This window comes from Lactuca serriola, chromosome 6, assembly GCF_051521515.1.
Source record: "Lactuca serriola cultivar US96UC23 chromosome 6, Lser_US96UC23_V15, whole genome shotgun sequence".
NCBI classification, from domain to species: Eukaryota; Viridiplantae; Streptophyta; class Magnoliopsida; order Asterales; family Asteraceae; genus Lactuca; species Lactuca serriola.
In genome coordinates, this window is record NC_136413.1 from 3,825,773 (window position 1) to 3,897,861 (window position 72,089).

The following is a 72,089-nucleotide window of genomic DNA, read 5'->3' on the forward strand; positions in this document are numbered from 1 at the left end:
ACTTTTATTTAAACTTTATACCTTAATTAACATTGCAAGTGAAAATAACACATTTCAGAATTTCATGTCCTTAGGACTAGATAATTAAGACCCAGAATCAACACATCCTTAAGACCCTGCACAACCAAATCAGCTTTCGCCGAAGTGGCAGTGGGCCAACCCCCATAGGAGCCCAACTCTATGCTTTCACTTGGTAGAGAACGACAAATATCATATCACACAGTTCTTCTTGCGCCAAATGTGTCTTTGTTGTGGCTCTTAATTTTATTGAACTTGTATTTGTATCAACTTTAGCTTGAATTCTTCAATCGGCTTTTTATATTTCTCGAGATTTCTTCGATTAAGTGCTTGAACTTAACTTGAGTATTAGATATGACAACTATACCCTTCCTTCCTTTGACTGTGTGGATCTGATACAAGGTTCTCACTTACCATGAGGGTAACATGTGTCAACAAATAAGACCATGTTCTGTGGGCTCAGACTTGTCGATTAAGGTTATTTTTAAACATTAATAAGCAAATCATTCTGAACTATTATTATCACCCACACAGTGTTTCAGTACGGCATTTATTTTATTTTTTTACAACCGGTGTCTTAGATCACGATGTTTTGCGACTCCTAGTTATGGGAACTATTACCGAACTTACAACCATCGATCTGATCGTTTAAGACTTTCATTTTCCATTTATACAGAGCTATGGAATGCAAGAATGTCCTCATCTCATGTGTTTTTTTGTTTTTTTTTGAAATGCAGAAAATGAAAATAAAAATCTTTTTGGGTTTTTTATTTATTTATAAGGATGTAGAAAAATATAAATAGAAAATATATATTTATGGATTTTTGGATTTTTTTTAATATGAAAATGCAATGCAGAAAATAAAGTGCAAAAAGAAAAAATAAAATTTGAAAAATTTAACTGAAAAAAAGATAAAAATTTAAATTTTTTTACACTAACCCCCTCAAGCTTAAAACGATGCATTGTCCTCAATGCTCAGAGAGGAATGAACAACTCAATAAATCATATAAAAGCAAAAGTTTGTAGCTAGGAATGAATGTGCCTGATAATTTTTGCATACATATGATTTTGACGATGATGTTGGCGAAAAATCTGAATTTCAGCAACTTTGAAGATCCTCTGATTTCCCCAAGCTTGCTTGGGACTATGACAATCTCTTTAATGAAAGCATATAAAACTAAAAACTAATCATCAGGTTGCCTCCCGGAAAGCCGCCCATTTTTAAATTCGTTGGCTTGACTTGGCTAACCAGATTTGTTAGCTAGTGTGGTTAGGACTTCTCTATAGCTCCACTTTCTTCTTCTTCTTCTTCTTCTTCTTCTTCTTCTTCTTCTTCTTCTTCTTCTTCTTCTTCTTCTTCTTCATTCCAGATTTCTTAAGATATGACAAGATTGGTGGATTTGGAACTTGTTTAGCAAACTGGAAAGACTTCATATTGTTATCAAATAAGTCCTTCAAAATTTTAAACTTCTTTCGTTTTCTAATCTTCTTATTTCCAAAAAGCTTCTCCATTTTCTAATTTTTCGTTTCAGAAATCTTCTCAACAGAAATCATTACCTTTTATTTTATCCTTTTTCCATCTCCTTCTATGATGTTTCTTCAGTAGAAATTGTATCTTCCTTCTCCCCAAGCTTATTTCTGTTCAGCCCCATTAATATATCATCATCTGATTTCCTGTCTAAAAATAGATCTTGTATAAAATCATCAGAAAACTCACAAAAACCCTGAGATAAAGGATTGCTGGTACCAAGAAAATTAACAAAATATAATAAGTAGTATCATCATCATTCATTTTAAAGTTCATCAAATCCCCTTCAAATTCCATAGAACGCATACTAGAAAAAAGATCAATTTTCGTTTTAGCAGTTTTCAGAGAAGGTCTTCTGAAAATAATTGAATTTTTATCTGATACGTCTAAATCACCCATGTCTAAAATATAAAAATCAATGGGAAAAATAAACTCACCCACTTGGATGAGAACATCCTCCAATACACCTTTTGGGTGTACTGTCGAGTGATCTGCCAACTAACGAGTGTCTCGATCTTTTGTAAAGTTCCTAATTTTATTTTTTCAAAAACTGAAAAGGGAAAGACATTGATTGATGCACCTAAATCAAGCATGACACTTGAAAAAGTAAGGTTGCCCAATTTACAAGGAATCAAGAAAATACTTGGATCCTTACACTTTCGGGGCAATTTTTTTTTTTTTGCAAAATAGCATAAATTTATTCGCCAGCTTTGATAGTTTCATTAATTTTCATTTTTTTCTTAGAAACACATAAATTTTTCATAAACTTGGCATAACGAAGGTTTGTTTGATAACATCCAAAAGCGGAAGAAGGACCCTATTGTGCTTCGATGAGTACGTTCTGAGATTGTGATGATGGTGGGAGCCCGCTCCTTGACTTTCCGAGAGTTTCAGGCATGTGGGGCTCCAGAGTTCTTTGGGAAGAAGGACCCTATTAGCGGATATCACGAATGCCTTTGGATTCCCTTTCTCATCACATGGATGGCTGGTTTGATTACGCCGAGTCTAGGCATAATTGGTTTGAAGGGGCATCAAATGAATTCTTTGCTTCTCATGGTTATCATCATCCAATTCCTTTTCCTCCGCCATATGGACAGTGGGGTGATGGAGCAGGGCCATCTGGGACGAAACAATAGAACGATGAGGATAACGAGTTACTGTAGTTATCCTTTTTATTTTTATTTTATTTTGATTTATTAGACTTAGTAGTTTTATTTTATTTTGGTGTGTATTTAGTTTGTTTAAATTTCAGATGTTTAATTTATTTTTAGTTGATGTAATTTTGTTTTCCATGCTGATGCTCTTTGATCTTTTAGATTTTTGCAGAATTTTCGCCCTTAGAAAGCTGGTAGTAAGTTCAGCCGCTAGGTACGACTGCTGTTTTGTCATGAGAGAAAAAGAGAAAAAGTCGTGAGAGTTTGAAGTTGATACTCGAGAGCCATAACTTTTAATAAGTGTGGGGGTGCGTGTTGATTTCATGAGGGACTATTTTTCTAAGAGTGACAGTTTTGACTTCAGTGATTTCCTATGGCATGGATGTAACATCTATAAAATTCATGAAAAATTTAAACTTTTAAACAAACCCAAAAACCATCATTGTTTACAAATTGTTTTCAAAATGAGTTCAACATAAGAGAAATCCCAAAATCATATAACAAAACATAAGGAGGTGCACGATCACGCCTTTGCCTTGCCGCGATCCTCTGAGGTACCTGAAACATAAGGCAAACTGTAAGCCCAAAGCTTAGTGAGTCCCCCCAAAATACCAATACATTACAAATAGCACAAACAAGATAACACCATAATATGGGCCCAATCAACCATCGGGTATGAATACCCAGGACCCTCAACCATTGGGTTGGAATGCCGACATACTATTGGTCCAATCAACCATCGGGTTGAAATGCCAACATACTACGGGTCCAATCATTCCCAGGATGGAATACCCTAGGCCCTCAACCATCGTGTTGGAATTCCCCGACCTGTTGGCTTACGCACAAAGCAATGAAGCCTCAGCCACCAACCAATCATTTTCACATAATACAGATGATATTCTATTAACCAGCCAACAAACAAACAGACAGATCTTACAGATCACTAAGCATAACATCATCCTATCTACCAGGATTCCGATCTAACAGATCACTACAATGTAACATCATGCATAACAGGATATCAATCCAAAGGGGTCAACATTGGTGCCTTTGACCCGCAAGTATAGTGAGGAAAAATCACCTCACAATGTTGAACCACACTAAAAACCTCCGGCTGCTGGCTCACGAAAAATCCCGAACTATCACAACAAAAAAAACATGCAATTAACAATTGGATTACCATCCTTGACTAAGGATCCATACTTAGGGTATATCTCCACTTTACCTTTTCCCTAATTGGGCCAAGACCCAAGTCCCGTTTTTGATCCAAAAGGCCCAAATTACTTCAAGACCCATAATTGGCCCAAATTTTCCAAATTGGGCCTAAACTCCTTATCGGGCCTATCCTAAGGTCCAACTGTCCAAATAGCCCAAAACACTCATACTCAGATAGTCCAATGAGGGCCCCAAGTATTCAAGCCCAAAAGGTGACCCAAAACTCGAAGCCCAAAGTCCGAAATCCAATAGAAGACGTATGTGGGGCGTACTCCTTCGATACGCTAGGCGTACACCTCCTCACATTGACCACCATCAGGGTGGCTGACCAAGTACGCGGGGCATACTACTCCCTATGCGGGGCGTACCCTCGCAAATCCCAAAAGTTCATTAAGTGCTTAATGGCTTAAGCACTTAATCCCATGTTACAATTCCATGGTCCAAATTCACCCTAGAGTCATAAAGTCTCTAACTTTATGACTTTACACGTCCATAAGTTCTTAATACATGGTCTTAATCCGTTAGGACCCTTTTTTCAAATGCATGAGACACTTTTGGCCATTAGGACCTCATTTTTATGACTAAGGCCCATTGCTAGGGTCTATAAGGACAACTTAAAATGTCCAGAACCAAACATGCACAACAATGGGACTGTTAGGGACAAAACAACATCATAAAGCTACTAAGATGAGTTCTAAGCAAACCAAGCCTAAAGGTAACAAGTTTTTACCTGCTGGAGCTTCCCATGAAGATGATGATCCAAGATCAACCAACTTGATTTCCTTCCTAGACTCCTTGATGCACTTCCTTCTCCTTTAAGCACACAAATAACACACTTTAAGCTCAAAACACTCTCTTATAGGGTTAGGGTTTGCTAAGAATAACTCAAGGACTTGGAGGATGAAAGAGTGAGGATAAATGATCCATAAAGGTTCTTAAATACTCTTCAAACCCTAAAAATTAGGGCTTCACTCGGACATTAGTATGTCCAACGTACATATGTGTACGCCCATCGTACTAATATGTACGCCCATCGTACTACTCATGCTCCCAAAATTACCATTTTGCCACTAGGGATTTGTAGGGCTACATCTTTATAATCCAAGGACCCAAAATGACATATTAAAACCCAAAGGAAAATTTTGAGGATACCAGAAACCCGGGATGTTACAACTCTCCCCCACTTGATTTAGACTTCATCCCCGAACTCTACTACATCAAACAAATCTGGGTAATGCTCCCACATCTCCGCCTTCGGCTCCCAAGTCCACTCGGAGCCCCTCTGATGCTGCCATTGTACCTTTACCAAAGGTACTTCCTTGCTTCACAAAACCTTTACTTTCCTCTCCAGAATAACTATTGGTCTCTCAACATAGTTCATGCGCTCATCAACCTGAATATCATACAATGACAAAATTGCATCCTCATCCAATACGCACTTCCGCAGCTGTGAAATATGGAAAGTGCTATGGATCTGATTGAGTACCTCAAGAAGATCCAATCGATAGGTGACCTAGACAACCCTGGTAATAATCCGAAATGGTCCAATATATCAGGGACCCAACTTCCCCCTCTTCCTGAAGCGAATCACACCTTTCCAACGTGAGACCTTCAGCAACACCATGTCGCCGACCTGAAACTCCAACTCGGATCGGTGTCGGTCGGCTTAACTCTTCTGCCGACTCTGAGCAGTCTGCAATCTTTGTTTGATCTGATGAATCATCTATGTTGTATGAAGGACCACTTTGGTCCACCCCATAACCTTGTGACCAAGCCCGCCCCAACAGAATAGGGTACGACATCTCTGCCCATACAAGAGCTCAAAAGGCAGAGCACCAATGTTGGAGTGAAAACTGTTGTTGTAGGAGAACTCTGCAAGAGGCAGGTAGGAGTCCCATCTCCCACCAAAATCAATGACACATGCTTGCAACATATCCTCAAGAGTCTGTATCGTCCACTCACTATGGCCGTCAGTCTGCAGATGATAAGCTGTGCTAAAGTGTAGCCTCATGCCCAGTTCCATATGAAACTTCTGCCAAAAACGGGAGGTGAACCAAACATCACGGTCTAAAAAATGGAGACCGGAACCTCATGGAGAGCAACGATCTCACGAATATACACAGCGACCAACTTCTTGGCCGATGAACTCTCCTGAATCGCCAGGAAATGGGCACTCTTGGTCAATCGATCCACGATGACCCAAATAGCATCAAAACCTTTTGCCGTCTTCAGCAACTTGGTGATGAAGTCCATCGAAATTTGATCCCATTTCCACTTAGGAACCTCCAAAGGCTGTAGCTTACCATGCGGCCTCTGATTCTTGGCCTTGACCATCCTGCAGGTCAAGCACCTGTCAACGTACCAGGTAAACTCCCTCTTCATACACGACCACCAATAGCTCAATCTCAGATCCCGATACATCTTGGTGGCCCCCGAATGGATAGAAAAACGTGACTTATTAGCCACCTCCAACACAGTCTATCTGACCCCAGCAGACATAGGAACCCATTCCTGACCGTAACGAGTCAACAACCCATGACTATCTGGGACAAATATGGTGATCTCACCCCTAATCCTATCGATCTTCCAATTCTCTTCCCGAACACCCTCAACCCGAGCCTCCCTAATCAATCCCACAAGCGGAGAATCCACTGATATCCTCATACATGACATCCCATCAGAAGGTCCAACTGACTTGTGGCTCAAGGCATCCACTACTAAGTTCGATTTACCCGGATCGTAAAAGATCTTGCAGTTATAATCCGTGACTACTTCCAGCCACCTGTGATGCGTCATGTTTTGGTTCAGATGATCCATAACGTGTCTCAAGCTCTTGTGATCCGTGTAGATAGTACAACAGACACCATAAAGATAATGCCTCCAAATCTTGAGGGCAAAAACCATAGCCCCCAACTCAAGATTATGCGTGGGATATCTCATCTCATGCAGCTTTAGCTACCGCGAAGCATAAGCTATCACTCGTCATTTATGCATGAGGACCGTGTTTGGTGGTCAAACCACCAAATAGTGGGATAAAATAATATTAATAAAATACAAGTCACTGCTACTACATACACTAAAGATTGTATAGGGTAAGCAGGTTCGGTCTACAGGAATACGAGATTTATTATTTAGCCATATTCTCACACATGATACAATTAATGTTAAAATGGGGGTTTTGTATGACTTCAAATTGAACTTCATAAACAAACAAAATTAATACTAAACTCAAAATGTGAAATCCATTTCTGATTCTGATTCCTATACATGTGTTATGTTATAAGATGTAATGTGACTATAATTTATGTTCAATCTAGGTTGGTAATTAGATATCAATAAGCTCTAATATCAAAGTTAACAAAAGTTTTTCATTCAAAATATGTTCTTCAAATAAACTTTCATTTAGTTAATTTAACTCAAATAAGCTCTTGCATCAAATTACTAAATGACATTAAGTTCTTGCAACAGTTACCAACAATATCCAACATTCCTCATAAGTTCGGGAATATGAACATCTAATCTTTGATTACACTAATTTTGATCTATTTCCAACCAATCAAGTGCATGTTACTAATATCAATTCATAAAACATATACGAATTTTACAATTTGACTAACTAAAATGATAAGAACCCTAATTCCATTGATCAAGTGAAAGGAAAACTAATGAAACATATATTTAAGACCAAATCAAATATTACTAGATGATAAACATGAAATCAAGTGCAAATTACAATCTAATAACAAACAATTTGGAATCCGGAATAAGAAATGACAGAAAGGTTTGCTACTCATGGCTAAATCGAACTACAAATTCAACAAGTTTTGATCTTCAAATCAACTTACAGAATGCAAATTAAAGTGTTTCCAAAGTGCTAAGTACTGATATGATCTCCCAAAATCCCCCTATTGAAGTCCCAAGCCGAAGTCATCTCAAAATTTGCCTGGAAGCAAAGATAAATCGGAAGTTACAAACTCAAAAACCACTCAGATCACGTTACATGGCCCGTGTAACGTATGCCTTGTCATTACACGGCCGTGTAAAGATCCTGATGTGCTGAAATGTTTCAAAAGCACGGCCGTGTAACGTATGCCTTGCCAAAGCGCGGGCCATGTAATGAACTGAAAGATAGCCAATTTCTGATTTTTCCATTATCTTCAATTTAGCTCCAAAAATTCCGAAACTTCACCGAGAGCTTCCCTCGAGCATCCTAAGCATGCGCTAATCTTCAAATCACCCTGAAACATCCACATAAAATGGTGAAATATGGATAGATCCTTTATAATGTCCCTAAATGTAAAATACATGAAAGTTACACTAAAAATACAATGCAATGCTATAAATAAACATGAAATTAACTTATGAAAAGGTGCAATTTATGCACCTAACAAATCTCCCCAAGCTTGAACCCTTTATTGTCCTCAAGAAAGCAAAACAAGAATCAACCCTGGAAAAGATGAATGCAAATGCAAATACAAACGTAAATGCAAACATAGAAATAAAAAGAAAGAGTGCCTCAAGTTGTTTATCCCGAAAACATAATCATGATTAAAGAGTTGTCAACCTATACCCCATACATAAATGAATGTACTACATTCAAAATCAGGTCAGTAGAAGGCATGGAATACAAATATTTTCCAATCACTTGGCTTAGATGCACAGAAACATAGTATAAGGCTTCTCCCAGTAACTTTAACTAACAAGGTAGGTGCATCTCAATCTATAGGACGTGCTCACTGAAGCACTTAACTCGTGTACACACTCATTTCACAAGATGTGTGAACTCACTCCTATCAAAGAATCTACACTCGTTATTTAAGGTAGAGGGCACTCAGGCGTTGGTAAGGCATATCCTATTCTTCTTAGTTTTCTACCCATTCTCTTCAACAGCTTGCGGTTGCACAATCTTCATATCTTCTTCCAAAAACCGTGTTAACTCTCGACAATCCATAATAATCCATGACCATAACAAGAGCACAAAAGAAATATATACAAAAAATATACAAAGCAAGCAAAATAGAATCGTATAACATGATTGTTGGTCTCAAAACAAACTATCATTGCTAAACAAGCCAATAAAATCAAACACAAATGAATTTCCTGTGAAAATATCATCATGACAAATCTGGAAAGGCTTGGTTCGGTTCTTTCTCTGTTTTTTTGTTTTTAATTTTTATTTTTAAATCTAGAAAGCAGCATGAATATGTACAAAGACTCAACTTAACTACTACGAAAGAAATGAAAATCAAACAAAAACTAATTTTTTTAATTATGAAACTTGAACACAAAACTTGAGAAATTGACTTTTGGAGAACTCTTTTATAAATGGCAAACATTTATAGTGGTTTGACTTTGGAATCTGCCATTTTGATGACTTCGTGGTTTTGACTTTGAGAAAGAAATTGGTTTAAAATAAAAATAAACTTCTAATATTTGCAACTAGAAAACTAAAATGAAAATGATAAACAACTTTAACAACCATCTTTTGGAAAAGTGGCTTGACCTTGAAATATCTAAAAATAAATGTTGAAAAAGCTGCATAATTCCTAATTTTTTTTGTTTTATATATATATATATATATATATATATATATATATATATATATATGGTTAGGTTATTTTGTTTTTCGTAACTATTATGTGCCAGAATGCACAGATCTGGACCATTGGATGGAATATAATCAAAGGTCATGATCTGAGGGTCTATGATAGTAGAATAGGATAACATGTACCATATAATCACATAAATTTGAGCATAAGGGCATTCTAGTCAATTAACCTATATTAAAAAAAGGAAATTCTCGGATTTTTAGGGATAATTAATTCCTTTATTTTTAAAAATCTAAATATTTTAAATTAATTTAAAATTAAAAATCCGATTTTTATTCTGTCAGAATGATAGAATTTTAACCATAAAGTAGTAACCATATTTTTCGATTTTATTCTGTCAGAATGACAGAATGTCAACCATAAACTAGTAAATATATTCTGAAAGAATACACAAAGTCGATTCTTGAACTAATAATATACCAAATAATTACATTGTACGATTGTGATTCATTGAATTATAACAAACATTATAAAAGAAAAACAAATATAATTCTTAAAAAATAACAACATTCTAGATGTCTTGTGTATGTTTGACCTCTAAGCCAATTCAAAATATGCTAGCATTCTATGAGATTGACATTTTGTGACATTGACATTCTGTCAGAATTGTATTGCATGAGAATGATCTTATACAAGGAGCCTTTCCCATCAGGTCTTCAAGCCATTTCTATCACAAATTCATTGCCAAATACTTTATAGTGATACACTTGTAACAACTTCACATTAAACATATAATTAATTAACTACAAATTCTATGAGAATAAAACAATAATATTCTTATATAATAAACTATTCTTTCAGAATGAATATATTATAAAAAGGTAAACAAGGTCAAAGCTATGATCAACCCATATGTCTGTTTGCTTCAACATCATAAACATAAGGAAAAGTCAGTTTGCTTCAACATCAAATCCATGATCAGGATAGATGTTTGCTTCAACATCATAAACATAGATTGAATCATCAATACTTCCAGCTACAAGTTCTCTGCTATCAAAGAATGGTAATTTCTGAAAAATAAAATAAAAAATTACAAAAATCCAACTCAAAAACTTAATCAAAGATCAATAAAGTTCATGTAAACTTACCAGCATCTTGTTATTAATCAGTGATTCCATCACTAACCATGAATACAATCTGAGACTGTCATATTTCTCTTTGGCGTTTCATCAAACACTTTAAGGGCGCTCCTAAATCACCGCATTTTTTATGAATCATGAATGAAAAAAACCAATTGAGAACCATCAACATCAAATGAGTTACACAGGAGGGTATATCTCCTGTGTTCGGTTTCCATACGATCGAAGAAAAAAAAGCATAAATGGTTATGTGGCTTCGGTTTTGATTTAAAATGGTAGAAAAAAATCAATTATGATAATTTTCAAATCACGTGAGAAGAACAGAAGATGTATCATGAAATGGGTTTGAAATCATTGTCTGGAATTGATTAAAAACATATAAGAGTCAAAATTTTGGTCACCAACAGAAATAATTGAGGAACATTTTGTTTTACCTGAATCAATAATGAAGATAGATGCAAACTTTTCTTCGGCGGATTGATGGTGTGTGTGAACGACAGCAATGGGATGGTCGGCAATTTGGCTAGGGTTATGAAGATGCAAAGGTAGGATTAGAGAAAGAGAGGGAGAAGAGATAATAAAGGGAAAAAATTGATGTCCACGTTTGTAAAAGAAATATATTAGTTATTTGTTTTGTTCCCTTAATTTTAGGGATTTATTTAAATGATCTCATTAATTGCTTGTGCAAAAAACCGAAAATACCATTTTTTATTTAATTAATTATTTTATTATTTGCAATTTTCTGATTGGTGCATTTAGGAACACAATAGTTGTTAAAAACATTTGAACCTAGCTCTCTCTCTCTCTCTCTCTATATATATATATATATATATATATTAATTTTTATTTTTATTTATTTTATTATTTTTTTAACCAATCTTTTTGAGCCAAGCGAAGATCATATATAATTCAACAAAAAGTCAATTAATCTAAACTAAATACTAGAAAACAAGCAATAATAAGCATATATACAAATGATTAACATACAACTAAAAAAATGAAACTAGAAAACCAAATGAACTTCAACGCCACTTTATGCCTTACCAATTCACACAATAACGTACTCACAGATATTTAAAAAACGTCTTATATTTGATTATGTCACACTCCCAAACCGGAACGGCGGAAACGTTCGAGGGTGGAGGACGTCATGTACAGTATCTCAATAATTGTATAATAATAATCAAAGAAACAAAACTATTGTATTGATAACATAGTAATTACATTATGTTCAAAACGTATCTTGTTTAACATTAAAGCTATAGCAAAAGATAAGACGTGATACTACTATGCTCTGTCTTCGTAACGCCTGTGAGAGTACCTGTCTACTAATTTCCTGAGAATACAAGTGTTTTGAAAAAGTGTCAACATTAAAGTTGGTGAGTTCATAAGTATTTTGTTGGAAAATATATGTTCTTTGTTATTGAAAACGTTAATGTGTTCTTCCAGAAAATTCAATATTTTTTTAGTAAATAAATCGTAGTCTTTGTACTTTGAGACTAAAAAAAGTATAAGTTTCTTATGATTATAACCTGTGATTCGAGGTTTTGATTCATGTAATTGGTATGACCTATACTGTTACCTCCTATGATTTACTTAGTGTATACAAATTATATATAATCAAAAATCGAACGGACAGTCGATTAGGTGATTCAACCCTAAGCCCACAACCAAACAAGGAATAGAAAGAAATGCGGAAATCACACATTCCACTGACTATCAGATCTTTAATATATATAATCCTAACGTAAATAATAAGTAATCATAGACTTCAGTAAAAAGAATACTCGATATATGTTTTCCGAACTTTTGTTCGTACCATATTAGTAAATAATATAATGTTTTGTTTTTCGTATAACCGTGTGTAAATCTAGAAATTTAGTACTTATAAATAATGTAATATAGTTTTATTATTTAAATAAAATCCTTGAAAGTATATTTTTCTTGAAATTCGAATGTAAGGTTACTAATCAAATAAAATTATTTGATAATATATTATTCGTAAATATGTCGTTGTTTTCTCCTTGTGAGTTCTTATAACCATACTAACCCAGTCGGCCTGATCGCGACGTTCTTCAGGCGTTAGAATGTTAACAACATTTGTCACCCCAGGCCTGCCGTCCTGACTGTAGCTAACAGTCGGGATGTGGGATTGTCAGTCCCAAACAGATCTATACACAAATATCTCGCTCTCCCTACAGGAGATTCTGCTTTTAAGGCATGACTTTTACCCGTACTTAGATAAGTACACGAAGACGTTTCACAAATTGCTTCAACGTTTTTACGAGTAATAACTGAAAACCCTTTTTGTTTATATGTTAACCTATGCTTTGTAAAATATTTTCTTTGTTCCATAAACTATATCTATTATAGTTTATAAGTTTGTTTCTGTATTGTGAACTGAACTTAGTAAAATAGTATCTTCGCTCCATAAACTATACCTATTGTAGTTTATAAGTTTGTTTCCGTGTTGTAACCTGGACTTTGTAAAATAGTATTTTTGTTCCATAAACTACACCTATTATAGTTTATAAGTTTGTTTCCGTGTTGGTGTGACAACCGTCGCGTCTTAACATGTTTCGTAAATCATTTGTAAATTCAATAGTAACGATATTTTTTGTATTTAGTAAATTTCACGTTTAATTTCTTATTAACAGTAAGAAAATATAATAAGAAATTTATTTTTTTAAACACAAGATTTCTTGTGTTTTACTTGTATTTCTTCCCTAAAAAAATTTAAAAATTGTGAAAACGTAGGGATATGAACTCATCTCGAATGTGATAACGGAATAGAATCGGTGAATTCGATTTAAAGTACGTAACGATAGCCGTATCTTGATAGTTTATATACATATTAACGGGTATAAATTAGATAATGTAATAATTTAAAGTTTTGAATAACACTAGTTTTATGAATAAAACTTACCAAAATTTGTATCATATTTGGAGTGAAGATCTTGGTATGAAAGGAAATAAGCTAATATTTGAGAGAGAAATGAGGAATGGAATTCGTTTACTGTATGTGCTAAATGAATCACATTTGTACCTTAAGTATGAAGGAAAAAGGTAGTCGGTTTGGTGATTTCGGCCGAGAACTCTACCCGAGAAAAAGGAGTATTCGGTCCAAGGTTTGCGGAGTGAATGGAGTTTGCGGTCTGAGAAGAGATAGAATTTGGGAACGATTTTGGTTGGCTGTTTTCGGTCCAAGGAGGTGGACTCTGATGAGATTTTCAGTGGGTGGTTTACCATGCGATATTTTCCGTTTTTAACTAAAAAATGGTTTTTGGCTTTTAAATGTATTTTATTCCATTACTAAAACACATATTTTAACCATAAGCATTTGATTAAATCAAATGGTTTTTAATTATTTAACTCTTGTTTGACTTAGTTGACTATTTTAAATTTTTGGGTTTGACTTTCATTGACTTTTGTTAACTGAAAATAACGGCCTTGTTACATTATCCCTATCGTTAAAGGGAATTTTGTCCCGAAATTGTTTCTAAAGTGGCTACTCATGATCTAGGGAAAGGATGTGCGTACTTTTTTTATTAGACTTTTATGTTCCCTAGTGAATTCGGGTCCTCGCTTGGTGTTGCAGTGGATCTTCACTAATAGTATGCGACCTTGTTTCGTTAAATCTGACTGTCTATGTTGGAATGGTAAGCTGTACTTAAGATGGGAGAAAGTGTGGGTTTGGTTTACTTGTCTACGAAGTGAGTTAGGAAGACATGGTACCCCTCGCATGAGTACTTCTGAGTTTTAAAGCGAGAGACGACACAAAGGTTTGTGTCGGGTTTGTCGTTATAGGTTGAAACGATTTCGTTAGACAGTCGGTTAAGGCGAATGATCTTTTCGTAGTACAGGAAATTGGCATGGTGAGGACCAAGCCAATCCATTTCAAATGACGACATCGGAACTTCCTATGCTAACAGGTGTTAAGTCGATTTAGAAGGAGTGGTTGTTTAGAGCGATGATGTATTCTATGTTTATGTCTTTAGTGCTTTCTGTTTTATCTTTGTTATTGTTATTATGAATATTTGTACTGCATTTAGCGGATATAGGTATTAAGAGTGCTCCTATAATTAGTAATGAATTCTCGTAGTATGATTCCTACAAAGTCCCTCTATAATCGCTTAGTGTATACAAATCATACGTAGTTAAGATTGAGAAGACATTCGACTGTAGTTAAGATTGAGAAGACATTCGACTGAGTAACTCTGCCCTAAATCCACAATCAAACAAGAAACAAGAAATAAGGCGGAATCACTCACTCTAAGCCTGCATAATCTTTAATATATATGACTCTAATGTTACACTATGCTATCATAGCTCATCTGTAAGAATTCATAGTTTTTAGATGAATGATGCGTTTCATTTAAATGAGAAGGCAATTTATGATTTTGATTTTTAATTGTCAAAAAAATTTGTGAAAATTTGATGCTTAATTATTGTTATTTGGAAAACGTACCAAAAATTCCAGAAGGGTTCCTCTTTGCTTTATCATGTCTTGTTGTTAAACTCCACCCGCTCCTTCGTCATTTCTCTCTGTTGGACAATCTCTCTTGAAATGTCCTATTACACCCCATGCATGACATACTGGTCTTTCTCCAACATTGGTGGTTGAAGTGATGTGTTGGGCGGGAGTCCTACAAAAACAAGTAGAGTGCCCATTCTTGTTGCAGTTCTTGCAATGCAACTCCCGTCAGACTCCTTTGTGATGATAGTTACACTTATTACACTTCGGTAGCGTTCCAACATATCGGTTGGCTGGTATCGGAGCCGCGGATGTTGTGGATGAAGGGGTTGCCACAGGTTTATGTCTCTTGGCAAGTCTTTGAGATAATTTGCGCTCCTTTTTGTTCTAGAACTTTCATTTCTTGCTCTTAGGTTTGTGGTCTAGGGTGCCCTTGACGAACGACACTCGTTGGTTTCCTTGGTTGTTACTACGGTTTGAATTATCGACACTGTTTCCATTTTTGTTTGTGTTTTTAGCGTTGAGATGCGCCATGATAGCTGTCACGGCAGCTGTTACGGCGGCTTGGAATGTAGTGGAGTCTATATGTAGAATTAGGGTTTCGTCGGTTGGCCAGTTATTTCCATGTGAAGACATGATTCTGTTGCATGATGTGAAACGAGTTTGTAAGTGACTATGGTCGTTTCTAGTTGTACTTTATCTATTTATATATACATATAAATTTCTCGTTTTGTTGTACCATTCTCAATGTTTTGACCTACATCCTATGTTGTATTCATGGTAAAGAGTAGAAATAGGTTTTGTACAAATGTTTATTTTAACAAAATAGGGTATAGATATTGAAATCTTAAGTTGATCGGGTTTCATGGGTTTTGGAAAAGAGTATCTCTCTTAATTTAACTATTACTAGTTGTGATGAAAGGTACGGTAAACTTAACACATAATTCGAGTAGTGTAATCACTAACTCACTAAGTTATATCCGTTTATAAACTACTAGTGTGACGTATAGAGTGCTTTCTAGTTTGTTCCTGATAGGGTAAGGTTCGTTAACGATCTCTCTTGTGCCTTTCTCTTCATTCGGCCCTTTCTCGGAAGTCTCCTCATGAACCCTCTTTTGGTTCTTCCTCAACTCCTATGTTGTCTATTGTAGTGGAGTGGTTACATCTACCTATGTTGTTCGTGCGAGAATGAGAGTGTCTAAAGAATCTTCGAGATTAATAAAACATTTCTATTAAAAAATAAATTTTTACAAGGGTGATCCTTACCAGGTCTTTCTATAATCACGTAGTGTATACAAATTATATATAACCAAGATCAAATAGACCTTCGAATAAGTGATCCTACTCTAAGACCACAACCAAACAAGGAATAGGAAGTAGAGTGAGAATCACAAGTTCTAAGTCTATAAAATCTCAATTATATATAACCTTAACGTATACACTCAATAATTATAAACCTACCAGAAAGGGTCTTTTAGTTTTCACATAATATAGTTATAGTGTCTAAACTACTCCTATTGTATTTAAATATTTACGTTTGATTCTAGAGCTTCTTGGTATATGAAGTTGATAAGTTTCTGACCATTTTGCTAGGGACTGCAAGGAGAAGAAAGAAGCCCAAAGTCCTGAGAACTATGAAGACTTGTTTAAGAAGCTGGTGGATCAGATGAAGAAGGAAAACATATCTTTGTCGAAAGCAAAAGAAGAGGATCATGAAGAATGGGTGGAAGAAGAGGCGACATCTAAGGATGAAGGGCTGAATGTTAAGGGTATTATGGTACTTATCAATAATTCCCCTGATGGCATATGTGACACTGATAGTTCTCATGCTGTCAAACGATCAAGTCCAAATCTAGGATACACTTGGTACCTGGACAATGGAAGCTCTAGACACTTGACCAGTTATAAGTCCTTCCTAACAAATTTTGCAGAGAAGGATGGTCCAATGGTGATATTTTCTGACAATAGTGGATGAGCTGTTTCAGGTGTTGGAATGTTTGAATGCAAAATGATCAAGATGGATGATGTGTTTAATGTTGAGGGTCTGAAAGGCAACTACATCTCCATCAATCAACTTTGTGACGCTGGTTATAAAGTTCTTTTCAACCGTCATGAGGAAAAAGTGTTTGGTTCTATAAACAAAATCATGTTGTATGCACTAAGGTACAACGACATTTATATGGTTTGATTTTTATTAGTTTAGACATTGATACTTTATTTTGTTTTTTACTTCATGCTTTTCTATTCTTAGACTTCTGAAAGAGCTAGTTGATGTTGACTCTGCATCTTTTCTTCAACAACAACTTCCCTCTCAGTGATGTTGATGCACACGCTGATTGACATGTTGCTTCATGCTGATGAGACAAGATGGGGGATAACTGTGCCACCAGGTGTTCTTTTGGACACATATCTTTTCTGTCTTGAACTGCCTATTTCGGTTGCTTTGAGATGAAGTGGAGTTTTGTGACATTACACGTCTAAATTCCATTGTCGTTTTCACTTCCTCTCTATCACCTCAAAAATCTAAAGGCGTCTTCAATAAGACAGTGATCCCACATTCTCTTCCTTCATGGATCACAATGAGTGGAATCTTCGAGTATTTTCTTGGTGACTCTCATAACTCGAAGGTTATAAATATTGGATCTATCTAACTCGTTGGTTATAAAGACTGGTTCATGTTCTTCTTTTGTTCTTGGTGAACATGAAGCTTGGAATCAATCTGCAGAATCTCAACAATAAAAGGCATTCTCTCTCTCTCTCTCTTTGTTTATTATAAATTGTGTTATTTTGGTGTGATATGGTTGATCTTGTTTGTTGTCTTTTATATCTGAAAATTCAAGGGGTAGATATCTTGGAAAATGGAAGTGCATTTATGACCATTCAATTACAAGATTTAATGGAACGAGTCTTTATCTCCTTTCCAAAAAAGCTACACATATTTCGTTGTTTAAACTATTTTCTTGTTTGACTAACTCTTTTGTTTGTATTCTTATATTGTTTATTCTGTACCATTTTTATGAAAGGAATTTTGACGATGGCATCTTTCAGCCTAGGATGCAACTTTTAACACATCATCATCCATTGAAGCATGCTGCTGTATTTGACTAAATCTCTAAGTTTCTCATCAACGAGACCATCTGCTTAGAGCATTGAGTCACCTCTTCGTGATGACTGTCTAGCACTGTCTAAACTTTCTAAGTGAGATTTCCTGGTCCAAATAAAAAAAATCAATAAAAAGGTTGGGGTGTTCATTTTTTATTCAATTATCTCTTACCTGGCCCTGTACCTGGAAGCATGCCTTTCGTATGCATCAAGTCTCATGTTTTGCTGAAACACTGAGCAAAACCCAATGGCTTACCGTGATTGCATAGTAATCAACGTAAGAGTTACTTTTCTGGTCCTTAAATGACAAATGGTTGTTCATGTCCCTGACCTCCTAGTCTGAGATATGACATGGTATTATGACTGAATGGTGAATCGTTGATTCTATATTGCAATTTACTCCATGATACGAAAGTTTAAACCACTTCTTCTTGATGAGTTAATGATTAACGCCGATTTCAACTCAGCGCGACTAAAACAATCCATTCTCTCTACAAGTCTTCTAATATAAAAATTGATGATTCACTATGTAAAACCACACACCGATAAAAGTTTGAAATTCTGTGATGATGGTTAGTCTATGTACCTTAGGCCATCACATGCACCAATCAGTTCTTGCTTTTATATTATTCAGTAAAGTTTTATGATTCAGCGTAATGTACCATACGCTGATGAGAGATTGACAAAATCTGTGTCGATGGGTATATCATTATAAGTGATATGTTACATGCACCTATCCACTATTTCCACTTTTCTAATAATAAAGGTGATTTATGATTCAACATATGAAACCAAACGCTGATAAGATCATCTCACAATACTATGTTAGTGAATGGTAATTTTAGCCCACACTATCAGGGGACATCACAAACTAACTATATGATCATCATAAATTCATCCGCTGACCGCTTAAGCTAATGGTCATTGTTGCTAATGACTTGTCTCTCTGATGTAACTTGCTTGTCTCAACGGTAACTTTTTGGATAACTTCGTAAAAGATTCTTCATTATCTTGGGATACGATATCTTTACGGCGTATATATTTTGACTCATGATTACATAAAAAGGAAGAAACTTTTTGGGTATAAATTGGGAATTCTTCATCCTAGGTCACTTTTACATGCAATTCAAGCAATTAAGCTCTCTTTCTAAAAAAGACTCCAAATCGTCATCTCCATCAAAGCTTTCACCATGTAAAATCCCTTGTACAAGTTTGCCCCTAACATTAACATCATCAAAGGTACTCATGCTCCTGACTCTATCATCATCATTCAATCCAACAATGTGGCATTCTCGGATGAAATTGCAAAGCATTTCACAAACTTAGGAATCGAAGATTTGTTCAACTATGTCAAAGGCTTCCTTCTTTGATACACATTCTATGACTTTTCTGATCCTTTCTACCCTAAACAAGTATGTCAGTTTTACTATATGTGCTCTATTGATACTGTTGCTCAAACCATTACTGGAACCATTAGAGATGGTCAATATAGGGTTACAATTAATGTGTAATCCCTTTCGAACTACTCTTCGCCTTCCTCGATCTGAGAGTTACTTTGAAACTCCCTTTGAAGAAAGTTGCAAATCTATTTGTGAAAATTTAGGGTATAACTTCAAACTTAAGGGCCTCAGTCGTGATCCCTACAAGAGCACTCTTCATCAGTGTTTTAATGTAGGATGGAAACACTTAACAGGCATGGTTGGAGAATGTCCTGGTCACAAGATTGGAAGTTTGGATCAATTGAATCTCTTTGAGCAAAGGATTATATTCTATTGTTTAGAACAAGAAACTAAATTTTGCTTAACTTTTTCTTGATCAAATTGTTGACAGCTTTACTGGGAACAAGAAGCCATTGAATGTTCCTTATCCTCATTGGCTTGGTCTGATCTTGTCTTGAGAAGAAGGTTATGTTAAAAGCCATGGAATTATTATTCCAATTCCTATGCTCTCCTAAAAAATTATCAATGCTACTCCCTCTAAAGGTGACTTGCCTATTACTATAAGGATACAAAAGTGGATTGAGAAACCCTATGTGGTTGAATCCTTAGACTCTAAAGAGGATAATGATAATGATGATGGTAGTTATGAAGAAGATAATGATGATGAGGATGATGATAATGATGGTGCTGGCGATGAAGAAGATAATGATGATGAGTCAGAAATTGGTAATAAAGAAGGGGCTAATGTGTAAGAAGACACTGATAAAGATAAAGAAGAATTAGCAGCTGACATAGGAGAATACTTCACTCAGAAAATGAACTCTCCCCCAAGGATGAACAATCACATTTGTTTTTCAACTACTTCTTCACCTTCTTCTTTTGCTGATGACATTGTACCTTATGGATCAACCTTTCCTGTTGTAGATTCGACCGAGCCAATGATCCAATATGAAATTTCTCCAAAACCATCTCCCTCTCCTCAAGTTGATGATGTTCCTCAAGCTGAGACGGTTCCCCCTACGCAAACACCCATTACTACTGCTGCTCTTCATTAGGATGATCAGGGAGAATCCAACTGTTGTACTTTCTCAACTCTCTTTAATTGTGCAGTTAACTAATTCAATGGATAAAAGATTGAATAAAGTTGAAAGAGATGTGGCTACAATAAAGCGACTTATGGCTTTGGGTGATGGTGATGATGATATGGTTGTTAATGACACTCCACCAAACTCTCCAGGTGATAATCCTCCTCCACCTCCACCTCCATCAACAAATCTTCCTCCACCATCTCATCCTCCTCTAAGAACTCCTTCACCTCCTCCTAACTCTCCTACCAAATCCGATGCTTCCAAAAGGGGGAGAATAATTAAGGGGATCCTCAGCCAATGCAAATGCAAGATGATTGTACCAACTCCATCTTAGCCTGAGATGACTGGAAGGGTTGAAGATGAAGTTGATCCTCAAAAGCAGATTGTTGTTGCTAATATTCCATACGTTGATGCTATAACTGATCACCCCATTCCAGAGACTGGTGACCAATCAAAGACCGATGACATTGAAGGGTTTCTGGATCTTGGTTTCATGCCATAAGATGTTGTTCCTGCTATTCCCTTAAATGCGGTCTATCCTGGTTCTTGATTTTAGGGGGAGATTTCTCAAGATGTTCCTCAAGGAACTGATAGTGACATTAACTCTGATAATGATCAGCTTAATCCTCAAAAGAAGAAGGCTTCCTTCTTAGAGGGAGCTCATGACGCTGAAGCTGGAAGCTCTTCTGCTGCTACTACTAGTGATCCTTCAACACCTCCTCCTAAAAAGAAAAGCAAGCTCATCTTTGATCTAAATGAGTTAGCAAAAACATGGAGTTTACCTATTGAGGAAGTTAAAGAAATCATGTTAGAGTATAATGTTGCTATCCGAAAAAAGAAACAAGCAAGAAAAGAAGAACGTCTATCAGCCCATCTCACTCAAGATCTTGCTTCCACTGATGAGAATGCGAATATTCAAAGTGTTGATAATCAGGTCAAGAAAATCTTCAATAGTAATGTGGAGAAACAACACATTGTTTCAAACCTGAATGACCTGATTGATAAGAAGAAGTTTGAAGATGTTCTTAGTCGCAGGTCAAAGCCTGATCCTATCATCAAAGTCAGATGCACCAAACTGAGGAATAAGTCACTGAAGCTGCACTTGGTTAGAATGAAAACATAATATTAATACACTATAGTTGTTTATGCTCGTGAGCTAGTGAAAATTGGCTACAACGAGTGGATGAAAATTCAAGGAATTATTGACAAACACAAGACTGTTCATGCTCAAGAAGTGAAGTTCACAATTCAGTAGTTGCTAAACAAAGTCAAGAAACTGAACCTTGTGCCATCTGTTGGTCCATCTGGTCCATCTAGATAATCCTCATTAGGAAGAACAGGTGCTCCCAGACAGTACAAAAGTATTAAGTTTCTTCTTCATCATAGAACTCGGTATTTCAACAATGAATTACCAATAGATGTTAAACCAGTCAATATATGTTCATTCCAGAACCAAAGCATGGGATATTTTATCTTGATAATCAGAATAATATGTGCTTTCAACGCACTAATGACCTCCCTTCTGCTCCCACTGAATATTTTTTTCTTCTTCTCTTGGAAGGACTAGGTCACTATGAAATGGAAAAAGGATATCGTGTGTTGATATCATTGGAGCTTAGTAGAAGACTGGATGAACTTAAGCTTGATAAATTCAGATGGGTCAAGCCTGAAATCCTAAAAGAAGCTGACAAGTTCTACAATGGGTCTTCCAATGACTCTGAAGAAGAATAAAAGTTTGATATCCTAACATAGGGGGAGATTGTAAGGTCACACCTTATGATCCGATGAGTCAAACACATGACATGGTATTAGATCAGCATCAACATCTACAACACCAACGTGTCAAGCTTATCAGCGTCAGCTTATATTACAGTTATCCGATTGTAATCTTTTGTATATTAGGTAATGATATAGATAAATATAGAATAGATCAAAGATCTGATATCTTTTTGATAAGATCAATTCTTAGTATAGATTAGACAAAATCCCTTGAATTGTGGGATATACATGTATCGATTAGTATATATACTACATTAGGGCAAACCCTAATGTTTTGATCGTGCCTTTGTGTCAATTTTCTTTGTGAAAAACCCATCTTCTTGGTGAAGACAAAACCCTTTCTTTGTGAAAGTAACAATTTGGAGAACTTATATGTTATTTACTTTCTATTTATTGTTTTTCTTAGATTGGTTTCATGTCTGTTCTTAATACTTGAAGCGTATCTGATGAATACAAACCTTCAAGTTTGCGTTTGGTTCTATAAAGATAGTGTCTCTAAATTTTTGGGGCAAAAACCACTACTGCAAGCTCTAGATCATAAGTCGAATAATTTTGCTCCTAAGGCTTCTTGAGGCGCAAGCTACTACTTTTTCTCTTTGGGTAAGGGCGCATCCCAATCCAATCTTAGAAGAATCATTGAAAAACCACAAAGTCACCGGTTCCTTCTGGTTGGACAAGGATTGGGGCTTCACACAACCTCCTCTTCAATTCGCCAAACTTTTTTTTGCTTCTCACTCCAAGTATAGACAACTCCCTTTTTGGTTAGGGATGTCAAAGGAGCCATGATAGAAGAAAAGATTTGCATGAATCTTTGATCGTAACCTGCCAATCCCAAAAAACTATGAATTTCAGTGGGACTCTTTGGTGTCTCCCATTTCATCACATCTTCTATCGTTGCTGGTTCAATCATAATGCCTTCCTGGTTAACTATATGGCCCAAGAATTGTATCTCCCACATCCAAAAGTCATACTTGGATAACTTGGCATAAAGCTTCTCCCTCTTTAGGAATTCTAGTACTTCTCAAAGAAGTTTACCATGATCTTGATTGTTTATAGAGTAAATCAAGATATCATCAATGAACACTATTACTGATTTATCGAGAAACGGTTTACAAACTCGACGCATCAGATACATGAATGCCGCTGGAGCATTTGTTAGTCCAAATGATATAACAAGGAATTCATAGTGACTATACCTTGTTCTAAAGGTTTTTTTCTCGATATCTTGTTCCCTAATCTTCAACTGGTGATAGTTGACCTAAAATCAATCTTGGAGCAGACGGTCGCTCCCTGAATTTGATCGAACAAGTCATATATCCCAGGTAAATGATACCTTGTTCCCTAATCTTCAACTGGTGATAGCTTGACCTAAAATCAATCTTGGAGTAGATGGTTGCTCCATGCATTTGATCGAACAAGTCATCTATCCTAGGTAAGGGTGTTAGATGCCATTTTATGCATTTTTATGGTAGTTTTCATTATCATTTAGCATCATATTTTGTACATTTGAATTTCATTTATTTAAATAATGTTCAAATCATGTCTTTTGTTAGAATTCCCGTACTGCTCATGTTTTTATGTCAATTTCAGATAGTTCAAGTAGAGCAGTGCTTTGGGAGCAGTTGGATGCGTGTTTGGAGCTTAAAGTTTAGCTTGCGACTTCTGGAGTATGTTGAGGAATGCTTGAAAGATGCTTTGGTCAAGAAACATTCGATTGAATTGATCACATGATGATAGAATATGCAATCTAAAGTTAAAGGATGTTGCTGGCAGATTTGACCCCCTGTTAGTATTTTGACCATATCTCGAGAACCGTAACTCCGATTGCCGCGATTCAAAATGATCTGAAAAGTAGACAAAATTTTGGACGCCTTAGGCACAACATGCGATCGCATGGGTCCCTTTTGCGATCGCAGGTTGGGTCGCAACTTTTCTTCAAGGTTCTTTTGTGCCCAAAATTCATTCGGGAGTGAAAACTCAATACCTGCGATCGCAGGTTGTGTACATGTGATCGTAGGTTGGCCAAAAAGAGTCAAAATTATATCCAACTTCATTAAAAACCTGCGATCGTAGGCTGTGTGCATGCGATTGCAGGTGTGCCGTTTTTGCTGCTGGACGTATAAATAGACCCTGATAGCATTCCTGTAACCTAATTTGGCGATTCCAGAGGTACCAGACGACGAAAATACGATTTTGGAGGTGTTTCATCTTTGATTTCAACGATTTCTGAAGATCTGAAGACTGTGGATCATCTCCTTCAATTAGATTAGTAAGCTTAGTTGTTTGATGTCTATTTTCATTTCTTTTTATCAGTCTTTAGCCATGTCTGGCTAAATCTTAGTTTTCAGTTCTGTAAGACAAGTACTTTTCATGTGATTGTTCATTAGATCTGGTTTTTGATTTGTGTTAGTCTGATCACCTAGCTAGGGTTTTATCATTCTAGTTAATGAATTAATAGAATCCGTAATTGTTCTAATAAATTGGTAAAAGTAACAAGTATCAGATTGGTTCAGTTTTTGGATTTAACTCTGGTATAAACTGAAAAATCATACCTTTACGCTTCCGAGCTTGTGAGAAGTATTGGGTATTGCTTGGGAATTTTACACAGATCATAAAGTTGCTTTTATGATTTAATTAAGAGCTTGTTTGATTGAACAGTAAAAAGTTAGGGTTAATTGAAGAGCTTGTTTTGATTAACTAATTTAGGTAAAAGAGAAATTACTAGAGCTTGTTAGTTTTTTTCAGTACCAGCTTAGATAGAACGCATCTCATATAATCAGATCTGGATCAGTTACATGATTAGGAAAGTCACAGTAGAACTGAAATCGTTTTTTTTTATATATTTTCGTTTAGTTTAATATTACCGCGTTTTTAGTTTTTAGTTTTTATTTAAAACCCCCTTTTATATTTTCTGTTTCTTGACTATATTGTGCCTGATGCAAAAAGGCAATGACTTTTAGGTTGTGTCCCTTAGGATTCGACCCTGCTTCCCTGTGCTATATTTTTAGTGCAACAAGCAGTGATAATTTACTTTTTTAATATGTGTGCGACAACGTGTTAACAAAAGGATATCTATTTTTTATTGTAGCTTTGTTTAACTCTGTATGGTCAATGCACATTCTCATTGTAGTATCCTTCTTCTTTAAGAATAGTATTGAAGCTCCCCAGGGTGATGAACTAGGTCTTATAAAACCTTTGACCAAATATTCCTAAAGTTGTGTCCTTAAATCTTTCATATCTGTAGGCGCTAAACGATACGATGCTTTTGTAATTGGCATCATGCCAGGAAATAAGTCGATTCATAATTCTACCTGTCTTTCTGGTGGTAATGCTAATAATTCATCTGGAAATACTTTAGGAAAATCTGGCACCACAGGTATATAAGTCATTTCCTTCTTCTCCTTCTTCAAGTCTATCATATAAGCTAAGGATGTTGTACATCCCTTGACTAGGCATTTTCTGGCTTTCGTTATCGTGGTGATTCCAAACTTCAACCTACACTTGTCTCCGTATACCATGAACGGATTTCTCCTAGTAGGATTAATACACACCATCTTCCTTCCGCATAGGATGTCTGCAAGGTTTTCTCCCAACCATTCCATGCCGAGAATTACGTCAAACTTACTTAACTTGTAAGGTAAAAGCTCTTAACGAAATTTGTTTATGTCCTAGTTAATGGTTACAGCCTCTATCATATTGCTAACAAATACATTCCTACCACCAACTACTTCTACTAAGATAGGGATATTTATCCTACATTGTGATAACCTAAGTTTCCTACTAAATCTGGGTAATATAAATGAATGATCTGCTGCAACATCAAATAATATCTTTGATTGAATTTGATTATCTAAGAACGTACCTGAAGCAACATTGGTCTCTTCCTTTGTTTCATTAAGGGTCATTTGATAGCTTCGAACCTTGGGCTTTGGTGACATGATCCTTGGGATTTGTTTCTCAACCTTTGGGCACTCTGCCTTCACGTTCCCATCCTCTTCGCAATTGTAAAAAGCTTTTCCTTTCACTAGGCAATTTGAAGAAATAAGTTTAAGATTTTTGCACTTGTTGCTGTTATTGATAACTTCTTCTTCTTCTTCTTCTTCTTCTTCTTCTTCTTCTTCTTCTTCTTGCTGTTGCTTGACCATGCCCAGCCGGAGGCGGAAATGTTAGGTAATGCAACGTGGGGTTAATTGGATCTTAGCAATCAAATATATTGAACATTACATACAAGTATATTACAAATGATACTTCCGTTTATTTTAAATTAGGGATCATATTGTTTTAGTAGGCCAACTTCTAGCATTCTTCCATGACGACTCCCTCTTCAGACTGCCTGTTCTCTACACTCATCTCCCTAAGAATACATGTATTTTGAAAACGTCAATAGGTTGTTGGTTACTTCACTGGTTTTTATTAGTTTTCTTCTTTATATGATGTTTTGGATTTAAAAGTCCTTTTCTTTTTTGGAATAATATCTTTTAAAACATTTGATTTTACTATTTGAAAATCCTGACCTCCTAATTATTTTAGGGTGTTTTATTTATCCTAGATCTATCTTATCTTAGGATATCTTAACATTTTAACTTCTTGAAGGCATCCCTCTTTGCACTTGTGTAACACCCGTAGATCCAGGCTAGTCAATTTAGAGACGATAAGCATTAAAAGTGACTTTTTGATGAAAGATTATTTAGAATGAATAATCTTAACTAGGTTGTAGTGGTCGTGACAAGGATTATGGATATATAAAGAATACCAAAATCCAAGTTATAACGAAGAAGTTATGACCCATTGAAGTTTCACGACAGAACCGAGACAACACAAGGCGACGTAAATAGTGAATTTACGATCGAGCGATATTTAGTCTTAGCGATCTAAACGAAAGTCGTAGAATAAGTTAAACCTAGAGTGTGCATAAGAAAAACATCTAAATCTGACTTCGTATGATGAAGTTATGATTTTTCGAAGTTTCGACTTAGCAGTATGCAGCCCAAAGTTCGAATATGAGATCAAGTGGTTTCTAGCCGAAACAATCTAAACGAGAGTCGAAGATTTCGTCGATAGTAGTCCAACAGTAAAAAGACAGACGGAAACGGATGTCAGATAACGGAGTTATGAATTTCTAACGGAGTTTTCCTGTCCCGGTCTACTAAAAATAATATAATAAAAGTTAAAGTCAAAATTAGCCGACGGAGTCTAAACGAGAGTTGTAGAGAATAATCTCACCTATGCGTGGATATAAAGAACGTTGAAAAAGGAGCTCGTATGCAAAAGATATCGATTTCTGAAGTCCGGGGCATGGACTTCAACCCCTGTGTCAGAGCTCACGACGTGAACACAGTGGCTCATGACATGAGTAGGTGATAGACACCTTCCAGGGCAAGTGGACATGATGAACACAGTGACCTATCGAGCTCACGGCGTGAGCATTAGTGGCTCATGAAGTGAGCATATAATTTCAGCATTATAAATAGAAGTTGAAGGGCAGCCGACCATGGTTGCTAATTCCCCCTCTCTCACTCCCAATACCCTCTATAGCCTTCTTATAGTACCCCCGAAGCCCTGGTATCATCCCGACACCTGAAGCGAGTCCCGAAGCCCCGAAGATCCCGAGGAGAAGAGAGTTTCAAGCCGAAGCTTTGCCCGCGAGAAGCCTGGTGTGTGAAGATATCCCAGTTTTATAGAAGAAATTCTACTTGAGGAGCCGTAGTGCTGTCCGACAATCGTCTTAACAAGTGATTGTGTGCTTACTTTCTTCTAACACATAGATATGAAGTATTTGCTATGAAATACGTGTTATGTGTTTATATATATTGTTTGTTTACTTGAGATGGATGTTGAATGAATGTTTTATACAGGTTTTTAAATGGTTTAAAATGTATATGTAATTTTTGTCTACAAATATGTTGGGTAGAACATGGGTAGACGAAATAGTTGGTGTGAGATGAAGGATGAGTTTGAGGATGAGACGAAAGATGATATAGATCATGAGATGTGGGTGACAGGTGAAAAATGAGTGAAACCTTTACCCAAAAGATGACCCCGTCATTCAGCAGAGTAGGGATGACAACCACGGATGATTCTAGATAGTCCAGTGGAACACTGGCAGGTTCATCACCTGTAGGTATTGTGAACGATGTGTTCACCGGTGTACTCTAAAAACCATGGTAGGTATAGATTTAATGCCTTATATAAATACAATGGTAGCTATGGATTTAGTATTGTGTAGATGAACTGTGGTAGCTATGGATTTAGTACTGTGTAGATGAACCTTGGTAGCTATGGATTTAGTATTGTGTAGATGAACCTCAGGCATCAATGGAATTTGTGTCAATTCCTTAGGTCAATCCTTAGGAATGAATGAAGGAAGGATAGTTGATTCTTAGGGTAAAACCTTAAGAAATAAAGAAGATAATGGGGATGAGTAATTGGGTTGATTGTTTGATGATTAAATATAATAATTATATTATTGTGGGTTGAAAACCCTATATGCTCACTAGGCTCCCAAGCCTGACCCACTTAGTTTTCTTTGTATCACAGGTAGTGGCACAAGAGCATAAGTTGGTTGGCATGCCGAGAGATTTTGGATTATAGATCAGTAGTTATAAATAACTGTTGTAAGGTCTATTTTATACTGTTTATGCTTTTGGTCTGTATCGGAACATGACATCCCGAGATTTTGATATTTAATGAAAATACATTTCTTTAAAGAAATGCTTTGATAAATTCTTATCACATTTTGTTTTGGGAACAAATTCTGCAACAGTTTTCTGTAAACGATTACTCTGATTTTAAAACAAACCATAAATAAATCGGTCTTTTCTGGCCATGAAATTGGGGATGTCACAAGTCGCTTCCCTAAGGTTGTTAATTGCATTACCATGAGCCCTTACAATCGAAGTTGTAGACTTATAATAACCACGCACGACGCTTCATCAGATGTCGTAATATTAACAAATTAAAGAAAGGTATCTTGATGGAATTGTAGCTTGCAATCGCTGGTGGGGGTGTCAAACCCCGCATAGTGTTATACATATCTTTCCATGTATCTTTAAGATTAACGATTATAGGTCGGGGTAGCCGAATTTAATCAAGGGCAAATGATGAATAATTTAAGCTCACTAACACTTTAACCTTGGGTATTTTATCTAACTCTTAGGCATAATGTCATAGCTTACATCTAGGCTTGGTATCTATATATCATCATAAAGTTATACACATTTATAAAAATGACTAACATATCTAAACAATATATTTTTGTATAACAGTTTAAATATAACTTGTATCCCCCTCCCCTACCCCCTAAAACATTTAAAAGAGCAAAATGGGGCTGTGTAACAGAAGTTGGGTGTTTGAAACCGTTGGTGTAGGGTAGGATCAAGATCGGGACTTCGGGAAATCGCTTATGAAGTAACAAATTCGAGGTAGAGAGTGAGAGAGGGAGATTAGAAAGGTGTGCAGAGATGGAATGGCACTACCATCTATTTATAGTAGAGTTTTGGAGTTGCGCGTCGGGCAAGATCCTTGCGCGACGGGCATGAACATCGTGGATCCACATGAAGTTTCCACGTGTCACTCCCCCACTCGGCCATGTCACTCCCAATCTACTTGAATCCAGTGTTAGGTGCGCGACGGGCATAGACGTGCCCTCACGCGCACGAAATGTTTTTTCAAAAATAATAACTTTTTCGTACGAGCTCCAATCTAAGCCCTCTTTATATCTATGCATTGCTCTCAGCTAGTACTAAAATTTTTCTTTAGGTTGCATTAGCTAGTTTTTACTTTTATTTTTAAGCCAAATGGGGGCAAGATAAAATCATTTTACAAAAATCATATCTCTCTCATGTGGAACCTGTTTTCGACATTCTTTATCTTAAAGTTTTTATCTCAAGGAGTACTACAACTCTCCTTTTTACGGCACTAGCAACAACTCAGACAATCTCTTGATGCTAATTTGACATAATTAACTTTAACTACATGGTTGATTTTTACTTTTAACTAAATCTAGAACTCCTCCAATCGGAGTTGGATTTTTACGAATTTTATATCCTTGAGATCACATTGATGAGTACTATCTAAATATCTAAACCATTTTAAAAGAGAGTACAACTTTTTGAATGCAACTTTTTGAGCCTAACCATCGATTTAACTCTAAATGTAACATCAAATTTGATTATATTATGGTATAAATCAAACAATACAATCCTAAGCTATTACATTCAATCTTTTCCTACTCTTTCCTAACGGTGATCGGTGACAAAGTTTTTCCAGTTATCACACTGGAAAGTAGGTGCCTGCTTAATTGGCACCGTATACTGCCATAGAAATCCTTTTGCATACCTATCAATCTTGGTCAGCTCGCCTGGAACGACTCGCAAGGCAAGGTCCATCTTATCAGTAACAGTGGTGGTGTACTCATCAACCGACATGATTCCCTTCTTTAAAGCAAGGAATTGATTCTCCAATTCAAGCATCCTTTTAGCCGAACATAACTTCTTCTTAATGTGGGTTAAGAACTCTTCCCACATCAGCTGTAGTGGCTTCTTGGGACTCAACATCTTTCCCAACATATTCCACCAACGAAGTGATGTGCCCTTGAACTGCCTTACAACATAGGAGATTTGTGATGAATGCTAGCTTCATTTATGAGATCCAGTCTATTACTCCCATTGGATCCTATTTTCTATTAAATGATGATGACTTGCAAGTAGTGAAGTTATTATACCTACACTAGCCTCTGGGTTCATCATTTTTCTGGACCTTTGGTTGCTCTGGTCCTTGATAACTTTTCGAGCCATCATTATTTTCTTCTTGAACCGTTTCTGGATGATAAGGAATCCGTCTGTTGTTGACTTGTTCAACAATTACCTGCTCGTTGATCACCAGTGCTCCTCCTCAAGCATTAACTAGTTCCTAAGCTAAGAGCTCCATAAACTCACGTCGCTGCTGACCAAATTTTCTTGCATCATTTCTCTAACTTCAGTTATCGAGATTTGGACAACAACTGCTCTGACATTCTGAGGTGTTGGACCTCGTTCGTTGTTGGCGACTCTGTCGCTTCTTGTGATCGTCATTTCGTTCTATAGTCGTAGAGGCGAGTAGTTAGACACACACACACACACTTGTCTTATAAATAGCAGTTAAGGTATCTTCCTATACTATGCTAGTTTTAGAGTCTTAAGCAACTAGGGAACCTATCCTAAAATAATATATCACACACCTCACCGATCATGCTTAGCTTCTAAGTTTAAGTCAAGAATTTACCTATATTTCTAGTTCTCTTAAACTAATGTTCTGATACCAACTGTGACATCCCCTATTTTTCAGAACCAATCAAAAAAGTTTCTTTACGCTTTATAAAATTCAAAAGCTGAAAATTCCTAGTTAAACAAAACATTTGTAAATTAACGAAATTTATTTTATTAATATCTTGAGGATGTCATTCGTTCATATCCAAAAATACATTACAATGTAAAAATATAAAAGGTCATGAAACTACGTATTATATTCACATCTCTTTATTCCACTCGACATCCTATTAGTCTTTAATAACCTTACATCCACTACATGTGATGCATAAAATGAGTGGGTCAGGTTTTGGAAAACCTGATGAGATGCATAGGGTTTTCAATCCCATAATAATTTAATGATAATAAATTATATCATTCCTACAAACAATGATGTCAACTTATATACAAAATCTGACCTAAGGCCTACACAACCCAACCGATCCTCACATATCCTAAAGCATGATTATTTGGAGGAATCACCTAACCTGATAAATCATTCGAGCAACTGTTTCATAACACCTATAGGGGAGCCATTGGTCAGTGTAAGTCATATAAAGGCAACCAATTTTCAGAGATTTGATAAATATGGTATCCTATTTTATATACGTCCATGGGTTATAAGTCCATGCTAGCAACGTAATTCACTAGACCGCCTAGAATAGTCAAGTGTTTTCATCTACTTTGGTCGATGACCCAAACATACTTGCCAGTTGTCTGATCTGGACCCACCATTTCTTTTCATCCAAGAAAGAGGAGGAATACGACACTAGGAGTTATCTAATTTCACACTCTACCCCCGAATGAGACCTATCTAATGTCTAACTTATTGGGAACTAAACACCTTTTTACAAGTCTAATATAACTAATCCAGACTTATACTAAAGGCAATTTGTGTCCCATACAATTCCTAATCCAATAGTATTTCATATTTATGCAAGTAGCACTTAACACAGATAATACATGTGAACATTTAATGTCGCTTAAATAATACTTTTAATTTAATATTATGTTTTTGATAGTAACTATGCACTTACCTGACAACGTGTCTGGTGATTGGTGAATCATACAGAGTTATTATCCTACGGGTTTAGAATCCTCAACAATATCAAAGTCTACTTCGAGATCTATCAAGTAAGGATCACCCAAGAAGGACAGTCGGGAGGCATGACCATTTCGACATATAGCCTTTCCAAAATCCAACAACTAAGCCGAAGTGACCATTCTAGGCAACTCTCCTATAAGAAGATCTATCACTATAATGACTTGGGATCATTGATAAATATTAATTATAAGTTACTAGTAAGGACTTATAACTATAATTATAAATTATACATGAGCAGAGTAAGTGTAGCTCACTTATAGAGTGCTCTTGATGAGAACCGGGAACTAAGTGGGCAGAATACTGACTCGGGATTTCCTACTACAAGGCTATTGCTCGTTTGAGTACCCATGGGTATCACAGGGCATCGTTGGCTACCGGGAACTAAGGAAAAAGAGGCTACAAGGGGGAAGAACTTCGAGAAAAGGGGTGTAGGGGCAACGAGTGAGGAGGTTACACGAAGAAGAGTAATTATAGGTGAAAAAGTGATTTACAACCCATGCACCGTAGGTTGCGTGCCGTGTACTAGGCTAACGTGGCTCCATCTAGGAGTTGACATGTGTCCTATAATGGGTGGGGTTGTGTGGTTGCGTGTAGAACCCTGTTCCGCGTCGCGTGCGAGTGCCGTCGTTCAGATTTTCAAAATTGTGTAGTTTCTTCAAACGAACTCCGTTATTGATGTTTTTTATATCCCCAGAAAGCTCTCAACAAGATCTATAATGTTCATTTAGACTCTGTAGGCTAATTTTGAGTTTATATTTTTTACACATGCTTAGACTTTTAAAGCCCTTATAAAATGCATAACTCTCTCATTCGGTGTCCATTTTCTATAGACTTTATATCGTTGGACTCCTATTAACAAGATATTCAATTCCCGTTTAGATTGTTTTGGCTAAAAAATGACCGATCTAAAATTCAATTTTTGAGTTGTATACTACTCTGTTGAATCTTAGAAAAATCAAAACTTCTTCTAATGAAGTCATATTTAGACGTTTACTATATGCACACTCTCAGTTTAATGACTATTACAACTTTCGTTTAGATCACTTAGGCTAAAAAGTAATTTATCAAAAATTTACTTTTTACAATACGTAAAGTCATTACAGGTCCCTACCAACTTTTTGGTAATGAATATAATACCAACAATGCATGGAATTCATATTCGAATCCAATATCAACATATATTAACCTTGATATTATTGAGTTGAACTCGTTCACATCATCTGTCACCGAGCTACCTTTCTTCATCTTCGTATTCACCAACTATCTAATCAAGAAAACGTTGTTGGTTGTTGAGGGTTTTTCGTATATGGTAGCCAACATCTTGATTAGTCCATATGTTGTTTTCTTATTGACAACGTTATAAGGAACATGCTTTGACAACGATAACTTGCATACTCAAAGGGTCTGTCGATCTAATATATACTAGTCCTTGGGCTGAGAAAAAATCATGGGTCTTTGTCAATGCTGACCAGATCTATCCCACTGTCCATGTGGGATAAACTTATTCTCCAAGAAAAATGAGTCCACTCTCGCCAACAATCGAAATTGTCATCAACAAAAACATGATCCTCTACTGACTGACTGCTCATGTTGTGGTATTAGTTCCGCTTCTATAGGTAACATCCTTTGCGCCAAGAGTATCATGCACACTACGACGCGCTACACTTAAGCCGTTCTCAAGGCTGCATTGCACACTGTTGATCAACATGCTTACTATGCTTTGTAGTTTGATGATTATAGATTAGTCCCCACAATCAAAATAAATATTTAAAGTATAATGACATTACATTGGTATAGACTAGTCTATTTATAGAATACAAATTAATGAATTTCAAAAATTTCAACATATTTTTTCGATAAAAATAAAATATTGTAAACTATGTGAATGGGATTTGTTTTTGTGTTTTTGATTCCATAATTATACTATTTTAAACATTATATATATATATATATATATATATATATATATATATATATAGATATATGGAAAAGTGAATATACCCTTAAGGGTATGTAAACTTAGATACCCAAACTCACTATATTACATCGTTTTCTATCATATATACATATTGTAATTGTCCAATGTTCTTTTAATTCAACTTCTAACTTAATTTAATTACAAGATTTTTATAAATTTTATATTTATCTTCATTTTACATAATTTTCATTTTTAACTATAGTATATATAGCCTAGTAGGTGTTCGACATAAAGATGTGATCTAAGAGAAAAATAATAGTGAAATTTCGAAAATTCTGAAAGTAAAACAAGTTAGTGGTTAAAGTTTAAGAACATTATAATGAATATATCAAACAAAACGACGTATTATGTTGAGTTTGGGTACCTAAGCTTATATACCCTTAAGGGTATATATATATATATATATATATATATATATATATATATATATATATATATATATATATATATATATATATATATATATAGAACCATAAATAATTTGGAATTCTTATATTCTATCAAATATTTAATTTAAAAGCGCGTTATTAAAAGGAAAAAGTGTAAACAAATCATATAAATGATTGCTTTCTTATAAAGTCTAATTCCAATTTGATTGAAGAAAATAAAAGTTTATAGAGAAAGATAGGTAAAAATGGTCCCACAAATATTTGAAAATTGTAAAATTGAATCAAATAATCTATAATATCATATGATTGCTACCTTATTAGTAATTCACTTGCTTTGTTTTGTTTGTTTGGTGTGGTGTAAAGGAATGTTTTGGACTTTTGACCATCCAATTATAAAAATAAATAGTTCACATTATTTACCTTATCATCAAACTAAATATTTATGGAAAAGTTCGGCTGAGATCAAGATTAGTTTTTAAATGTTAGAACATTATTTACCGATTAAGAATTATGATTATAAAACTATGTAAATTTTATAAAAAACACTAATATTACATGAAAATTTGATTTTGATATTGCTTTATTTTTTCTTAAATTGGGCATTATATTTTTTTATTTGTAACAATTTTAACAACTTGACCGATCAACCATATTGTCTGTTGATGTGTCAATTTTGATAACGTGATTGAAATAAATGTACACAAACGATACTAAATTTTTAGTTTTTTTTCAATTTTGACATTAAGTTTTACTTTTTTTTTTCCCAATTTTGAAACTCTATTTTTCTTTTATCCAAATCGAACATTGTTTTTTTTTTTTCAATTTAGTTTAATGTTGACAATCTATTGGAAACCGTATATATATTTTTTTATTTAAAAACATCATTTTTTTTGTATAAATAAGGGAGTTTTTTTATTTAAAAACAACATTTTATTGTATAAATAAGAGAGTTTTTTTTATATTCAAACCATAATGTTATGTATAAATATGTATTAATTAGAATATAACTGTATTTCTCATTAAATATACAACTTTAAAATGAGTTTGAAGTATGGAGTACACAATTAGATAAATTAATGTGATCTCGAGAACACGAGAGTCCATGGATCGTTTTAACTACCAATGATCCGTTCTTGTATATGTTGATGATTTTTTGTTTTTGCAGATATACTTCTTCATTTAATATTACTATACAAAAATCTTCTCTCAAAGAAAATAAAACAAAACAAGTTATTCTACAACAAAAACATTAAAATAAAAATGTTTCCTAAAGACTATGAAAAACAAACCATTAACTCATCCATACCGGTACAATATCATTAAACTTTTAGTTGTGTCGTTGTTAGTTTTTGATTATATAAATGGAAAATCATATATTTATAATATTTTTATATAAATATTCAAAATTTTTTTTACAAAAACTCTCATTATTTGTTTTATTCACATGTGAATAAATTCTGATTTGTTTATTTATTTTTTATATTTTTTTTGAAAGCAACAAATAAAATATATATAGATAAATCTCCACGACTAGTTAGGAGCTAGATGAAGGCGGGAAGAAGGTTTACAGATACTTCTGATTCTTATTCACATGTGAATAATAATGTTTAATCACATATGAATAGCTTAATTAAATATGCATAATATGGTTTAATAAGAAAAAATTTTATACAAATAAAAAGACGTATTCTTAATAAAAGTATTATATCCTCATTAATGTTCATTTATGGAGACTTAAAAATTAAAAAATTTAATATGTTCGGAAATTTTCTTTTTACAAAAACAATATTCTAGAAATGGATGGTTAAAATTTGATTTCGCATTCTAATTTCATTATTATTCTTGTTTGACACACAATATATATATATATATATATATATATATATATATATATATATATATATATATATATAGAGAGAGAGAGAGAGAGAGAGAGAGAGAGAACTATAAACACACATTAGGGTTGTCTCAAATTCGTTATGTCTAAAACTATAGTTTATTGATTATTTATGTTCACAGGAAAACCTTTGATGATAATGCCATTGATATAACTATTACATAAATTATCCAACAAGGGTCCGTTGATTTTGACGATCATGGATCTGACGTTCAGAAACACCATTCCTCTCCGACAGCTTCAAACATCAACACGGTGCATGACTTCTTTTCTTGTAAGGTTTGATATCCTCTTAAGATTGGATGGTTCATGATCGATAATGGTAGGAATGGCTATGTTAGAAATCAGTCAAGTAAATCCATGACTAAACAAAATTTCCATAATAATTATGTGACAAACTTCCCCTCGCACTTTATCAAACGAGGATTGTGGAAGATGTGTCAAAATATGGAACTGTTCTTGATATTTTTTATTACAACGAGATTATCAAAAATAGGAAAACACTTTTCTTTCACTAATGTTGACTATTTGGTGTCAAATTTACGTACTTTATGTATTGGTAAAATGAAACGTTTACTAATTTTGCGAGGTTTCAGAGGGGTAACCAAAAGGAGAATAAGGATAGAGATGGAAGGAATGTGGAGTAAAATGTGAACCAAAGAGACACTAATAATACTTTATTTTATTCTCTAATTCTATGTTGGGAAAATGTTAATATGGCTGCCAAAACAAAGGTTAACGAAGATCTGATTTTGGTACTTAATGAGGAACGCTTAAGCTCTAATTATCATGTACTTACTATTATTAGGGCTATAAAGGATTTTCAGACACATGTTAATCTTCGTGTTATTTGCAACAATGAGCATTTTAATGAGATCAAATTTGGGTATATGGGAAGGACATGGCTTTCAATTGAATTTAATTTCGTGGAGTCTAAGGAGAATTCTATCAACATGTTTGTATTCACTCATGGTTTTTTCAGTTAGAACCATGGGACAATGATGTTGTCTTATATGAACATGCACTGGTTGATGTGGAATGGATGCTGGTGATTGCTTCTATTAAAAATACATATTTCTATATATCAAAGAAATCATTTCGTGCGTGCAAGGTGAACGCCTCTGACCGTCCCACACCTGAAACCGGATTCAAATAGATTGTGAGTGGCATGGCCAATTAGGGTAGTGACATGTGGCCTTCTCTGGATGGAGCCAAGATGATCACATACGACGCACATAGATATTTGCGTTGTGCGCACCCCAAATCCATTCCTATAGATTGAAGGCAGTGAAGATCATTTTTTCACACCATTCTCAAACAACTCTCGCTGCATATATTGAAGTGGTAGCTAACCTAGGCGATCCCCAGAGTCCAGAGCCCGATTCAACCCTACACCAACGGTCTCATGCGACAATGGTGAGTTCACGGCCCCCTTTTACTATTTTAAATGTTTTACAGTTGTGAGGGGAATACATGCTCATGAAACTGCTTTATCAAAATATATTTATATCTATTAATATCAATCGTTACATAAAGCATGAAACTTTAGGATAATGTAGCTATAGAGACTATACCTAGTTTTAAGCTATGATATTATGCCTAATAATTATAATGTCTGATAATCTAGGAAGAGATATTACCTAGATGTTATAATGACCAATTTCCTAAGATAACATAGTACCTAGAAGTAATGTTGGTTAAAAATAAGGATATACACTGTACCTAATCGTTACTCTGCCCAAATATTGAGTTTCAAGTTAACCATAATTAGAGTATATATGAATGAAAAACAATATATATATATATATATATATATATATATATATATATATATATATAGTTATAGTTATAGTTATAGGAAATCACTAAGAAAGAAAGATAAAAGATAAAATACCTAAGGTTGATGCGTTAATGAGCTATTATTGTTCATCTTTATCCTAATTAAATTCGGCCACCCCGAACCTGTAATCGTTAATCTTGCAAGATCCATAAAGATATGTATAGATCTATATGGGGTTTGACAACCCTACCTGCAATTGCTAGCTACAATCCCGACAGTATAACTTTCTTATTACTCACTATTTGACGTTCGATGAAGCGCCGTGCGGGGAAATCACTAGTCAAACAATGTCGATTATGGGGGGGGGGGGTCATGGAAATACATTACAACTGCCTTAGAGATCCGACTACCAAGTATCCTAAAAGATAATAAGATAAAATACGTTAGGATTAGTATAATATCCGAAAAGATAATAAGATAGGATCGGTAAATATCCTACAAAGATAGTAAATAGGATTGATAAGTATCCTAAAAGATAGTAAGCTAGGGTTGATAAAATATCTGAAGAAAGGTTTTTCTAAAAGAAAAAGGATTCTTTATTTAATACAACCAAATAATGCAGAAAACTATAAAAACCTGTGAACTCACCAACATTATGTTGATGTTTTCAAAATACATTTATTCTCAGGGAGATGAGTGTGGAGGATAGTCGTGCCAAGGAGGAGGTCTTTAAGGAAGCTTCCTGGAGTTCATTTCCGTCAGTTTGTTATTTCTAATTATGTTCAAAATGTATGCTTGACCTATTAAACAATGTAATCCCAAATAAATTATAATAAATAAAAGTATCGTTTGTGTTATACTTATGTGTTATGTTATGTATGTATCTGTGTGCCTCGATCTAATATCCCTACGTCGCACAACTTGAAGTTTCTGTCGTCGGCCGGGGGTGTGACAGTTTGGTACCAGAGCTACAGGTTATAGCGAGCTAGTAATTCCTTAGGAACTACGACTATAAACTAGGGCATATACTCTACATTACTTAAGCCTAATAAGAGTATTATTATTAATTATAGTGCGGATAGACTACTTACGGGAGAGGTGACTAGTTTGAATTTTTGTTTGTGGTGTTGCATTTCAAAATGACTATATGCTAAAATGGTCTTACTCTCCGACAATTTCTTCTGGCCAATCCTTGTTTGGTAGCATTGAAGTAAAAAAAATAGAATTAATAAAATACCCCTAATCAAACACTAATCAGATAAAGAGTTATACAAACTCTTATAAATACACCCTTATATTATAAAAACTATCCATTCAAATCATAACTTAAGATTTTAGGTCAAAAACGAATCCTAGGGTTAGTGTAGTACTGTGGCCATACCACAACTAGACGTAGAATGTGCAACTAAGTTTTATTATGGTCTGAACGACACACGCCTAAAACTGGATGTCGTAGTTGGCAATCTAAACGCTTAAGGATTTATGGATCAATAATATAATATGATTAGTTAAGAGATTATGACGAGGCCTACGACTTGAGGATCTTCAGATCAGTAGCATAAATCGAATTTCTGAAGAATAGAGCCTTAGATGAAGACCTATTACAACAGTATTCGACATGTAGTAGAATGGTATACCTTGAGGATATCCATATTAGAGACAGGTATCCGACATACCCCCCCCCCCCATATGGAAAGTTATCAAAGACTTGATACTATATATATATATATATATATATATGTATACTTATAATAAGAAGTTATATGTATTATATGATCTCTCGTAAACATCTTGATGTTTGATTTCTTATGCATGATATCAAATCCATATGGAGGATATATGGAACTGAGGTTCGCATCCTTACTCGGAAGAAGACCAAATGGTACCACACATGCCTGAGGAAGAGAGCGATTACGATCCGACAATGCTCCTACCACCTACCCCAATATCAGATGATGATGATTCGTTTAAAGATGAAGACGAACCCATGGAGGAGGAGGGGAAACATGCGGAAGAATTCGGTGGAGTATGCACATATAGTTCACCCCACCAGGATAGTGAGGAGATTTAGGATGAGGACCCTATTGAGTTGGATTCATCCCCAAAGATTGTTTCTCCACTTCCCCCATCTTCGAGCCGATCTCTCAGTATTTATGCTTTAGGAGCCAGGACTATAACTACCCCCAGAAAGTTTGTTCCCATTCCATCCCGCAACAGATCAACCTCACTGCCATTATCACTGAGATCATCAAAGAAGCCTTTCCCCACCCATAAATGGACTCCACAGATGGACGAGTGGATTAAGGAGGAGAGTATTAGGTTTTATAAGGTCAGAGAGTCCTCCCATGCACCTAGGCACGATCCCATTCCAGAGGATCCCATAGATAGAGTGATCTCAGTGTTAGTCCCGCGAGTAGCATGACACAAGGATCATATACATCAGGTGGAGGAGGATTAAGATGATGGGTTTTACACAAATAAACATCCTATGTTCTCATGCAAACCCTAATGCTTGGATCTAGGCTTCTCTATTGTACATGCAATCAATCCAAGACTTGCAAACCCTAGATCTAATAGCATGAATTCGAAATATAACATAACAAATCAGATCTAGATGAATACCTTTGTTGATTGCTTGATTCCTTCTTGATTCTTCTTGTCTTGGAGCTTAGAGTCATAAGTGTAACTCCTCTAATGGCTTACAAACACCAACTAGCAAGAAGGCGATTATGAGAGAGAGAGGAGGGAATGCTAAAATCGGCTCTAGGTTTTCTCTTGAGATCAAGTGTAGCGGATTTTCATAGCCCAAGGGTCTTATTTATAATGTAGGCTGCTAGGGTTTCTGCCAAAACCCTAATAGACAACTTAATCACCAAGCAAGCCATGAAACCTTCTGTAATGGGGCCTTGGATGAAAATATGATGATCCTTCATCATAATTTCGTTCCCCCTTAGTCCATTAGGTTTCCCAACCCAAAACTCAACTATCACACATTTAACAGTTTATGCCCCTTTATTTAATTAATTTCTTTTAGTCACCAAATTAATTCCTAATTAATTTACGACCAATATTAATCAAATAATATGATTTCTCTTTTAATATATTATTCTTATAATATATTAGTAAATCATAATATCTTCTCTCTCTCTCCATAAATTACCCTGTCAAGTTGCTATGATGAAGGCAACCCAAAAAGACCATGCACAACCAGGTCAAGTACTTACCAAATATAGTTACGGGCTTAGACACTAATCCAACAGTCTCCCACTTGGATAAGTCTAGTAACTATATGTAAGAATATTCCAATTAGCAATCGTAGCTCTCAAAGACGCTGTCGAACTCTGATCTTATCAGTAACCTGTCCTTTTGATAAGGGATCGTATAGTCCTCTGTTCTAGATATCGTGCAGACAATCACATGGAACATAGTCATACTTATTGTCTAACAGTTTGTTTCTTGATCTCAGATTCATTTGACATAGAACTTAATTGAACACATCAATTCATTCCTGACCGGGCTTGACACATAAGTCAAATCAAATCATCGAGGGGCCCTGATATTGGTTTTACCCACTTAGGATAAAAGGAACATATAAACTTCGACTTATATGCATTTATTATTCACTAATCAAATCATACACAACAATGCGTTTTATGACATCAAGTTACTGATGCGTTTTCGCATTATCAATGTACAACCAACTAGCAAACAATAAACCATATATCTAGGTTTTAAGACCATATGATATTATCGTATTGCGATCACTCGTGATAAATTCCATGAAGTGATTCCAGCAAGCATGAGTTTATTCCAATGCTCACAACTTGTTCATAAGCACTCATGAACGTTGTGGCAAACCTTTGCTATGTCTAATACCTTTTAGACAATCTACACACCTATTCATGACAGTCTTCATTCATATCTACTTCCAACATATGAACGACTGTGGTCCGTTCGAATAATTCGATTATTCTTTAATAAATCAATTATTCAGGAAGTCAAAACATGCAAAATGAAACAATAGTTAAACAATTAACATAAGACATTAAATTTACTTATAAATAATACTCTTTTATTTAATCATCAAATGTCAATTACATTTATCTATTACATGTTTCTAAACTATCTAATCTCAACTAATATCGTCCTTCAGCCCAATGCTCCTAGCGTGTTGCAAGTGCATAACCCTACTCAGTCCCTTCGTAAGAGAATCTACTAGGTTATCTTCTGACGATACCCTCTTCACTACGATGAGTCCTTCTTCTACCTGATATCGAATAAAGTGATATTTTCTATCGATATGTCGAGATCTACCATGATCCCTCGGTTCCTTGGTCAAGGCAACCGCTCCTTCATTATCACAGAAAATTTCCGTAGGCTCCTTTATGGTAGGCACAACTCCAAGGTCTCTAATACAGTTCTTTAACCATATTGCCTCCTTTGACGCTTCACTCGCTGCAATGTACTCTGATTCGCACGTTGAATCAGCTACGGTTTCTTTCTTGGAACTTTTCCAAGTCACTGCTCCTCTATTAAGGGTAAAGACCCAGCCCAACTGCGAACGGTAGTTGTCCCTGTCGGCCTGAAAGCTGGCGTCACTATACCCTCGCACCTTTAAGTCATCACTCTCACCGAGGACTAGAAACCATTCCTTGATCCTCCAAAGGCACATAAGAATGTTCTTGATTGCGTCCAATGCGCTCTGCCATGGTTCCCTTGATATCTACTGACCATGCTCAAAGCGAATGCCACATCAGGGCAAGTACAAGTCATAGCTGTTGGATTAGTGTCTAAGTCCATAACTATAATTGGTATGTACTTGATCCGACTTGGCATGGCCCATTTGGGTTGCATGGCATCACGCATTTGGATAGACTAAAATGAGAGAAATAACACTTAAGGTTTATTAATATATTATAAGTTCTAATATATTAATAAGATTATTTAATTAGTATTGATCAAGAATTAATTTAAATGATCAAAAGAAGACTAAATATATGGGTTGATTGTGTAAATGATCCATACTTGTATAGTGGGCTAATGCTTCATGGATTGTCAAGTTGGGCTAAAACCCATAAAATGCTCCATGGATGCTCCATGGTATATTTGAACCCATGGATCCAAGGAAATGGAAAGTCATGACAATTAGGGTTCACCCTAATTGTCACTAACTATATAAGCATCTTATTGTTGACAAAATCGGCCACTATGAGTGATAGAAAGGGCTAGCCGATTTTCATGAAGTGAGGATTTCTCTTTAATCTATTCCATGTGCATTTGGTGTTGTGTGAACCATTTGAGGTGACACACTTAGGGCACTAGGCTCTCGAGCATCATGGATTCATTCTACATCAAAGGGTTTCATGTACACTTAGGAGTGTTAGAATGCTCAAAACCCAATAGTGGTATCAGAGACTAGGGCTGTTTTCGATTATATGTATGTATAAGAACAAGTCAGTCTTACCATTAGTAGGACTCATTTACGAACCCGGTCTATAAGGGGGGTATAAGGTTACTGCCAATAAAATGGTAGTTTAATGGGTGTCCACTCTCACCCACCACTTCCTTGACTGGTGGAGGGTCGTTAGCCGAACGGGTAGGACAAGGACTATAATTCTCCCTTTAATTAAAAGTATTAATGATAAATACTAAGTAACTAAACTCTTATAAATTCCCAATCTTAGTTACTTAGGAAAATGTGAATTTGGTGCTAACCCATGAAATTACACTTTGCACTTTGCTTAAGTCGTTAGTGGAGCGTGTGTGGTTAACCGACACACTAACCTGGATTTAACAAGGTAGGCAAAGGGTAACTGAATGTTTATCATTGTATCAGTGGAGCGCGTGTGGTTAACCAGCACATCAACTAAGGGGTAAATATTAAGGGTACCAAGTATATTTGCACGGTTATTCACACCTTGTTTTGTGATCCTCATCATCCCAGTCACAAAACCTGAAGGGCACACTCGAGATTGAAACATGCCATTGAAAATTTCAATGAATCTCAAAAGAATCTAGGAGTTTAAAAACCAATTAAAACCTAATAATACATTTCGTTTATCTTGGTGGAAATTGGTGAATCGTCATTCACCTACCTTCAAATATTCTATAGCTTGGATTACGGCGTCCCTCTTCCAAGTTATAAAATATTGTGTTGGGTCCTAGCCTTAATATTTCATATTGGGTGTTATATTAAGGACTTTAAATCAACTATCTTGAATATCTCCCAAAAGATGTCTAGTTCAGACATCTATGATCTTCCCAAATCTCTTGGAACTTCACTTCCTCCACTTCCTCCAATTATTCTCTCTAACCCACAAGTTCAAGGTCACACAAGCCCTATTGGCAAGGCAAGGTCTAGGTGTGATCACATCTCTGAGATGAAGTCACATATTGACAAGTCGAGAGAGTTGGGTGTCAAAGTCTTGAGAAAGTTGGTGGTTCAATCACTTTCTAAGTCACATAGTGAGTTCCTTTGGGACTCCTATGAAACAAACTATGACAAGACCCTTAATGATCTTATCTATTTGCTTGGTACTGCTGAATCATCAATGATTTGGAAGGCTAGTGAAGCAAATTTGATTAGAAGATCGACTTCCCAAAACTTTATGGACATTGACAATGATGACACTGGAAAGGGATCGGCCATAGTCAACTCGGTTGACCAAATGGTAAAGAGAAAATCTATGTCTGTGATAGTCCCATGTACCATTACCAAAGGGTCCATTTGTTAAAATTACCAAAGGAAGGGGCACTATTTGCGAAGCTGCCAAATTTACCTAAGGATGTTAAAGTCAATAAGTTTGACTCTATTTCAGGTAAAGTCCATTGTCTAACTCTGTTAAGCTCCTATTTGGAGATTCTTATTACATAATGTGACTGAGTCACATGGTGATGTTATAAGAATCAAAGAAAAGAGAGAAAGATTAAAGGAAGTATATGCTGCTTCTGATCGCGAAGATGGATTTCGATCGCATTAGAATTTTGAAGCTGTTACTTAGGAGTTATGACACATTGCTTAGGAATAGATAACAACAAGGTTTTTATATGGATTCTAAGGATAAGTTTTTCTGCTAAGTTTTTAAAATAAAAGGAAATTTTTGATTTTATTTATTTTAAGTATCCTCACAATGGCATTTGTGAAAAATTGTTGTTTCTATGATTCCATTGCTAGTAATATAGGAAAATGGTTTTGATTCTTTCATTTGTGGTAGTGTCTAAATTTACCAATTAAGGAAAGTTTCTAATCACCCAAGTTTCAATTGGACTGAAACTTGGAATCATGCAAGTTGTATAATATGATGAATAAGAACTTTCAAGCATTGGAAAATTAAGACTAATTACTTGTTCACATGGATGTGTGAGTCAAGTAAAGGACTAAGGGATCGAGTACACATTCTTATGCACTGATTAAGTCCACTACAAAAGATCGATAAGAATATTTGTCATGATTTACTAAAGTTTAGTAAATATGGTTATACTTACAGGCTTAAGTATAATTCTAAAGCATTGGAAAAATTTCAGTACGTGTATGGCAGAACGAATGAGAAGAATCAAATTAGGCAGAAGCATAAAAGTTTCTCAAATCTGAAAAGATGGGAGAGTACTTTAGTATCATGTTATATGATCATCTTAATGATTAAGAGACCTTATCACAATTCATCCTCTAAGTGCATTCTGATAGCTATGAATTGTTGAAGTGGTCAAATCAAGAAGATGAGTCATACTTTGTTCCAAAACAAGTCCTAGAGTCATACTCCAATACTGTAAGTTAAGTGACATATCTTAAAGAAAGGTTTAAAACACTTGTCAAATGTAAGAGTAATAGTGTCCTACTCTTGTACATTTGAAATTGGTAAGTTGTGATGTTTTGGATAAAACAAAGACCAACTTAGGCCAATTGTGTGAAGTGTTTGTCTTGATAAAGAATTCGCACTATCTCTTGAATATTTGGCAAGATAGTCTTATATGTCAAGAGGACAGTGGGAGTCTTAAAGATCCTAAAAAGAATTTCAAGATCTAATCAACAATAAAAAAAACTTATAGCTTAACACTAGCACATGACGTGAGGTTTATAACCTATTGTGTTGACATATTTCTATTTCTGTGCCCATTCCAGTTAAAGTTAGCTTTACATGTGAGTTCTTAGAATTCTCAATTGGTTGCATATCAACTTGGAAGCAATGGCAGGCCCTTAAGCTGCCAGGTGGCAAGAATTTAAGATTGCACAAGTTCAGTCCATATGAATTTGGAATTGTCACTAATCTTGTCTTGTGATTATGGTTTTGACAAAAATTCACATGGAAAGGAACACATATATGAATTTTACTTCATTTCAATTCTAAAAGATTTGATTGAGTTTTTAATCATCTTAAGTCAAGGATATATATGAATTTTGTGTTGGAATGGGTCAACATAAGGAAATTCTATATATGGGTCTATTATTTTCGTTCTAAAATTCGATTATGATTACAGCATCCCTTTTCATAATATGAATTATGAGAACTTGGCAAATAGAAAGATTGTAGAAAAGGACTGGTGTAGTATCATGTCTTTACGTGATTCATCATGAATCGTGTCCCATATGCTTCGGATATAGGATCGATTGCATGTGCTATAATATTCATCCTTCCTAAATTTTCCAAATGCTTTCGGCATTAAGGGGGGAAAATTCTAGAATTGGATATAACTAAAATGATTAAACAATTGTCGAGAACAATCTAAGTTTTATCAAAGATTGGTTGCTCAAGGACAGTTGGAAGTATAGTATTAAGTTTTGACATACTCTGAAAGGAGGCAACTCTTGTTCAGAAGTGACAGTCAAAATGGGAATATGGAAATATTTCATAGTTAGAAGCTATTCAATTTGTGTAAGGTTAGAAAAACTTAATGCAAGAAGGATGTTTCCATGGATTTGATCTCCATTGGAATACTCTGTAATGTCTATTGACAAGTCTTTGTGACTTTGTGCATGATCATTACAAGAGGATCAATGCATATAAGATTAAAATCTATCAGTTTTCGGTAAATGATAGTAATTTGGGATTCTTACATTTTCGATAAGGATTTGGGAGTGTGAAAAGAGAATCATTGAAGTTATGTTCAATCAATCTAGGTCACAAAGTAAAGATCATAGACAAACATAGAGTGCATACTTGGTGAATGGCTAAGTTATTGTTTAGAAAAACAAAGTATACATGCTTGGAGCGTGGGACAATTAGTGTTTTAATTCAATTATAAAGTTGATAAAATCGAAATAATGAATAGTGAGTGATCAATATGGTGATAAATAAAAGGTGTTTTATTTATATTCATAGGTTTTGAGACCATATTGGATTCAATTATTCTTGTGTTTCATTTTGCATGTTTTGACTTCCAGAATAAACTAGGTCATTCTTCCCGAATGACTAAGTTATTCAAACCATCAACAGTCGATCATATGTTGGAAGTAGATATGAATCAAGACTGTCATGCGTTGGCTTGTAGAGGTCTAAGATGTTGGACAAAGGGGCTACAACACTCATGAGTGCTCATAAGTTTTGAGTATTGGATTCAATTCGCGCTCATTTGAATCACTTCATGGATTTTATCACAAGTGATCATGAGACGATAATATCTTATATTCTTTAAAACTAGAGATATGAGTTGTTACTATGAGTTGGTTGTACATTGATTGCACGAAAACACATTGGTAACTCGATGTTATAAAACGTGTCTTTGTGTATGATTCAACAAGTAGCAGAACAAGCCATATGAGTCGAATTTTATCCATTCCTTTTACCTTCGAGATAAAAGTGATATCTGTGGGCCCCTCGATGATTTAGTGATGACAAACATAAGTGCTCGGCCAGGCCTGGACTGATTTGATTTGTTCAATTAGTCAGTCGTCATAAAAAGGAAATCGGGAAACAACAAATGGACAGAGAGAATGATTTATAATCCATGTCTCAGTCCATATGATATCTATAATGGAGGAATATATGATCCCTTATCTAATGGACAAGTCATTGACAAAGGTCAGAGTTCATCTACAAGGTCGGAGTTCGACAGTGGCTTTTGAGAGCTACGATTTCCAGTTGGTTCCTGAAGTCATACGCAATAATAGTTTTAGACATATGAAAGTGGGAGACTGTTGGATTAGTGTCTAATTCCATAACTATAATTGGTATGTACTTGACCTGACTTGGCATGGCTCATTTGGGTTGCATGGCATCATGCATTTGGATAGACTAAGATGAGAGAAATAACACTCAAGGTTTATTAATATATTATAAGTTCTAATATATTAATAAGATTATTTAATTAATATTGATCAAGAATTAATCTAGAATTAATTAAATGATCTAAAGAAGACTAATTAAATATATGGGTTGATCGTGTAAATCATCCATACTTGTATAGTGGGCTAATGCTTCATGGGTTGTCAAGTTGGGCTAAAACCCATAAGATGCTCCATGGATGCTCCATGGTATATTTGAACCCATGGATCCTAGGAAATGGAAAGGCATGACAAATAGGGTTCACCCTAATTATCACTAACTATATAAGCATCTTATTGTTGACAAAATCAGCCACTATGAGTGATAGAAAGGGCTAGCCGATTTTCATGAAGTGAGGATTTCTCTCTAATCTATTCCATGTGCATTTGGTGTTGTGTGAACCATTTGAGGTGACACACTTGGGGCACTAGGCTCTCGAGCATCATGGAGTCATTCTACATCAAACAGGTATGTATTCTAACTTGTTATATTTGATGTGAATCAAAGTTTTGTATGCTAGTTAGTATAATAACTTGGATATTCATATTTGCATGTATAATAGAGAAAACATAGATCCAAGGTATTTAGGGTTTCATGTACACTTAGGAGTGTTAGAATGCTCAAAACCCAACAATAGCATACATAATCGAGCCAACTGCGGAAGCGTATGGTACTCGACTCATTTCTGCTATCTCGACTTCGGTACTCGGGATTTGAGTCTTACTCAACTTGGCATTACTTTGGATTGGTAACTCTCCCTTCTTTGAGTTCTCCATACTAAAACGTTTTAGTACTTTGTCCAAGTAAGTATTATGACTAAGTCCTATTAGTCTCTTACTTCGGTCTCTCACTATCCTTATTCCCAAAATATAGGAAGCCTCTCTAAGGTCCTTCATAGTGAAGCACTTCCCGAGCCAGGACTTAACTTCCTGCAGTGTCAAGATATCGTTTCCTATGAGTAGTATGTCATTGACATACAATACGAGGAAGCTAACTATACTCCCACTGGCTTTGACATACACACATGATTCATCCTCGCTTCGTATAAACCCAAACTTTTTGACTTTCTCATCGAAGCAAAGATTCCATCTGTGAGACGCTTGCTTAAGTCCATAAATGGACTTCTTAAGCTTGCACACTCTATTGGGATGCTTCGCATTGACCAAACCCTCTGGCTAAGCCATGTAAACATCCTCAGCCAACTTCCCATTAAGGAAAGCGGTTTTGACATCCATTTCCCATATTTCATAATCATGAAATGCAGCAATGGTCAGCATCACCCTAATAGACTTTATCTTAGCAACTGGTGAGAGAGCTTCATCATAGTCAACTCCGGGAGTTTGAGTAAAAACCTTCGCAACCAATCGCACCTTATATGTGTGCACATTCCCATCCATGTCTGTCTTTTTTTTGAAGATCCACTTGCACCCGACCGTCTTACGTCCGGGCAAATGGTCAACCAAATTCCAAACTTGGTTGTCATACATGGACTGAATCTTGCTGTCCATTGCCTCTTTCCATTTTGCAGACTCCGGGCCTGCCATGGCTTCTTTATAACTATTAGGTTCGTCCAAATTCACTAGTGTACTATCGCTAATGAACGTATCTCCTTCCATAGTAATATGAAAACCATAAAACCGGGGTTGAAACCTAACTCTTTCGGAACATCTAAGAGGTAAGGACTTGTCAATCGGTTCAACCGGTGTTTCCTCCTCGGGTTGAGCGCCAACGTTAGAGGTTCCTTCATCGCTCGGTTCTTGAATCTCTTCAAGATCGATTTGCCTCCCACTGTCTCCTTGGCTTATGAGTTCTCGCTCTCGGAAAACCCCTCTCCTCACAACGAAGACAACATTGTCACTCGGTTAATAAAAGAGATATCCAAAGGATTTCTGCGGTTAGCCGATGAAAATACGTCGCTCACTACGAGGTTCAAGCTTGTCGTGAGTCTCTCGTCTTATGAAAGCCTCACAACCCCAAACCTTGATATGTGCCAACAAGGGAGCTTTGTCTGTCCACATCTCGTGAGATGTTTTGGCAACCTTCTTCGTAGGGACTAAGTTGAGGATATCGGAGGCAGTCTCTAAGGCATAACCCAGAATGAGATACATAGTGAAGCACGACTCATCATGGAACAAACCATGTCCAGCAAGGTTCGATTACGCCTCTCAACCACACCATTCAACTACGGTGTCCTAAGTAGGGATGAAAGTGGGTCCAAACCCGGACCGGATGGACCCGGACCCGGAAAACCCGGAACCGGTTAACGGGATTTTATAGAACCGGAAACAGGACCGGTATATAGGAACCGGTTCCGGTTCGGTTCCGGGTATGGTTCCGGGTAAAGTGGGTCTAGAACCGAAAAACCCGGAAACATCAAAGTGGGTAGGTTGGAACCGGATAAATTGGGTTTAGACCCGGAAAACCCGAAAAAACCGGAATTTTTTGGTAATTACTTACTACTTAGTGGGTTGAACTTTGAAAATTTTCATATTGATATCCCGACTTTGGGGGGCTGTAACTTATTGAATACGAAATCACAATTAACAAAATTAGAGTCTAAAATCATGTACAAACTCTAAAATACACTCTGGAAAAACCCGCATGTCAATCCGAATTTAAACGAATGAGATATACTTGTGTTAATATTTTCACATAATACAGAGTACAAAAACAAATAGCTGAAAAGTTGAAAATTTTCAGTTTTGATATCCCGACTTCGGAGGACTGTAAATCATTGAATGTTAAACCAAAAATGACAAAATTATAGTCTAAACTCATGTACAAACTGTAAACTAGAAGTTGGAAAAAACCACATGTCAATCCGACTTCAAACGAATTAGATATGCATGTTTTAAAACTTTCACCGAATACAAAAAAACTAAAAAACTAAAAACTTTCAGCTTTGGTATCTCAAATTTTTGAGGACTATAAGTCAATCAATATAAAACTAAAAATGACAAATTTATAGTCTAGAATCATGTACAAACTCTAAACTACATGTTGGAAAAAACCGTATGTCAATTGGAGTTGAAACGAATAAGATATGCATCTTGTAAACGTTTCACAAAAAGTGGTTCCGGCCCTAAAAGTGGTTCCAGTTCCAAAAACCGGTTCCGGATTTTAGACCCGGTTTACCCGGACCCAATGGACCCAAACCCGGATTACCCGGAACCCGGATAAAGCCAATTTTTAAACCCGGAACCGGACCCGGTTCTATATATTCCGGTTCTAACGGGTCCGGTTCCGGTTCGGTTCCGGTCCGGTTTTCCGGTTCTAGATCTCATCCCTAGTCCTAAGTGGCGTCAATTGCGAAACTATTCCGCATTCTTTGAGGTAGTCGTGGAATTCAAGACTTAGGTACTCCCTTCCTCGATCGGATCGAAGCATCTTGATTTTCCTGCCCAATTGATTCTCCACTTCTTGTTTAAACTCTTTAAACTTTTCAAAGGTTTATGACTTGTGTTTGATTAAGTAGATATACCCATATCTACTATAGTCATCAGTAAAAGTCACATAGAAGCGGTTTGCGTCCCTTGTGGTGGATCTAAAGGGCCCACACACATCAGTGTGTATGAGATCCAATAAACCCTCACGCCTTTCACAAGTGCTAGTAAAGGGTGACTTAGTTATCTTTCCAAGTAAACAAGACTCGCACATGTCATCGTCCCTAAGGTCGAATGACTCCAACACTCCATCCTTTTGGAGTTGGGCTATGCGTTTCTTGTTGACATGTCCAAGACGACAATGCCATAAGCATGCTTTATCCATACTATTGGAAGAATCCACACACAATACATCATTTACTAGGTTATCTACAACCATAACAATTTCATAAATTCCGTTACAAGGCAATGCTTCAAAATATAAAACACCATTTAGATAAGCATAAATAGAACCTTTCTCATTATCAAACGAATATCTAAATCCTTTTCTAAACAAACCATGAAATGAAATTATGTTTCTTGCCATATCTGGAGAATAGCAACAGTTATATAAATCTAAACTTAATCCATTACTAAGCGCTAGAGAATACACTCCAAATCAGATTTATTCTTCCACACTCCACATCCCTATATCTTCTTAGTCCTTGCAAATCAGAACATATTTGAAAACCACATCCTGTATCAAGAAACCAAGAAATAGCATGTGATGAATCATTAGATTTAATTGTGTAAATACATGAGAAAGATGGCTTGATCTTCCCATCCTGGATGGCTTGCGGATATTCCGGGCAGCTTCTCTTCCAATGCCTTATTTTGTGGCAGTGGTGGCACTCTGCCTCCTTTGGGTTAGAGTTGGGCTTAGCACAACCAACTTTGGTTCCACTAGAAGAGGTACCATGTTAGGATTTTCACTTGTGGTGGCTCTTTGAAGGAGCCCTCCTCTTCTTGCCCCTCCCTTGCCCAATGGCCAAAACAGGAGCAACGGTTGGAGTGGGAGTTGATGCAACAGACTTGTCCTTGAGATTGCTCTCAACAGTCCTAAGCAATCCTTGAAGCTTGCTCAAGGTGACCTCTTCCTTATTCATGTGGTAGGTCATGCGGAACTGGTTATTGCAAGGAGGCAAGGAGTGAAGGATAATGTCAATTGCCAGCTCTTCATCGAAGTTAACATTCAACTTCAGCAGGCGGTCAACATATCTCTGCATCTTTTGCAGATGAGTGGTTAGGGACTCTCCACTTCCCATTTTGGCAGTGATCATCGAAGTGAGGATCTCATCCCTCTCTTTCCTCACACTTTGATGGTAACGGTCCACCAAGTCTTGATGCATCTCATAGGGATAGTAGTCCTCATAGGACTTTTGTAGTTCATCAGTCATGGTCGCCAGCATGATGCAATGGACTTTTGTAGCATCACGCTCATGGGCGTTAAAGGCAACGATCTCTTCAGGAGTAGCAGTGTTGATGTTTACCTCCTTCAGCTCCTTATTGAGGACATACTCTTTGTCCTCGTAACGAGTGACCATTCGGATGTTACAGATCCAATCATTGAAATTGGACCCGTCAAAGATCACTCTCCCACACAAATTCATGAGTGAGAACGAGCTGGAGGAGTTCGAGCCGGAAGCATTGTTGTTGTTAGAGTTCGACATCTGAAATAGAAAAGAACAAAGTTGATTTGAAATGAATCCCTAATCAAACACCCAAAATGAGAAATTAGGGCTAGGATCCAACAACATTATTTACACATTAGAAAAGGGATGTCGTAATCTAACATGCAAATAATTTGAAGGTAAGTGAATGACGATTCACTAATTCTTCACCATGAAAAACATAAAAGGATTAAGTTTTAAATGTATTGAAAAACTCCTAGATTCCTTTGAGATTCATTGAACTTTTCAATGGCATGTTTAAATCTCGATATGACCCTCTAGTTTGTGACTGGGATGCCGAGGATTACAAAGCGGGTGTGAATAACCATGCAAATGTACATGGTGCCCTCATTATTACAGTCACCTATTCGATGTGCTGGTTAACCACACACGCTCCATTGAACTATGACAAACAATGAGTCACCCTTTTCCACCTTTGCTTAGAACCAATTAGTGTGCCGGTTAACCACACACGCTCCATTAACTTCTTAGCAAGGGTACAAAGTGTAATTTCATGGGATTGCATCAATTCACTTTGCCTAAAGTAACTAAGATTGAGAATTTTTGTAAAACGTTTAGTTACTTTATATAGAATCATTATACTTATTAATGAGAAAGGGTTTCCCTATCCTACCTGTTCGGCTAACGACCCTCCACCAATCAAGGAAGCGGTGGGTGAGAGTGGACACCCATTAAATGACCATTTTATAGGCCATAAACTTATACCCCCTTATAGATCGACTTCGTGAATGAGACCTAATAACGATAAGACTAGCATTTAAGTTATATATATATATATATATATATATATATATATATATATATATATATATTAATCTTGTAATAATATAATTGTATAAGATGAATTTTAAACTTGTAAAATTCTAGGGTTTGAAATTTAAATCATTTAAATTAAACTTTTAAGGCAAAAATTTAAATTTCAAAACTTAAGGACAAGTTTTGAACTTTTCAAAACATAAAGGATCAAATAGAAAATAATTCAAAATTAAACAATTAATTTATGATTATCTATATTTGACCTAATCCATTTTATTTACAAGATAATTTAAATAATCATCTTTTATCATATAAGGAAAATATTATTCAAATAATTAGAAATTATGTTTTGTTTTGGCAAAGATAATCATAAATAAACAATAAAATTCAGATTTTATATGTTAAAAACGATTTAGGAAATTATCCTTAAGCAAAAACAACATAAAATCTTGAAATATCCTCTGCCTGATTCCCGGACTCGTCGAGTCACTACCTGGACTCGCTGAGTTGGGCTGACTCGCCGAGTCCAGATACTGACTCGCCGAGTCGGGTCGGGCAGAGGCCAGAAAAACGATTTTCAGCAGATAAACGAGCATTGCATCACATACAAAAGAAGCCAATCAAGGCTCTGATACCACTGATGGGTTTACACAAATAAACATCCTATGTGCTCATGCAAACCCTAATGCTTGGATCTAGGCTTCTCTATTGTACATGCAATGAATCCAAGACTTACAAACCCTAGATCTAATAGCATGAATTTGAAATATAACATAACAAATCAGATCTAAACGAATACCTTTGTTGATTGCTTGATTCCTTCTTGATTCTTCTTGTCTTGGAGCTTAGAGTCATAAGTGTAACTCCTCTAATGGCTTACAAACACCAACTAGCAAGAAGGTGATTATGAGAGAGAGAGAGGAGGGAATGCTAAAATCGGCTCTAGGTTTTCTCTTGAGATCAAGTGTAGCCGATTTTCATAGCCCAATGGTCTTATTTATAATGTAGGCTGCTAGGGTTTCTGCCAAAACCCTAATAGACAACTTAATCACCAAGCAAGCAATGAAACCTTCTGTAATGGGGCCTTGGACGAAAATATGATGATCCTTCATCATAATTTCGTTCCCCCTTAGTCCATTAGGTTTCCCAGCCCAAAACTCAACTATCACACATTTAACAGTTTATGCCCCTTTATTTAATTAATTTCTTTTAGTCACCAAATTAATTCCTAATTAATTTACGACCAATATTAATCAAATAATATGATTTCTCTTTTAATATATTATTCTTATAATATATTAGTAAATCATAATATCTTCTCTCTCTCTCTCTCCATAAATTACCCTGTCAAGTTGCTATGATGAAGGCAACCCAAAAGGACCATGCACAACCGGGTCAAGTACTTACCAAATATAGTTACGGGCTTAGACACTAATCCAACATATGACTCGTGAGGATGTAGATCAGATCATTAGCTTGTAGAGTTAGGGATTTAGAGTAGCAAAAAGATATTAACGGGTTGAGGATCCTCCACGCATACAGTCATTTGTAGGAAACCCCATTCTCTAGTGTAGTATTAGTAGATTGTTATCGAGGGTCGAGAGTAGCAGTTAGCACAAATAATGGCTTGGATGGTAGTTTGTTTTGGCCTGTGGTAGATAGCTCTAGCCAAAAAAAGCTAGGAGCTATGATTTTAGGGTTTGAGGGAGGGATAAGTTGTGTAGCAGATAACAGGGCACTACTATGTCTTTTTCTTTTAAAATAGATGGCTTTTCCTGTTCAAACCGCATAATTGTACATTTTTTGGGAAATCTGATGTAAAAATTTATGGAAGTTAATGAAAATTATGTGATCTTATTGTTACTTGTGTGATTTGTTTTCATAAAAAATAACATATGGCATAAATTTAGAATCATGCCTCGCACCAGGAGAAACCCACGATAACCCGAACCCAATCTGGAACCTATAAGCTCAACCACGATTGAGTCATTAGTATCCCAACACGTTGCTGATGCAATAGAAAACCTAGAAACCCATAGGAACTTAGGATCTGGAGGCAATGGAGGTGAGAGTTCATAAGGAGATATCCAAGGTCCAATCGTGGTGTATTCATGTAAATACTTTATGAACTGTAAACCAAAACCCTTCCATGGAAACGAAGGCGTAGTTGGTTTGACTACGTGGATAGAAAAAATGGAGTCTATTTTTGAGATAAGCTTTTTTCGGAGGACTGCAAGGTTAAGTTCACCACCTGCACCCTGGCATACGCATCCCTAAGCTGGTGGACCAGTTATACAAAGAACATGGGCATTAATGTATCAAATTCCATGTGTTGGAGTGAGATAAAGCAACTGATGATTGAGGAATACTGCCCACACGAGGAGATGCAGAAGCTGGAACATAAGTTGTGGAATCTGATAATGAATGAAGCTCGTCTTGCCACTTATACAAGTCGTTTCGATGACCTTGCCACCTTATGTCCTGTGATGGTCACCCCATAATATAAGAAGATAGATAGGTATATTTGGGGTTTGCCTTAGCCTATCCCAGGTTTAGTCACTGCCTCAAAACCAACCACCTTCGATAATCCCAATAGACTAGCATTTAGTTTGACAAATCAAGAGATTCGTTGTGTTACGATGGTCCAGAAGGTTGACCTTTCGAAGGCCGAGGGTAGAAATAGGAAGTTTGGAAAAGATTCCAAAGGGAAGGCTAGGCAACCAATAGAGAAGAAGTTGGAATTGATTTAAGAATTTGCGGTTATGAAAACGTCGACAAGGACTACTACTGGTAGTAGCCCAAGATGCAATGAGTGTGGGTTTTGTCACAATGGAGCATGCTGGATTTGCACCAACTGCGGCAAGAAATTCATCTTGCCAACAGATGTAAAACCCTACCTAATCGAGGAACCGTATCAACAGATGGTTGAGCGTGCTATGAGTTTAAGGAAGTTGGACACGTCAAGAAGAATTATCCAAAGCTGAAGAGACAAGGAGGTAATTCTAAGAGTAGAGCATTTGTGATAGGAGCCAGAGAAGCCATCCAAGATCTGACGGTAGTTATAGGTACGTTCCTAATCAATAATTTATATACAAATATACTTTTTGATACTGACATTGATAAAAGCTATATTGCTCCCGAATTTAGGAAGTTATTAGACCACCCATCTAGTAAACTTAGGAAAGCATATAGAGTAGAAATGGATAACATCCAAGTCGGTAGTACCCAAGAAATACTTAGGAATTGTACCTTAACATTAGATAATCATGCCTTTCTCGTTGACCTTCTGCCAATGGTTATTGGAAGTTTCGACACCATCATTGGTATGGATTGGTTATCCCATACCCATGTGAAAGTATTATGCTTTGAGAAAGTATTACGCCCACCACTACCAAATGGAGAACCCTTAATCATCCACGGTGATAAAACCAAAAAAAATCTTACGATCATCTCCTGCATGAAGGACAGAAAAAACTTGTAGAAAAAGTATTATGCTTGCTTAGCTCATATTGTCGATAGGAAAGACAATAAGAAGAAAAAGATAGAGGAAGTACCTCAGGTGTGTGATTACCCTGATGTATTCTCTAAAGATCTACCAGGACTGCCACCAGTTCAACAAGTAGAGTTTCAGATCGATCTAATTCTAGGAGCTACCCTAGTAGCAACGTCCCCTTATAGGTTGGCACCATCGGAGATGCAATAACTCTCTATCTAACTACAAGAACTTATCGACAAGGGTTTTATTAGACCAAGCTTCTCACCTTGGGAAGCATCAGTTCTATTTGTCAAGAAAAACGACAAATCTTTTCAAATGTGCATCGACTATAGAGCGCAAAATAAGTTGACCATTAAGAATAGATATCCACTACCCCGAATAGACAATCTCTTCGATCAACTGCAAGGTTCCAATTATTTGTCTAAGATCGACCTGAGGTTTAGATAACATCAACTTCAAGTCATGGAAGAGGGCATTCCAAAGACTACTTTCAAAACGTGATATAGTCATTATGAGTTTTTGTTCATGCCCTTTGGATTGAACAATGCCCTAGCTATTTTTATGGATCTTATGAATCGAGTGTGTAAGCCCTACTTGGACAAATTCATGATTGTATTGATCGACAATATTCTGGTATACCCACAAACCAAGGAATAGCATGGGAAACATCTTCGAGTGATCCTAGAGCTTTTAAGAAAAGAAAAGTTGTATGGAAAATTCTCTAAGTGAGAATTTTGGATAAGAGAAGTACATTTTATTGGGCATGTGGTAAGCATCATAGGTATTCATGTCGACCCTTCCAAGATCAAAGCGGTAAAGAATTAGGAAGCGCCCAAGACCCAAACAGAGGTTCGTCAATTTTTAGGACTGCCTGGATATTACCCGAGATTTATAGAAAATTTCTCTTGGATAGCCAAACCCTTCACAAAATTAACCCAAAAGTAAGTAAAATTCATTTGGGGAGACCAACATGAAATAACTTTCCAAAAGCTGAAGGAAATGTTGTGTAGCGTACCGATACTATCCCTCCCATAAGGTACTGATGACTTCGTAGTATATTGTGATGCTTCGCATCAGGGGTTATATATTAACGAAAATGGAGAAGGTTATAGCCTACGCCTAAAGACAACCCAAGGTGCATAAGAAAAACTACACCACCCACGACTTAGAGTTGGGAGCATTGTTTTTGCCCTGAAGATTTGGCGTCATTACATTTAATGAACAAAGTGTATAGTCTACACGGACCACAAGAGTCTGTAGCACATAGTCGATCAAAAAGAGCTCAACATGAGACAAAGAAGATGGTTACAGTTGCTAAACGACTATGATTATTAGATTCGTTATAGTTGTGGATAGCTGTAAAGAATGAGCTAAACCTCGTAGAATCAAAGCACTTACAATCACTGTTCAGTCTAACCTAATCTTATGGATTAGAAGTGCTCAAATCAAGGCTTTAATAGAAGAAAACGTTAAAGAATAAGGTCCCAGAGGAATGGAAAGACAACTAGAGATTAAAGATGATGGAACAAGATATTTCATGGACCGAATATGGGTTCCAAAATTTGGAGAAGTCAAAGAACTAGTTCTAAATAAGGCCCATAGGACTAGATATTCCATCCATCCTGGAGCAGATGAGATGTATATGGAGCTAACAGCTCTTTATTAGTGGCTAAACATGAAGGATGAGATTGCGACCTACGTAAAGTAAATGCCTAACATGTTCCAAGGTCAAGGCAAAACATCAACGAACCTCATGATTGTTGCAACAACCAAATTGCCGAAGACTACTGCTGGTTACGCCACTATTTGGGTAGTTATTGATAGGTTAACGAAGTCTACTCACTTCATACCAATAAAAGAGAAGAAGAAGATGGGGAAGCTAACCTGGACGTACCTTAGAGAGATCGTCAGATTGCATCGGGTACCCTCATCTATTATCTTTAACAGAGATAACATATTTACCTCCTGCTTCTAGTAGAGTTTTAAAAAGTACCTTGGTACTCGCCTGGATATGAATACAACCTACCATCCTCAAACCGATGGGCAAAGTGAAATGACCATCTAAACACTAAAAAACATGCTTAGAGTGTGTGTGATAGATTTAGGAGTGCATGGGATATTCACCTTCCTCTGATTGAGTTCTCATATAATAATAGCTATCACAAGATCATTAAAGCAACACCGTTTGAAGCACTATATGATCAAAAATTTTGATCTCTTATTTGTTGGACAGAAGTTGGTGATACCAAACTGGCAAAGAAATTCACAGGGGATACCTTACGAACAGTCCCAGAGATTATCCACGAGACGAATGAAAAGATAGTGCAAATACGAAAGCGCAGGAAAGAAGCACGTGATCATCAGAAGAGCTACGCTTCCATGTGTATAATCTTAAAAAGTCATATATAGGGTGATGCTCAAAGTATCTCCTTGGAAAGAAGTTATAAGGTTTGGAAAGCTCGGTAAACTAAATCCAAGGTACATAGGACCATTAGAAATCCTTAACATGATAGATCTAAGTGCCTATTGACTTAAGTTACCCCAAGAGCTTATTAATGTGCACGAAGTCTTCCATATGTCTAATCTTAAAAACAGCCTTTCCAATAATATGCTTGTCATTCCACTTGATGAAATTCAGATTAACCCCGAACTAAACTTCATCGAAGAGTCAGTCGAAATCACGGTCAGAGAGGTCAAGTGACTCAAGCAAAGTCGGATTCCCATTTTCATGGTATAATGGGACTCTAAGCGAGGACCATAGTACACCTGGGAAAGAAATAGAAGACCAAATGAAGTTCAAGTACCTTCACTTGTTCGAAGGAAGCTCGACTATATGATAAAATTCCAGGATGAAATTTCCAAAATAGGGGAGAATGTGACAACTGAGAGGATTCCATCACAGATCACTGTTAGGGGAGAATAGGAAAAATAGATTTAATAGCTTAATATTGTAATATATGATTTTTAGATAATAAAAATCAAATATGTCGTTACACTTATTATTAAAAACAACTGTTAGGCTAAAAACTAAATGTCCAAAAAGTTGTACCATCTTCTAAGCTGGTCAACATATTTGGAAAGTACTCGTTAACGTGATTCCAAGGAGATAAGATTCGTAAAAATCCGACTCCAAAGGAAAGAGTTATGGATTTTATAAAAAGAAAACCAACCATGTAATTAAAATTAATTATGTCAAAACAGTACTTAGAGATTAGTTGAGGTTTGAATAAAAGTTCCAAAAGGAGATTCATAGTACTCCTCAAGATAAAAACTTTAGGACAAAGAATGCCGAAAATGGGATCCGTATGAGAGAGATATGATTTTTCTAAAATCATTTATTTTTAACCTCGTTAGGCACAAAAATGAAAGACAAAACTAACTAAACCAACCTAAATGAAAGTTGTAGTAATCCTTTAGATCATCATATAAATATAAAGAGAGCTTATATTGGAGCTCGCACGAAGAAGTTATAATTTTTATAAAATCATTTTGTGCGAGCGAGGTGCTTGCCTCTACCCGTCGCACACCTAACACCAGATTCAAATAGATTGCGAGTGACGTGGTTAATTAGGGTAGTGACACGTGACCTTCTTTGGATGAAGCCACGGTGATCACACGTGACACACACATATATTTACGCTGCATGCACCCGATATCCATGCCTATAAATAGAAGGCAGTGCAAATCATTTATGCACACCATTCTAAAGCAACTCTCTCTACATCTCTCGAAGTGGTAGCTGTCCTAGGCGATCCTCGGAGTCCCGAACCTGATTCAAACCTACACTAACCATCTCACGCGACTAAGGTGATTTCATGACCCTATTTACTATTTTAAAAGTTTTACGAGGGTGGGGGGAGGGGGGGAGGGGGACGGGGCACGTACTTATCAAACTGCTTTATCAAAATGTATTTATATCTATAAATATCAATCGTTATATAAAGCATGAAACCTTAGGATAATGTAGCTATAGAGACTTTACCTAGTTGTAAGCAATGATATTAATCCCAAGAGTTATAATGACCAATAATCTTGGAAAAGATATTACCTAGATGTTATAATGGCCAATTTCCTACGATAACATAGTACCTAGAAGTAATGTTGGTCAAATATAGGGATATGCATTGTACCTAATCGTTACTCTACCCAAATATCCAGTTTTCAAATTAATCACAATAGGGTATATATGTATGGAAAACTATATATATATATATATATATATATATATATATATATATATATATATATATATATATATATATTAGATGATTATGAGATCTAAAAGGTATAATTATCAAATAGAAAAGTAAAAACCTAAGGTTAATGTGTTAGTGAGCTGTTATTATTCATGCTTAGCCTGATGAAATTCACCTACCCCAACCCTCTAATTGTTAATCTTGCAAGAGCCATAAAGATATGTATATATCCATACAACATTTTACACCCCATCTTTGAATTCCAGCTACAATCCCGACATGATAACTTTCTTATTACTCATATTTGACGTCCGATGAAGCGTCGTGTGATGAAATCATTAGTCAAAAAGCGTCGATTATGGGGGCTCATGGTAATACATTACAACCACCTTAGAGATCCGACCACCAACAGGGATGCCTTAGAGTGGTAGATAAAATACGTTAGGATTAGTACAATAACCTAAAAGATAATAAGATAGTATCGATAAATATCCTAAAAAGATTGTAAATTAGGATTGGTAAAGTATACTAAAAAGATAGTAAGCTAGGGTTGATAAAATATCTTAAGAAAATTTTTTTCTAATAGAAAAAGGATTCTTGATTTACTACAACCAAATAAAGCAGAAAACTATAAAAACCAGTGAACGTACCAACATTATGTTGACATTTTCAAAATACATGTATTCTCAGGGCGATGAGTGTGGAGGATAGTCATGCCAAGGAGGGCCTCTTCAAGAAAGCTTGATGGGGTTTATTTCCGTCTGTTGTTTATTTCTAATTATGTTCAAAATATGTGCTTGACCTATTAAACAATGTAACCCTAAATAAATTATAATAAATAAAAGTATTGTTTGTGTTATTCTTATGTGTTATATATATATATATATATATATATATATATATATATATATATATATGTGTGTGTGTCTGTGTGTGTGTGTGTTTGTGTGTGTGTGTGCCTCGATCCAATATCCCTACGTGGCACAACCTCGCATCTCAACCGTCGGCTGGGGGTGTGACAGAGTTAGCTTGCTTTGGACAAGGTGAGTGCATATTAAACTCTTGTAGTTGTTTTCTTCTTCATTTCAAGCTCTTTGTATCTTTAATGGTGGAATTCGAGTTTTTAATAATTATGCTAGATTTCTTCAAGTAAACTTGATGTTAATGTATAATTAAGTGTTTAGAAGATTAATATATGATTTATATGAAGTTATAATGATTAAATTCCATGTTTTGATTCTAGGGTTTTAAACCGTAGAAATAGAATTGATGAAAAACATGATTGTGTGGTATAAACTAGTTAGATTAGGTTGTTAGTAGCTTCATGGGTGTATATTGACAATTATTTAGGCAACGATTGTCAAATTGGTATTTTACCAAAAATATGAGTTTTTGGCTAAAACCAATAGTGATGTCTTAATGGATTTAGGCAAGTAATAAGGGGTTTAATGTATGTGAATGTCATAGGTGGTGGCAAGGTGTAACACCCGGTTTTCCAGATCGGATTGATTGAGGGTTTCAAGGAGTCAAAGGCATGGTTTTTGGGTAAAACCAAGGCACCCAATGTGAGTTATAGAAGGGCCACAACGTGAGGAGTGATTAAATGAAAATGTTGAATTATGATGAGTTCACGATGTGAGCAATAAGAGCTCACGAAGTGAGAAGCCTTACAGCCCAAGCCCATCATATTTTAGAGTTTCCTTCATATTTAAACCCCATAAACTATATTTTTAGAGTTCATAATCAGCCTCCTTCGTCCTTAAGCTCAGTAAAACCCTAACCCTAGTCTCTCATTGTCATTCTTGAGCTTTTGATGGATGTTTGGTGGGTTGAAGAACAAGATATCACCATTGAAGCATAGTTTCAGCGTGGTAGTTCCATTCACAACCTTTAGCTACACTTTTGTACCATTTTGAGTAACCAAGATCCAAAATTTATGTTTTCTTTTTACTAGATATAAGGTTTTATGCATGTTTAGCCATGGATTGAGAGTTATAGTGTTGAGACTCCATCAAGTTAGCAACGTTATGGGTCCTTAGGGTCCCTTGGTGCTTATTTATTATAAATCTGAAGTTTGGATTAAGTTTGAGTTCATGCCTGAGAATTTATCTTCTTTTTTTTTCATGAATGACCTAGTTTGAGCCCAAGTCTTGTATTGGACATACAGTACCTTAAAACATCAATTTTTATGATTCTTTGAGTGTTAGGAAGCCTCCTAGAGAAGATGGATAAGTGGCTTAATGTATTAAGAAGGTTTTGGATCAAAATGGCTTCCAAACTGATCTCACGATGTGAGGATATGCATGTCACACCGTGAGGGTTTTGAGACTCGACTATTTTATCATGAAGTGGTTCAGTATGTGAGCCATAGATGGTTACGTCGTGAGGGGCTGTTGACTATTGATTTTTTTACCAAGTTTGACTTTGGGTCAAACATGAGGATTTTGGGATATTTATTGAGATTCTATCTGGTTCTAGTTTCAGTCGATTCGCGGGAGCAAGCAGTGCTAAAAAGGGATCATATCGTAGTGTTTCAGAGTTCTTCAATTCAGGTGAGTTTCAGCTCATTGTACCATGGGTCGAAGGCACCAATGCCGAACCATTAGTTTTGGTTATCTTTAGTAGAGGGATTCATATAGTCATGTAAGATAGATTGACGACTACTAATCTAGGCTTTCTCTCCTGTTCCTTGTTTGGTTGTGGCTCTAGAGTATGAGCACCTGTCCGAGTGTTTATCTCACCTCTGGGTATATACCGTTATGCATTCCTTGGATTGTTGGTATTTAGTATGTTGCTATGCTGTAGTGATCTATTTTATATGTTGTTATGCTGCAGTGATCTGTTAGATCTGTATCCTGGTATATATGATGTTGCTATGCGGTAATGTAACGCCTACAAATTTGGGCTAGTCAATTTAGAGACAATAAGCGTTAAAAATGACTTTTTGATAGAAGATTATTTTGAATAAATAATATTAACCAAAGTATAGTATATTTCACAAGGATTCTGTACATCTAAAGAATGCTGGAATCCGACTTATAACGAAGAAGTTATGACTCGTCGAAGTTTTGCGACTAAACTGGCACGACTTTGTGTGTCGTAAAAAGTGAAATTCTGATAAACTACTTTTTAGACTTAGAAATCTAAACGAAATTCGTGGTAGACGTTAAACCGAAATTGTGCATATAGAGAGCGTCCAAATCCGACTTCATATGAGGAAGTTATGATTTTTCTAAGATTTTGCATAACAATACATAGCCCGGAAATTGAATTTTAGATCGATCGATTTTTAGCCGACACAATCTAAACGAGAATTGAAGACCTCGTTAATAGGAACTCAACGATATAAAGATAGACAAACACGAACATCAGATGACAAAGTTACGAATTTTAACGGACTTTATCTGTCTAGGCCTGTTAAAATATAACTTTAAAAATAAAGTCAAAATTAGCCAGCATAGTCAAAACGAAAGTTATTGATCATGTCACTACCTACGCGTGGACATAAAGAACGTCAAAAACGGAGATCCTATGAAAAAGTTACAAATTTTATAAGTTTTTTAATTATAGAAGAATGCGAGGGTAACACGTGGGCAAATCCTGACCTTCGCTTTCTCCCCACGACTTCGATTCAGATGGTGACATATGGCCCTTGTATGCGCAACATAAGGCCTCATACACGCAATGTACCCCGAGGCTACGCCCAGGGTAGTCTGAAGGGTCTAGCCTATAAATAGGTGCGAGGATCACCCCATTTCCCATTCTTTCTCTCTCAATTACTCCTCTTAACCCCTCCCTTCCCTAACACTTCCCAAGTATTATATGCGAGTCCCGGAGTGCTAGAAGGCTACGAGAAGAAGATCTTTTAGCTCAGAAGTTCTGCCCCAACAGTGTAAAGCCCCGTTCTAAAAGTACTTATTTATGAATTTCCAAGATCAAGAGTAAGGGCGTTTCAGTCTTTTGTGGGCAATGGGTTTCATTCGAGAAGGTTTTGGATTGGGGTGTGTCGTTAGAAGCATAGGGCTTCTCGCCACCTTTTCGTGCATATAAAGTTCATCGGAATCGAACTTAGGATAAAGGAGTTATGACATTTTAAAGAAAGTGACATTTATGGCCCTTAATGGAAAAGTTGTTGAAGTAGGCCATGCATGCAATTGGGACACGCGTGGGTACGCCCAGCGTAGGCTGGGTTATGCCCAACGTTGTAGAGCAAATGGTCGTGGGTGCAAGGACGCGTATGCCCAGCGTACGCTCAGAGTCCTTAAACCCTAATTTGAGGGTGAGCCACTATATAAAGAACATAATGGCTCAAACCCTAGCCTCAATATCAGCCTCCCCAACCTCAGAGAAACCCTAGAACGCCTCATCCTTCCATTTTGTGAGATCTTGACCTTGGGAAGCTCATTTTGGTGGTTTAAGCATGGAAGAGGAAAATAGGAAGTTGTCAAAGAAGGACTTGGGAAGTTGGAGCTTATAGATCTGGAATAACATCATCTTCTGGAGCCCTTTTGAGGTATAAAGTCTCTTGATTCACATTTATTTTGTGTAGATCTTGGTGTTATGAGGTCTTGACACCATTTCTTGTCCCAAAAACCCCAAAGTGATGCATGATGCGAGTTGATTGAGATTAGTTGTCCTTTCAGACCTTAGGAGAGGTCTTGAGTGAGAAAAATGAGGTCCCAAAGGCTTTGATTGTCTCATGTGTGATGTAGATGGGTCTTCATGGATTAAGACCTTGAGTTAAGAGCTTTATGGACATCCCAAGTAATAAAGTTTGAAACTTTATGAATCCTAGGCATGTTTGCTCGATGGATATGAAGTTTGGGCTTAAGAGCTTAAGCCATTAAGAACTTATGTGGAATTTTGGTTCAGCGAGTTTACGCCCAGCGTACCAAGAGGGGTACGCCCAGCGTACTCCCTCTCTTGGGTTTTTGATTTTGGGCCTTAAGTGATTGGGCTGTTTATGGGCTAGTGGGGCTTAGGCAGTAACTGAACATTATGGATGGAGTAATTTAGACCCAATAATTATTATGGACCTTGGATCTAGGCCCGTTTGGAAAGGTGGGCCCAATTTAGTAAATTGGGCCAATAATGGGTTTTGCATGAGGATTTGGTTTTGGGTCTTGGCCCAATAAGAGGATGATGGACTTAATGAGTGTTGTGGGCCCTTGGTCTAGAAAGTCATGATTGGACTCTAATTTGGTGATTATCATGTGATAGTTGGGAGTCCCGGTGAGTCAGCGGTCGGAGATTTGCAGGATTTCGGCAGTTGAAAGGTGAGTTATCCACACTATATCGACAGGGTCTACGACACCAAGGCCGACCCTTTATCAGATGGAAATCCGAGATTGTTTGTTACATTATTGTTTTGCTAGATCTGTATCCTGGTATTTAGGATGATGTTATGTTAGTGACATGGTTAAGGTCGGTACCCGGGATATAGGGTAATGTTATGCTAGTGACCGGTTAGGTCGGAATCCTGGTTAGTATGTTGATATGCTATGTGATTTGTTAAACTGCTTGTCTGGTTAGAGATTTGTTATGTGATTGATTGTTTTATGTGCTCATGGTTGTTTGACGGGGGTTGGGTTGAGGCGGGTCCTGCCTAGTGTTGTAGGCCAACATAACCAGGGCGGACCGGATATTCCGAAGGCCCAGCGAGTGGTCCGGATAGGCTGAAGGCCCCAAGAGGGTGGACCAGACGTGCCGAGGCTCAGAGAGCGGACCAGGCTGACTGAAGGCCCGGTATGAGCGGACCAGTCATACTGTGGACTCAAAGAGTGGACCAGGTGGATTGAAGGACCGGTGCGGGAGGACCAATCACACTGTAGACTCGATGTACATGGCTAGACTCGGAGGGTGGACCAGGTGGACTGAAGGCCCAGTGCGGGCAGACCAGTCACACCGCAGACTCGATGTGAACGGCTGTTCTATTTGTGATATGATATGAGTATGTTATGTGTGGTTGGTAGTTTGGGGGTAACTCACTAAGCTTTCAGGCTTACAGTTGTAGTGTTATGTTTTAGGTACTTCACGAGATCGTGGCAAGGCGAAGGCGTGATCGTACCGCTCCTCATGTTTTATGATTTAAGTGATATGGTTCTGGGGATGCTCTGATGTTTAAACTATTTTGAAAACGAAATGTATGAACTTAATGGTTTTTTGAATGAAAGAAAATGTTTTAAGTTTGGTTGAAATTTTTGGTCGTTACAAACAGAGCCCAATTCCTAGCTAAACCCCATTGTACGTGAGTTATGCTTACCCTACTTTAAGTATAGCTTATGTTTAAGTTCATTATCATTATTATGAAACTTTAAACAATATATGTGCTAAGTATTATAGAATATAAATTATGCAAAGTGTTATTATAATACCTTTTAACTAGTCGCGATGCGGAGAATCTGATTTGAAGGGCCGCATAGGGTTGTTGGATTTCAGAACAATTTTAATGCAAAATTGGTCCTGACCTCTGGTGTTTCATGTTTGGACCCTTTCTGTACACAAGTATTTGAAAAGTATTGTTTAACACTTATAAAACAATATATCTCATAGTTAATAATTAGTCGCAATAAATATTAGACTAAAATCTAGTAATAAGAATACTAGGTTTTGTCGAAGGAAAATAAAATTGTTCAAAGCGAAGCGCTGCCCGAGTTTGGAGTCGTCACTTTAACAAGTGAGTGCATAGTTACTTTCATCTTTCACATAGATATGAAGTATTTAATATAAAATGCGTGCTATGTGTGCATATTATATGTGTTCTTGATATCTATGTTGGATGAACAAAATATACACATTTTACTTGATTTAAACTGTATATGTAGTTTTATACCTATAAATATATTGGGCAAATACGGGTAGATGAAAAATGAGATGAATGATGAGAGATGAAAGATGATTAGAAGCCTTGACCTAAGCGATGATCTATTCATCTAGCAGAGTATAGATGGCGACCACAAACTATTCCAAACAGTCCAGTGGAATGCTAGCAGGCTCGCAACCTGTAGGTGTTGCGAACGATGTGTTCACCAAATGTACTCTAAAAACCCTGGTAGCTATGGACTTAGTGCCTTATAAATGGATGTTGACAACTATGGATTTAGTGCCCTATAGATGAACATTGCCAGCTATGGACTTAGTGCCTAACAGATAACATCTGCAACTATGGACTTAGTGCATGTTAGACAAACTGTGGCAGCGATGGACTCTGTGCCTATTCCTTAGGACAATCCTTAGGAATGAATGAATGAAGAATAGATGATTCTTAGGGTAGATCCTTAAGAATAAAGAAGATAATGGGGATTGGGAAGTAGGATTAATTGTTTGATGATTAAACATAATAACTATTGTAACATCTCGACTCCCACGTATAATATTTAATTAATTATATTCCTTTTTGTCAGGGAAACTCGACGATTTGGAGGCCCCAACTCGCCGAGTAGAGACGGAGATAGCCACGTGGTTTTTAGAGTCTACTCAATGAGTTGGAGGACCCCAACTCGACGAGTAGGAGCTGAGTGTGAAAACCCTAATTTTTAGGGTTTGCACCCTATTTAAAGAACCTTAAGCCCTTCATTCCGCCTCCTCCCTAATCACTTTAGCACCTAAGAGAAATCCTAAGCGAGTTGGTATCATCTGAGAGAGACAGAGAGAGAGAGAGAGAGAGAGAGAGAGGCTAAATGTGTTTGATTTGGAGGAGCAAAAGGCTTCAAATGAGAAGGAGCCCTTGGATCTAGTATTCTTTTAGTTTTAGCTGCTATTTGGAGGTAAAAAGCTATCACATTGACCATTTGTTTGTTAGATCTGTTCATGAGGGATTTTATGGTCATTTCCATCTTCTCTTTGAGTCCTTTAGTTGTTTGAGCATGCCTTGAAGATGAGACTTCAGATCTGGATAGTATGAGGTCCCTTGGGCCTAAAGATTCAAGCTTTATCAAGCCTTGGCCAACTTTCATGCATTAAACCTTGTTGAGCTTTTGTTTGGCAACTTACCCCTAGATGCCATGCATGAACGTAAAGCTTACAGTTTTACGTGTTATTTCAGCCTTGGTAGGCCAGATCTAGAGTATGGGGCCTTAGTTCTACTTAGAAATGTCTGAATGAGAGAATGGACTGAAGGGACTCGATGAGGTGGTGAGCCAACTCGACGAGTTGGTTAGGTTTTTCCCCAATAGTATGGACGCGTTACGAATGCGATGAGTTGAGATTGGATTTCCCGATTTTTCAGAAGAAACGAAGGAACTTGACGAGTTGCATAGATGCACTCGACGAGTTGGGTCAACATGGACTGTTGACTCGAGTGTTGACTTCCATTGAATTTTAGGGTTTGTTCAATTTATGGATTATGGAGACCATGGAGGGGTAAAATGGTCTTTCACCCTTTCCGATGGTTACAAAAGGGGTTAGCTTAACATCTTTAGAGTTGTTGTTATAAAGTGTTAATTAGAGATTATTATGACATGTAGGTAGAGTCTAGACGGATTGTTGAGTATGAGACCTACTTGCTTACTTACGAGGTGAGTCTTATCACTATACTTACCTGAGTGGTAATGTTGCGTGATCAGAGGGTATTATTTGAGTTATTGACCGGAGGGTCTTATTTGAGTTACTAACCAGAGGGTCTTATGTGATTATTCCGAGTTACTTGATATTATGCATTTTATCTTTGTGATTTATGTTGTATATTATTATGTGCCTTATCGAATTAGGACCAGAGGGTAAAAACCGAGTTGTGAGACCGGAGGGTCTTCACTGAGATACTAGATTGGAGGGTCCGACCTGAGCTTTGCGACCGGAGGGTCTTCACTGAGACACATGACTGGAGGGTCCTTATTGATATATAGCCATGGGAGGCTAATTATTTGTGTGTGGTATTTTGGGAAACTCACTAAGCTTTGTGCTTATAGTGTTGTGTGAAATGTGTTTCAGGTACCTCTCAGGATCGCGGGAAGGCATCGGCTTGATTGTACACACTAGCTTGATATTATGTTGTTTTGAGGATTCTAGGATATTATCAAACCTTTTGTTGTCTTGTGTTTTGAACAACTTATACATTTGGGTTTTTAAGAAATGTGATATTGTGCTTTATGTAGTTTTAAAAATGAAAAAAACTTGTTTGAAAATTTAGAGTGTTACAACTATATTATTGTGGGTTGAAAATCCTATGTACTCACCAGGTTTCCCTACCTGACCCACTCAGTTTATTTGTATCACAGGTGTCGATATGAAGATACATTACACTGAGAGATTAAAGGAGATGTAAACCATTAATGTAAATGAATGAAGGTCTGTTTATGCTTATGTTTCTGTATTGACGATGACATCCCAATGTTTTAATATAAACAAAATATA